This window comes from Vigna unguiculata, chromosome 1 (assembly GCF_004118075.2).
Source record: "Vigna unguiculata cultivar IT97K-499-35 chromosome 1, ASM411807v1, whole genome shotgun sequence".
NCBI lineage: Eukaryota > Viridiplantae > Streptophyta > Magnoliopsida > Fabales > Fabaceae > Vigna > Vigna unguiculata.
This window is the reverse complement of record NC_040279.1, coordinates 3,271,771-3,343,859: the sequence shown is the minus strand read 5'-3', so window position 1 is coordinate 3,343,859 and position 72,089 is coordinate 3,271,771. Positions and strand designations below refer to the sequence as shown.

Here is a 72,089-nt window from a genome sequence, read left to right as displayed (position 1 = left end):
GCTAGAAACAGATCCTGCAGCTCCGGCATCAGGTCCCGGTGCTGGGGCCGCCGCCGACAACTCTTCGGCGGAGGTCACGGCAAAGAAAAGAGCTGCAATGAGAGCAACGAGGAAGAAGTTGACGGAGAATGATTGAGATGCCATGACTTGAAAAAGTGTAGAGAAAAAGAGAATATGAAAGAAACAAGTGTGGAAGGTGTTATGAGGTTCTTGTTTTTATTTGTTGATGAAAAAGAGAAGAGAGTGTGGTACTATTTATATGTTCAAATGATGGTTATAGAAGCTAAGATTAGATTGTTGTTGTTCTCTCACATTCAGATTTTCCCGTTGGACACGTTAATTTTTTGTGCTGTAAAATCGATGTTTCAACTTTTCTAACCCTAATTAAGTTCAATAGTTAAAAAAAGTTAATAATCTTTGAACTCAATCTATTGGATGAACCTATTTTTTTAAAACTGTATTATTTTTTAGATAAGATTGCTGCTTGATAGTCACACAAATTAAAGAGAGATTAAAGTTATAATCTATCCGATAAATACTTTTATATTTCAAAAGTAAAGTAAATATAAAAGATTGATGAGAAGAAAATAGTATTTTCTCTAATTTTTTTTGTTCAAAATTCAAATGTGGATTTGTTTTCAAGGTTTATTTCACACTTAATAGTGTCTCGTGCTCTCTTGTATGATACCTATTTTATTTTTCAAGCCTACAAAACTCAAAGTGTCCCCTTTCTTTTTCCATTCACTTATTTTAAAATATGATACCGAAATAAGCAAGTTGAGTTTTTCTTTTTGAAAATTTATATGGCCTTCGTAACAAAAGGGTTAAAATATCTAGGAAAGATACATTAAGTTAATGTTAAAATTAAATTAAAAGATGTAAAGAAATTGAAGATGTTGAGAATCACTCATAAATAATGAACATAAAATTATATGTGGTTTTGGTGGGAATTTGGATGCACGTCTTGAGGGATTTTTAATATTCTCGTATTTGCATTAATTGATCGTGACAAATAGATAGGTATTGTATAAAAACACCAACTCAAATGATAATATAATCTCTACATTACAAAGTAACCATTATTTGTCATATTCTTATAACAATAATTGCATAGATGTACATGACAATCGATATAACTTCAAATCCAAAATATGTTTACTTTATTTTCTTTTATATAATTTTTTTCCCTTTTTATATGTAGTTGTATTTTTATTAAGCTCTCTATATTTATTTTTGTTAGAATATGTGGTTCTCATTCAATTCCTAATACCACACGTTACTTAAGCACTAATTATTAATTATTTACTATTTAAGTTTTGAAAACTCTTCATATGACCTATTTACTGGTTCAGTTTTGAAGACTCTTCACATGGCCTATTTACTGCTTCAGTTTTGAAGACTCTTCATATGACCTATTAACTGGTTCAATTTTGAAGCCTATAAATAACATCTCCATGACTTGAAAAAAATATAGAAAAACATTTACAGAGACACACTTTGTAATATACACCTGAGTGTATTTTGGTGAGGATTCTTGTTCCCATTCAAGAGCTTTGTACTCTTCTTTTCATAGTGAAACTTTGTTCATTATCGTCCCGTAATTTTTCCTCTTACATTCAAAAGAGATTTTCTACGTAAATCCTTGTGTGTTATTTCTCTTGCTCTTTTATTTGCTTCTCTTTAATTTCCAATTGTCACGATCCTGTGCTTCCGCATGCTATGATACCATAACAAGTGGTATCAGAGCTCTTAGTTGGAAATTCCAAAATGTTTGCAAAATTTGACATTAAGAAGTTTGATGGCAAGATTAGTTTTTCTATTTGGCGAGTCCAAATGAGGGCCGTTTTAACCCAGAGTGGGTTAAAGAAGGCTTTAGATGGAATAGAAAATAAGCCAGCTTCCATGACTGATGAGCAGTGGGAGGAGTTGGATGAAAAGGCGTTATCATCAATCCAACTCTCTTTATCAAAGGAGGTTCTCCGTGAAGTAGCAAATGAAATAACCACTGTTGCATTATGGCCAAAGTTAGAGTCTTTATACATGACCAAGAGCCTTGCAAACAAGCTTCGTCTCAAAGAACGCTTGTATACCATTCGAATGGTTGAAGGTACTCCTATTCAATCTCATCTTAATGAGTTTAATTCTATCCTCTTGGATCTGGAAAATATTGATATTAAAATTGATGATGAAGATAAAGTTGTTTTGTTGGTTGTCTCTCTACCTTCTACCTATAAACATTTCAAAGAAATTATGTTGTATGGAAATAATGATACCTTATCCTTTGAAGATGTTAAATATAATTTATTGTCCAAAGAAAAATTTGATCTTGAAGTTCATTCTGTGGACAAGGGTGAGGGTTTAAGTGTCAGAGGTAGAACTCAAGAAAGAAGGAGTACAAGTGACAAAAAGTTCAGATCCAAGTCTAGGGGACGCAAACCCAACAAATTTTGTCGCTATTGTAAGAAACCTGGTCACGAGATTTCTAATTGTTTTATCTTGAAGAAAAAACAAGAAAAACAAGAAAAAGGAAAAGCCACGCAATCCCCTGAAGCTGCCAATATTGAAGATGACTCTGACGGTGACATTACTTTATCTGTTGTCTCTTTTAATAAGAGGAGTAAAACAGAATGAATCCTTGATTCTGGATGTACTTTTCATATGTGTCCCTATAAGGACTTATTCACTACTTTTGAATCTGTTGATTGTAGTCTTGTCTTGATGGGTAATGATGCCTAATGCAAGATTGCAGGAATAGGTACAATTCAGATCAAGACTGATGATGGTGTCATTAGGACTTTGTCTGATGTTCGCTATATACCTGATTTAAAGCAAAATTTAATTTCACTTGGCACTATTGAATCTCTCGGGTGCAAGTACTCAGCTGAAGGTGGAGTTCTAAAGGTATCAAAAGGTTATCTTGTTCTCTTGAAAGCTAACCGAATTGGAAGCTTATATTTCCTGCAAGGGACTGTTGTGACAGGTTCAGTAGTTGTATCATCTTCTATGGCTGAAAATGATGCTACTAAATTATGGCACATGCGCCTAGGCCATATGAGTGAAAAAGGCATGCATCTTCTAAGCAAGCAAAGATATCTTGGTAAGCATGTCATTGGTAAGTTGGAGTTTTGCAAACATTGTGCTTTTGGGAAACAAAAAAGGGTTAGTTTCTCTACAGCAACTCACAGTACAAAAGGTATTCTTGATTATATTCACTCTGATCTTTTGGGGCCTTCTAAAGTTCCTTCCTATGGAGGACGTCGTTATATGATGACTATCATTGATGACTTTTCTCGTAAGGTCTGGCTCTATTTTTTGCGACATAAAAATGAGACTTTCCCCACATTCAAGAAGTGGAAAACTCTTATTGAAACCCAGACAGGGAAGAAAGTAAAGAAACTCAGAACAGATAATGGATTAGAGTTTTGTAGTGGTGACTTTAATGAGTTCTGCACAAATCATGGTATTGCTAGACACAAAACCATTCCAAGGAATCCCCAACAAAATGGTGTTGCAGAACGAATGAACAGGACTCTACTCGAGAGAGCTCATTGTATGCTCTCAAATGCTGGGCTATGGGATCAACATGATCTTTGGACCGAGGCAGTATCTACTGCATGCTACTTGGTCAACCGTTCTCCACATTCAACACTTGACTTCAAAGTTCCAAAAGAGATTTGGTCAGGTAATCCTGTTGATTATTCTAATTTAAGAATTTTCGGATGTCCTGCATATGCACATATTAATAATGGCAAATTAGCTCCAAGAGCTATTGAGTGCATATTTTTAGGTTATGTATCTGAATCTAAGGGGTATTGTTTATAGTGCTCTGAATCAAAGTCTCAAAAGCTAATTCTTAGCAGAGATGTAATTTTTAGTGAGGATGCATTATTATCTTCTGGAAAACAGTCTTTTGTGTCTTCTTCTACCAATACAGGTACTATACAAGGTACTAATGAGAAGGTGGAGTTTGAATTAAAATCTGCAGTTCCTGGTATTGATGTCCCATCTTCCTCTACAAATGAATCCAATAATGATCATCATGATGATGATGAATGTGATGATAAAACCACTTCTCCTATTCAACAACAAGGAGATGATTATTCTATTGCTCGGGATAGACCAAGAAGACAAATCAGAAAGCCAGCTAGATACACTAATGATTATTTAACTGCCTATGCATTGTCAATTGCACAAGAGGTAAATGATGGTGTTGAGCCTGTTAGCTACACTGAAGTTGTTTCTTGTGTTGAGTCTTCTCAATGGCTAGGGGCTATGAATGAAGAAATTCAGAGTCTTTATAAAAACAATACTTGGACTCTGACAGAACTTTCTAAAGACAAACGGCCATTAAAGTGTAAATGGATCTATAAGAAAAAGGATGGCATTCCCGGGGTTGAAATTGCAAGATGCAAAGCACGACTAGTCGTTAAAGGCTTTAATCAAAAGGAAGGTATTGACTTTAATGAGATATTCTCACCTGTTGTTCGTCATACTTCCATTCGTGTTTTGCTTGCTTTTGTTGCTCTGTTTGATTTGGAGTTAGAGCAGCTGGATGTAAAGACAACTTTTTTACATGGAGAGTTGGAAGAAGAAATTTACATGGAACAACCAGAGGGATTTATTGTTCCTGGAAAGGAGCATTTTGTTTTTCGTTTGAAGAAATCCTTATATGGCCTCAAGCAAGCACCTAGGCAATGGTACAAGAAGTTTGATTCTTTCATGATTGGGCAAGGTTACTGCAGGAGTCAATTTGATGACTGTATTTATTTTCAAACATTCCAAGATGGATCTTTCATATACTTGTTACTATATGTTGATGATATGTTAATTGCATCACGTGACAAGTTTTCTATCAGGAAATTAAAAACTCAACTAAGCAATGAGTTTGAAATGAAAGAATTAGGTGCATCAAAGAAAATTCTTGGTATGGAGATTCGTAGGGACCGTCAAGCTGGTAAATTGTTTTTATCTCAACAAAGGTATATTGAGAAAGTACTTGATAGGTTTAATATGAATGATGTAAACCTGTTTCTACTCCACTTGCTGCACATTTCAAGTTATCCTCAGATCTTTGCCCAAATACAAAGGAAGATATGGAATACATGTCACATGTTCCTTATGCTAATGCTATTGGCAGTCTTATGTATGCCATGATATGCACCAGGCCAGACCTTGCATATGCTGTTAGCATGGTAAGCCGGTATATGCATAATTCTGGCAAGAAACACTGGAGTGTTGTAAAATGGATTTTTCGGTATCTATTAGGATATGTTGACTCAGATTATGCTGGTGATCTTGATAGAAGAATATCTCTCTCAGGTTACATCTTTACCCTTTGTAATAGTGCTATCAGTTGGAAAACAACACTTCAATCTATTATTGCATTATCTACAACCGAAGCAGAGTATATTTCAGCCACAGAGGGAGTGAAGGAGGCTATTTGGCTCCGAGGTTTGGTAAATGAACTTGGTCTAACACAGAAAGTTCTTACTGTGTTTTGTGATAGACAAAGTGCTATTCATTTAACCAAGAATAATCGTTATCACGACAAGACCAAACACATCAATATAAAACATCACTTTATTAGAGATGTTGTTGTTGTTGGAGAAATTATGGTTGAAAAGATTCACATTTCTAAGAATCCAGCAGACATGCTTACCAAGCCACTTCCAGTTACCAAGTTTGAACATTGTTTGGACTTGGTTGGTCTATACAGCATTTGAATGCCCTTTGGGGCTTTATCGGACGATGAACACTTGTAGAATTCGAACCAAGGTGGAGATTGTTAGAATATGTGGTTCTCATTCAATTCCTAATATCACACGTTACTTAAGCACTAATTATTAATTATTTACTGCTTAAGTTTTGAAGACTCTTCATATGGCCTATTTACTGGTTCAGTTTTGAAGACTCTTCATATGGCCTATTTACTGCTTCAGTTTTGAAGACTTTTCATATGGCCTATTAACTGGTTCAGTTTTGAAGCTTATAAATAACATCTCCATGACTTGAAAAAAAAAATATAGAAAAACATTTACAGAGACACACTTTGTAATATACACCTGAGTGTATTTTGTAAGACCCGTGAAAATTAATTAATTAAATATTTAATTAATTAATAAATGAGGGTAGAAAGCGCCTTTAGGACATTTATTATTGTTTAATGTGATGTGGAAAAGTACTAGCTCAAATGGTTAAGAGTACTTTGATTGTGTGAGAGGACTTGGGTTCGAGTCCTATGTATGCCAATTATGTGTTGTTGTTTTAGGATTTATTTTTAATAATATGTAAGAGTGTGGAAATTGAAATGTAAACTTATGTTGATTATGTATATCGCCAAATGTGAATTGGCATAGTGGTTGTGCTTTAGCCTTATGAGTGAAAGGTCATGGGTTCAAACCTTGATGGACATAGAGTAAGCTTTATTTTTGCTAACTATCAACTGAAAGGCAAATTTTAGGTAAAAAGAAAGGTTTTCTGCAAATTGTCTAGGGCAGCTTGAGTGTATGCTTGTGATGTTATTTTGCCATGAAATTTCGAGTTCCTTATGAGAGGAATTAGGGGATTGGTATTTGGTACTATTGTATTGGGGAATTTCATGTGAATTGGTGATCTTGATGGCTATTCTGTGTTGTGTATATTCTTATGATATGAAAAGTGAAATTGGGAGTCTGTATGGCAATTGTATCTTGCTGTTTTGTGAGTATAATGTTGAATCTTGAATTGGAGGGTTTTGGGAGCATTTTTGGGTCCCTGATGCAGTGCTTGTGTGCGTAAAACAGTGTAGAACCTGCAATTCTCGCTCAGGCGGGTGGGACTCGCCTAGGCGAGACATGTAGGGACTCATCATCATATCTTTCTCGCGGTTCTCGCTCAGGCGAAGAGTCTTGAGTTTGGGCGACCCATACACCCGCTCAGGCGAGTGGGGCTCGCCTAAGCGAGATTGTGATGAAATGTGCGTGTGTTGAGCTCGACTTCTCGTCCAGGCGAGGGGTTTTGGGGTTTGGGCGATGAACTCTCTCGCCTAGGCGAGAGTGGTCCGCCTAAGCGAGATGTCTTGGTCATGTGTGTTGTGTTTATGTGCTTGTAGCCCAGGCGAGATCAGATTAAGGGTTTGGGCGAGAGATGATCTCGCCTAGGCGAGAGGATCTCGCCTAAGCGAGATAACATGATGTTATGGCTGTTTTAAAGCTCGCTTAAGCGAGGTGAGCTAGCCTAAGCGAAGCAGAGGGCTAAACTTAGGCGAGAGGCTCTGGCTTGAGCGAGTTTATGTGGATTTCTTATGTTTGAATGATCTTGTGAGTGTGTTTTGGCTGTTTATACTAAGGTTAGGTTGTATATGCATATGGTGTGGCATTTGGGCTTGAAGGACTAAGTCCATTAGGGGTCTGGGATGTGCTCGGAGGTTGGACACATGATGGGCATGAAACTGGTTGAGTTCCCGTCGGCTACTAATGGGCGAGGAGTCCTTAGTATGGTGATTGCATGTGTCGGGCGCACGATGGGCAAGGAACTGTGATGTTCCTGTCGGCTACTATTGGGCGAGGAGTCCATAGTATGGTGATTGCATGCATGCCAGGGTCCAAGTATGAGACTTGGATGTTTTACTACAGACAAGGAGTCTGTAGGGCAGGACTATGAGCGGGATAGGCTCATAGGGTTGGACCACGAATGAGTTTGTTTCGTGGGAGCACAGGGAAGTCCCAAGACCTAGTTCATGCATATGACTCATGGAGGACTATGAGGTCATGGTTGGGGTGATTTGGAAATTATGAGTTTTGTACCTATGTTGTTTTGGGTTGGGAAACATGTTTATTTCATATATTTGTTTATACTTTATTGTGCATAGCTCACCCTATCTGTGTGTGTGTGTGGCGATGATCGGATATCTTATTATCCGGGAGCAGATGATGTGACAGGTGGGCCAGGAGACGCATAGACTCAGAGCAGGGGCTAGCTTGGGATTTATATATATATATATATTAATTTCCAATTGTCACGATCCTGTGCTTCCGTATGCTATGATACCATAACAATTTTTATTTTAGAAAAATTATTTTGTTGACAATTACAACCCTCACTAAATATTGAATAATTGTTTTTTGAGAAAGAATTGATTTTTTTTTGACGATTATATAACTGTTACACAACACTACATGAATATTTTTTAAAATTAATTTAGAAGTTGTTAAAACCATCACTAAAAATTGAATATTTAAAAAAAAGTTATGACTTTTATGTTAGTTGTAACCACTCGTAAATCTATAACAATATATAAAGAAAATTATCTCTTTTGTGTCCATATTTCAAAATATCAATTTTACTCTTTAAAATATAATTTTTTGAAAATTGATCGTTACTTTTACAAACTTTTTTATAAAATCATCTATATCTGCTATTTTTTTTTTCTATTTATCAACAATTATACTCTCATCTTTTCTGATATATTTCACTTTATTTTTAGTAAATATAATTTTATTTTATATATTATAACTTAATAATATTACATTATCATCACCTACTAATATAATATCATGTATATTTAAAAAATGCGTACACAGGCGCAATAGCATCTGTGTGTAAGTTAATACTAGATAATTCTTTTTAAACTAATTTAGAAGATGTTAAAATCGATTATAATAATTTTAATGGTAATTATTCTGATGATTATATTAAATTGACACTGATATTTTTATACTACCAAATTCTAAGTTGGTGAATTAATTGATTAAAAAAATGACACTCTATACAACTAATTTAACTTAAGTTAAAAGTTATTTTTTTTAGTGGTTATACGCTATTTAATATCTATTTAATATGTTTATTTATTTTAAATAATGTATTTTACTAATTATACATTTTTTATATGGAATTAATCAACAACGTCTTTATGTTCTCAATATTATAATTAAGCATTAAGATGTGAATATTATGTGACGTATCATAGATAAAAAAATAGTGATCACGTAGTTTTGATCTACATGTAATATAAGTGATGCATAATTATAAATGATACTATTATATAGTTATATAACATGTCAAGAAAAGTATGAAACAATGCGTAATAGTCGACAATTTTTTAAACTTTGTTTTTATACTTACAAATTTAAAGCAATAATTATTATTTTAATTTTAAAATTAAATAAAAGAACAATAAGTATCAACGCTCAATTTCATCTGAATAATTAAAATTTTATATTAAATAAAAAAAATCATTTAAGGTAAAAAAAAAATATACTTAACCGTATGTTTCTTAAAACCCATTTGGCATGTTGTTCAATATTAAATTTTTACCTATCTCATAATAATAAATATTAGAATTCATATAATCAAAGATACATGTTAATGAAGTGAAATACCAAGAGTGTTTTTCATATTATTAGTATTATTTATTAGAGTTAAATATGTTTTTTTTTTCTCTTATCTTTAAGTTAGAATTAAAATTAGTTTTTTTTTGAAACTTTGGTCATTTACTCCTCCAACCTCATAGATGTGTTAATTTACCTTTTAACCAATTTTTTGTTAAGTTTATTTGACATTTCAAACACATTTCATAATAACATTTGAGTTGTTTACACTGTTGACATATTTTTACTTCAATGTTAGTTGATAAACATGTTTGAATTGTCAAATAAACTTAATAAAATTATGTTAAAATGATTAAATCCACACATTACTAAAAATTGAAGACTAAATGGTCCAAACTTTTACGAATTGACTAATTCTAATTTTGACTAACCAAAAACATATTTAAATCTTATAATTATTATTCTTTATATTATTATTCTTATTAGCATTATTAATTTTAAAATATGTATTATTAGCATTATTAATTTTAAAATATGTATTATATTATATTAGTAATTGATGATATTGTAATGTCATTAAGTTAATATAAAAAGTAAATTCATATTTATAAAAAACAAAGTGGGATGAATGGAGAAAAGAAGAAAAAATAACTCCTTATAAATGAAGAAGAAAAACATAATTGTTATGACAATTTTATAAAAACAATATGTAGAAATAACTGTTATTTTTAAAAAATAATAAATAATTTATTAAAAAAGGAATCTTCTTTGATATATATAGTTATAGATTATTGTTATATTTTTATTATTAATTTTATTATTATTATTAGTATTATTATTGTTTATTATTATGATTATTATTATCATTAGCATTATTATTTGTTATTAGCATTATTTATATTAGTATTATTATTTCAATTAATAATATTATTACTATTAATAGCATTGATATCGTAATTAAAAATATTATTAATATCTGTAGTATTAATACTATTATTATTATTAATATTTTTTGTTGATATTATTGTTAACATTATTATTACATAGTAACCTAAAATGATGTACAAAGATATGAATAAATTGAATATACTCCATTATTTTCGCCCAACACCCAATGAATATTAAAATTACCATTACCATTTTGCACTTTCTCAATGTTACAATATGAAAGTCAAAAATGATTTTTGGATTATATAATTCTAAAGTTAACTTACTTTTCTTAAAAAATTATTTTGAATTATGAATACAAAAGTAGAAAAGAGAGTAAATGGTTGATTATATTGTTATTGGTCTTCTAAAAATAAATAAGATACTTCTATTTTATCAACATCAATATCTTTGTTCTAGAAGGCTAATAATGAATATCCATATGTGAATAAAATGATGTACAAAGATATGAATAAATTGAATATAAAATAGATAAAAGAGGGATCAGTGCATCATGAGTGTAAACTCATGAAAGCTGAGGAGGCCATCACCATTGAGATCAAAGTGATGAATCATGGCTTTGCATTGGTGGATGGATTTTGATTCCCCTAACCTACCAAGCATTGTTTGCAAGCTGTTGGGAGTTATGAACCCTAACATTTCAGAATCATTGTACATCTCAAAAGCCTCTTCCAAATCCCTCATCTTCTCTTCTTCTCCTGCACCTTCCATCATCTTCACCAGATCCTCCATACTCACACACCCATCACCGTCGGAATCCAATTCCTGAACCAACAATTCAACCTCTTTCAACACTAACTCATCACCCATCATCCCCAGCTTCTTCCTCAGCTCCCATGGCGAAATCTTCCCATCACCATCTTCATCGAAGTACTTCATCACACGCTCATAATCTCTCTTAACCAACTTCATCCTCTGAAATGCTTATGCACAAGATTATCTGATTATGGGAATATTGGGGGTGATGTTCTTATGTTGGCTATGGGATCTCAACATATATAATAGAAGAAACGAAGGAGAAAGGAAAAAGGGCTTAACGCGCTAAAACCCTAAACAGCGTAACACGAGATTGCGCTGAAGGAGACAGGAAGAATCGCTGCTTACCTAATACTATATAACACTATTTATTCAAAGACGTGTAAAATACAAAGTCAATTTTCTCCCTCACCTTTAATAATAAATTCATTGATTATACTTAAAATAAATTCATGTCTAAAATAACTTTTATTTGATCCAATATAAAAATATCTACACTCATTATACTTACAAAAATTCTGAAAACTGGTTGGTTGTCTAATAATTTCTAAAAGTCTTTTGTTTTTCTTTTCTGGTCACGAAATATGCATGGCAGCAAAATTTGCTTGTTACGTAATCAATTTCCTTAAATATGTTTTTTTTTCCGAAAGGCTTTGATTTTAATTCGGCTAACATATTTCTTTTCGAAATTTGAAAATCCTACATAAAATTTATAATAGTATACAATATTCATTAAGTGGGTGTTTTTTCTTAAATATGTTTTGTTTGAAATACATAATTTCAAGTAAATTATAATATATAAAACTATATGTTGTGATTTATGTAACTCATATTTCTGTTTTTTTTATTATATTTAAAAAATTTAGCATTTTTTCTCTTCAAAAACGATGTTGACAAATTATATCTGTACTAAAAATTAGTATACATTATTACTTTATAATACACATTATGCTTATTTGTTTTTTTTTTTTTTGTTATAAATGTTCAATCTATATTGCTTTTCTAATATTGTGTTTTTCTAATTTACACTAATAAGGATGTCAAAAAAATCCGTACTCGCGAGTATCCGTGGATAAAACCCGCAACGGATAGGAAACAAATATTAAAAATGGATACCCGCTATCCGCGGGTACGAGTATTTTTGATACCCGCATGTTAACGGGGCAGGTACAGGTATCATATTATCCGTACCCGTAGATACTCGTACCCGCTAAACTTACACCCATTGATTCTTCTCTTTTCTTTCTTTAAAATTGGGCATATACATCAAACCTTATATAGACAATGACATTTATGGTATGCTTATTGTCAAATGATGGAATCAAAATAAGAATATTTGACACATGTTTATTATTTGTTTATTTTGCTTATTTTTCAGGAATCAATAGAAGAAGGTGGATTTGTTGATCAAAGCACTAGTTAAAGGATTTTTTATTGTATTGAACGTCATTTTATATTTACTTTTATAATTATTTGGACTTGTATCAACTTGAGTTTATTTAAAATTTATGACACTGGTGTATTTTATTTTATTTGAAGTTATGATTAAATATTTATTTTTTAAATAATTTTGCAAATACTCGCGAATACCCGCATAACGGATACCTGACGAATATGAATACAGGTACGAAATAAATATTTATCCAATAGATAAGGTACGGAACAGATAACAGTTGCATAATAGATACATACACCACAATTAGATATTTTATGTTTCGATAAACTTTTTCATTATAATAGTAAAGTTAAAATCTTCTTTATACTCATTATTTTCTATCATTAAAAGATGTACATGAAAGTGCGAATGCACCTGAATTTCTAGTTCATACATAGTAATGTTTTGATATGATGTTAGTATAAATAAATATAACATCGATCCGGTGAAAACTCTAAAGTAAATAAATATATGTATTTATCTAAAATTGACCATTATGAATTAAAATACTATTTTAAAAATTTGAAGAGATGTAAGTAAATAAATTTTTAACATTGAAATCAAGATTAATTCATTATCTTTTATATCAACTAAAAACAGTGAATTTAATATAAAATGAAAAAAAATAAAGACTGAGATATTTTCATTTTTTTTAGAATAAAAGCAATGTCACTCACTACTAAAGAAACTCATATTTTCTGTCATTTTTTTTTTTGAAAATTTTTTCGTAGAAAATACTTACAAATTTTGTCGTGAAAAAAAATTTACAAGAAATTGCTACCAATTTTTTTGCAAAATATTTTGTATAAAAACTTTTTGCAACAAATTATGTAGGAAATACTTATAAATTTTATAATTTTGTAGGAAATAATTACCCACAAAGGAATTACCTGTCAATTAAGATTCTTAAAAAAAATGGCAGAAATAAGTCTTTTCTTGCAAATTTTTTTAATAAATTTGCAAGAAAAATCTCATGTAATATGAGAATTTCTAATAGTGACTCTCTAATTAATCATTTAACTCGCTAATTGTTTTCCTAAGTATTTACAAGTATTTCATCAATATGCATTAGACATTAGATGTTCATTATTGTCTTAGCATATTATTTCTACATTAACCACCTTACTCAACAAGACATAGACAATGTTGGCGAATTTGGAACAAGAAAAATTTGTTTTTGTTTGTAAGCCCCATTTTTCAACTCCATTTGGGACCCCCCAAGATGTTAAAACAAATTTGTCTAATATAACCCAACCAAGAAAGGGATCTGAACTGGTTATTGAGTCTTTCACTTATTTAAATTGAATCTTGAAAGTTTCTTTAACCCTTATGACCCAATTAACCAATTTTACAATTATGTGTTAATGAATTGTGTAAAGCAATCAAGAAAGATGTAAAAGAAGAGAGAAACCAAGAACACAACAATTTATATTGGTTCGATTCAAAATGAATCTACGTCCAGTCTTCTCCTAAGTAAACCCACTTAGGAGGATTCCACTAAATCAATAGAGATTCAAGAATTACAAGAGCATCTATATAATTCAAGACCCTAAAGACTAAGGAGCTTGATCTACAAATCAAGAACTCCCCCTAGATGCAATGCATCCACACAATTGCATCTAGCCCTTCACTTTACACAATGAATTCAACTATGAACAAAAATACAACAAGAAAGAATCAAGAAACGAGTACACCTAGTAGTAGTGCAGATTTGACACTTGACTCCTAGATCCAAGCTTGGCCCATCAAGATTGAATCCAGCATCAACCTTCTTGAATCTTTACATCAATGATCTCTCAATAATGCTTAGGAACTCTGTAAATCTCAGAAGGCAGTTTCTCAGAAAGTCTCTCAGGAAATCTGTAATTTTTCTCCACACTTAAAATTGATTTCAGAAACTGGTTTTATACATAGTTCACTGTAGTCATTAATGGATTAGGAATTTACCTAATGGATTATCGCGAGTGTGTTTTAACTACCTTAGTGTAGTACCCTCAGCTAATCTATTAGTTAAATAGCTAATCAATTTATGAATGCACATGCAAGGGTTTGATGGTTAATACAACTCAATACAATCTTGTTTTACATATGATATTTTTGCTCTAACACCCTAATGCACAATCTAACAAAACAGGACTAATTCCAAACTAGTAATTCACATGATGTGTGGACTTGGACATCATCAAAACCATCTACATATGAGTTGAAGTAGCTCCCCCTTTAACACAAGACCCATGTCCAACCATTAATTCTCACTTGTGTCTCATTTTTAAAAACAACTACCCTGCCTCCTTTATCTTCTGAGTAGAAGCTCTGCTAGGGCACAACTAGTTCCTCCGTTAGGTTAATCGAACTCTACTTCTAAGTAAGTAAAACTCTAGACTCTTGTTCCCTTTTTCATTTCTCTTTTGTTTGGAAACTCTAGACCTCAACTAGGGTCTTAGTTTCGTTTTCCTTGCTTGTTTTCTAGCTCTGTAAACTATCACATGCAGTGGTGCTCTTCTTTGGGTTTCTGTGTAGATTTGCTAGCGTTTTTCTAAGTAAGGGAAGCTAGGGTTTCATGTTCTTGTGTTATTTTTGCATGTTGTTGGACTGTCTAATGTTCTTAAATGTTTGTATGGTGTTGTTGATAGTGTGACAAATGTATCGTGTGTGCTTCTGGTTTGAATCTGGCTTGCCTACGTGGGACAATAGGGAGAATTGGTATTTTCGCCCAAGCGAGCTTGTCTCGCCTAGGCAAGAATAACAGAAGCTCGCCCTAGTTTCTGCTCGAGCACTCCCTCAACGAAAAGCTTTCTTTTTGAGCGACGAATCATCTCGCTCAGGCGAGTAGGTCTCGCCTAAGCGAGAACTCATGGAAACCTGTGTGTTTTTTGCTCAGATATTGTCGCTCAGGCGAGGGACTTTAATTTTGGGCGAAGAGCGATCTCGCCCAAGCGAGAAGGCCCCGCTTAGGCGAGAATTCGCAGAACGCTCACTATGCCATTGTCGCAATTCTTGCTCAGACGAGAATGCCTAGCTTAAGCGAGAGAGTCTATGTCGCTTGAGCGAAGGCTTCTAGCCTAAGCGAGAATGGTGCATATTTGATTTTTATTTTCCTTGTTTCGTCTATGATTGGCTGTATATCTTGAAAATGCATGAAGTATATGGCTCTGCATGTCTTATGAGACTTTATGAATTGGAATTGATGAGCTTGGTATGAATTAAATCATGAATCATGGTTGGTTAGTTGAGTATTGGCATGCGATTTTGATGATATGAGATAGCATGTGGAATATGGTGTGAGAACATGGATGTGGAATGAGATAGACGTAATTTTATAAAATTCTTGGTGAGATTTCATGGTGGTGTTGTAGTGTATATAATTAGATAATGATTCAAGTAAGGATTGCATCTTGAAACTCTAAAGAATTAGTTAGTTCCACGTAGAGCAGACTAATACAAGTGGTGAAAGTAGCGGGAGACCCTAGTATTTGGCAGGATAATGACCCTAGATGATTGAAGGCTAACCTTGTGTGTGGTAAGGTGAAATCCATTGGCAATGACTATACAAACTAGAAGAGGCCACCACAAGTGTAAGTATCCCGTGAATCCGATCTTATTATATGTATCCATATAATTGAGTCATAGAGTCTTGCATTATTTGCTAACATGTGTTGAATCCCTACTTGTTGCCTATTGGAGAACTATTTAATATTGCTTGCTAAATGCCATGTTAAAAATCTCTTTTTACTCTAGTTTACCCTTTTTGCTTGTGTCTGTCTTCTTGTATGGTTTTTCCTTTTTGCAATGATCACCAATTTATTGGTCTGAGCAGATGTGGAAATCCCTGGTGTCATCAGGATGATGGGAACGCTCCTACGTAGTTAGCCTCGTGTCGGTGTTGGCTCACTGTTGAGCTCCTTTTGAAGAACCATTATTGTTGTGTATTTCTGTTGCTTCTTCCATATTTTGTTATGGACATCTGTTTTGTGCCTTAAATTTTCCTTCCCGTATATCATTGATAACTGTAATAGTTAACACCTATATATTTCTTTTTGGTGCTCTAGTTATATTAAAATTATGTGATGCTTCGTTTGTTAGACATATTGTATTTGAATGGAATGTCATATTATTCCTACCATGTCTAATAGTCTCATATTATTTAGAAGTCGAGATCTAAGACGATTTAAATATCATTTCTCTTTCAACCCTCTGAGATGTATTTTTAGGACAAAATCATTAGAAATTCTATCATCATACTTGATATTAAAACATGGGCGGATAATTAAAACATTGGCGGATAACAGCTTAAGTCGATGCAGAGCATGACCTATCCTGGGTATAGGCCATATCAAAAAGCGGTTTCTTTACTAAAAGGGAAGTCGTGCATTCCTTATACGCTTTGCAATTGCTGCAGGGAAGTCGTTCCGCCGCATAGGTTTTCAATATAGGAAAGTGGTGGCCCCCCTCAAGCATTGTTCAGGCAATTCATAAGAAGCTATATTTCATATAGCGTTACAAGTTCTCAAATGTTTACTTTAGACAACTTTGTAGTCGATGAAAATATATTTTCATCTTCATTCAACATGAGAATTTTCAGAAATTTCTTGGATTTTACTTTAGAAACGGTTACGTAAAGTTAACTAGCTATGAATTAATACTTTGAAAGGTGAAGTTTAAATTTGAAAAATATTATTCAGTTGAGTAATTATTGTTTAATTTTTTTAAAGCGATGTGTATCTTATTCCATTACTTTTTCACGTGTTATTTTATGTCAACATAAAAAAGAAAAAAAAAACATATAAGAATTATACGACAATGACATTAATATAAAACTTGGGCTTAATCATTATAGGTTCGCGGCAAACTCCTGAAAGTACCAAAATTGACCGTGTTTTGTATTGATAGATAGTTGGTAAGAAAGCGGTACAAACACGCCATTCATTATTCCTTTGGTATCGTATTCTCGTATTCTCGTATTCTCCTATGATGCTGTGTTTTGGGCGCGTTAAGCCCTTTTTCCTTTCTCCTTCCTATCTTCTATTATATATGTTGAGATCCCATAGCCAACATAAGAACATCACCTCCAATATTCCCATAATCAGATAATCTTGTGCATAAGCATTTCAGAGGATGAAGTTGGTTAAGAGAGATTATGAGCGTGTGATGAAGTACTTCGATGAAGATGGTGATGGGAAGATTTCGCCATGGGAGCTGAGGAAGAAGCTGGGGATGATGGGTGATGAGTTAGTGTTGAAAGAGGTTGAATTGTTGGTTCAGGAATTGGATTCCGACGGTGATGGGTGTGTGAGTATGGAGGATCTGGTGAAGATGATGGAAGGTGCAGGAGAAGAAGAGAAGATGAGGGATTTGGAAGAGGCTTTTGAGATGTACAATGATTCTGAAATGTTAGGGTTCATAACTCCCAACAGCTTGCAAACAATGCTTGGTAGGTTAGGGGAATCAAAATCCATCCACCAATGCAAAGCCATGATTCATCACTTTGATCTCAATGGTGATGGCCTCCTCAGCTTTCATGAGTTTACACTCATGATGCACTGATCCCTCTTTTATTTATTTTATATTCAATTTATTCATATCTCTGTACATCATTTTAGATTACTGTGTAATATATAATAATGTTAACCACATTAGTTATTTTTTCTAGTCATCTCCGTAGGAAAAAAATTTAATTGAAGCATTTTTTCTAAAGTTGAAATATAAGTGATATTTTTTAAAAAATGGATACTAAATCGACACACATTTATTAAAGAGGTATCATCCAAATAATTAAACTTTTTAAAAAAAGTAAGTTAAGTTTAGAATTATATAATCCAAAAATCATTTTTGACTTGGAAAAATTTGTCCTAGAAGGATTTATGTTAGCCCACAACAAATTGGGTCGAAATATTTCTAAAGCCCAAAGTAAGTCTTTTCAAACTAATACATGTTTATTTAAATAAACTTCTCCTTAAATTTATAAACCAGAAAAATAAGATTTAAATCAGTTATGTTACATGGTTTTTATAAATTAATGTTAATTTATAAAAAAAAAAATCATTTTTTCTAAATATTTAAAAAGGAATTTTCTTTTATATATATATAATTTTCTCATAGGTAATGTATGAGATATTATAAATCCTAATTTTCGTTCATAAAAGAAAAGGAAAAAGCAGTATTTATCACATGTGAGGTTTATGATCACTTGTGCGGCACGCTTGCACATTGCGTCTGATTTGGTAAACAAATAAGAGTGCCACACATATGTGGGTGCCAACCTTTTATTCTTAATGTCTTGAAAGTTTTTTTTTTTTTTCATTTTTTAAGTAGTTTCATGTATGAAAAATATTTTTGTTCCTACACGTTAATATAATTGTATTTTTTAATACATATGGAGAATTTGTATTTTAAAGCTTCTAATAAAGAAAAAATAGATATTAAAATTTATTTTTTAAAATAAACTATATTATTATGATATATTAATTATTATAGTACCCCATCAGAAAATTCCTTAATATGAAAAAAAAATGTTGGAGAATCATTAATCAACAAAATATCAACATTCAAGAGAAAGAGAAAAACACCTAACTCAATTAGTTCCACAAATTTCACCACCACCTTCAATTCGAACCTATATAGTCCAAACAACCACAAAAGAAAACATTATTAGGGAAAAAAATGGATAAATATAATAGAAAAAATGGGCTATTTAAATGGAAAAAGAAAGAGTTTTCTTTGTATTTATTTATGTAAGAATTAGAATACTAATACCTTTATAAATAAATAGTGACAATTTGTTAAAATTTTGGTGATACCATTTTGGATACAGTACAAACCATAAATAATTCATACCAATACCATAAATACATTGTGTAAATTTTTCCAACGGTTCAACAAACTAACTACAATAATAACTTTTACTCCTTTTTTTAAATATAAATCTATTTAATACTTTAATGTTATTGAAAATGTTATATTTTCATAATAAAATTCTAAATGAAATAAATTAGCAACTTTCCCTGCTTCATGTCACATGAGTGGGAATTTTCGCCCCTTTAATTAGTCCCACCAAAGATAATATTTTTCTTGAGATATTTAATTTTCATAAAAATCTAAAGAAAAAAACAACTTTTCCATTCCCATTAGTGGAAGTTTCTTTTTCTCAAAACCCCACAAAAAAAAAAATCTGTCTCCACTATTTTTCTTTGAAATAAATACTACAAATATAACTTTGATATTTTCATTTTGTTATAAATATAAACAGTAGTGTTACTCTTTCCTACCATATTATGCTTTGTTATATGATTTGACTATATTCATATGTCTTTCTACATAGAGGTCATGGAACCACTTACAATAATTGCATATGACATATTCTCCAAGATGAAGAGGGACTTATATTCAAACTCTATAATTTTATTTTTCTTGTTAATGATTTCTATAGTTTATGATGTTCTGATTAAAGCTTAAGAAGAAAAAAGTAGCACTTAACAGTGCCTCTGTGCTCACAGGTAAACCAGTAATAGGATTAAAAGTGGCCCTTTTTTTTCAAAGGTTATGATGTTTGGACACGCCCGTGTCCGACACATCTCATAAATGGTGTGTTTCGTGTTCGACACGTATAAGACACCTCGATACTCATACGATATTTGTAAGACGCATTATGTCCAATCTAAAAGATTTTTTTTTTTAACTTTGACTTGATTTTGATGATTAAAATAAGAAACAAATCTTATTCTATAACTACTTTTCGCATATTAGATATTAGATAAATAAATTGGATTCATTTTTGTGTAAGTTGGTAATGTGTTAGTTGACAATTTCAAAGTTAACATGTATATACACGTCGTGTCCCGTATCCTATGTTTTTTCAATTTAGTTGTATCTTCGTATCCATTTACGGGTAACATAACCGCTCTGATAGTAGATGACACGATAAATCTTAAAAACAACAAATTTTATTAGAATAGGTTCTAGTTTATAATTTTTTTTTGTTTAAAAGTAGATTTTAAGTCTATCTCAATTCCACAAAATTGGTTTGTAAGATGAGATTTATACCACTCACATTTATTTTAACTCTATAAAATCGATTTGTAAGATAAGATTTATACCATCACTTATATACCGTAAACTCACTTTATATTTGGTCGTATATCTGATGGTAACGTGAGATTCCAACGGTCTAAGAAAAAGGAAATTGATTAACTTAGTCTAAGTTAAAACTGCACTTTTATCCAAGACAGTCAAAATTCAAATTCTGTGATTTTGGATGGCAAGGATCCAAAATATAAGTGTAAGAGATTGATGATCTGAATGTGAGGTAACCAGAATGCACATGACTAAATCTCAAACTTTTCTCAAGTGCCAACCACAGTGGTGAAATCACATGTGACACTGTCAATGCAATAGATTCTCTCGGTTCTGATGTCTGTTAACTTATATAATACAACAATGTCCCCAATGCAGTTCCTTCAAAGCTGAGCTTGATGGCACTAGGGTCTTTATCAAGGGATTTCAAACCCAAGTGAAGAAAATGACCACAACAATGAGAATCCAATCTCTTACTTAAATTAAACGTTCCATGTTCTTCAACTTCACTGATCACTGATCAGATCAAGATCTTACACTTCAAATATTTTATTTTTATAGCTTATGAAACAACCATGTCACTTGTCCACTTAGTGGGTGTTTGTATATGGTTATGAGTGTAACCTCTCACAAATTTTAATTCATGGTACCGACACAGGTCGGTCTCAGAGCAAATCAATCTTTTTGTATCATCAACTCCCATTTTCTGGGGGTCCTACACTACAAATAATAGTGCAGCTTTATCTTTTAAAAATTATAACTTTTATCAATCAGCACTAAGCAATGATAATTAAGAATCTCTTTACACTTTTCTTGAACAATCCCCTTCTGGGGTCTAATCATTTTGGCACTACTACTACATCAGATTTTGATTCATTTTATCATATTTAAGGTGCATGGAACAGTCTTCACTTTGGTTTAAACAAATATCATGTATGGCCCCATTAATATATACTATATTCCTACACATATATACCAGAGAATATGTCAGTTGAGATCGAAACAACTTTGTTTATGTCACAGACAGTGAAATTGACTTTGCAAGATTTCATATTATACATTGTTGAAACATTTTGTGAAGAGGGAAACCTATTATTGTAGAGCTTCCAAGCTCAATCTAAGGATTTCTTTCTTGCTTGTGTAATGATTTGTGACAATGATGCAGCATAGCAAATATGATGCCTGGCTATAACTGTGTGGTGGAGTCAAGGAATAAGATAAGATAAGAAAAAAAAAAACACAACACAACCCGTGAAAAGGTAAATCTAACTATGGAATAAAAGGGCACAACAATTCAGCTGAAATCACGGTTTCTTGTTTTGTGCTATGCTTGATTTGTCTTTTCTGCAAGAAATTAATTACCTGAACTGTGTTCTTTGTTCCAAGTCTTGAAAACCATTCTCTCTTGCAGTTAAAATTTTGAGGAGAAATCAATAATGGATATTCTGAAAAAGTGTTCCAAGTTCAATCTGTATAGTGTTGTGCATTATGGTACTTCCATGCCCCCACATTTGCACCATCCTTTCTTGCCTTAACAACCAAAGAGCACTTTCACTTTGGCTTGTGAAAGACAATACTTTTGCTCAACCCATAACTTTTCAATTATTCATGGATTTATTAGTTTTACATTCTACCACAGTAGCATCCCCAAAGCTGCAAAACCACACCATTATTGAACATTTATTTGTCATAGCTACTTGATTTGTCCCAGATGGATAATTCTGCATCATTCAAAAGTGTTCTAACCAAAAAAAAAAAAACTTTTCTTCCTTAACTTACCCTTTTGTTACCCAAATGAAAAAATTGATGTAAAATTACAAGTGAGTTGTTAAAAAAGGTTTCTTTAGCTAAAAAAATTGGAGTATATAGTGAAAGGTGTGTGATACAGGTAATAGGCAGAGTAGGGTACAAAACCAAATGGAGTACACTCTGTTATCTCCCACTTACTTCTAAATAACTCTACTTGTCACCCCCACAGTGTCAATACCACTAGGTATAGTGTCCCATACCCCTTTCTCACCTACAGACCCCAAAATAATGTTTTCCCTTGAAAATACCAAAAAACAATAAAAAGTTCATTTTTTTTCCCCTTTTTACTATATAAAGGACTCAAATGAAAGCACCAAAATCACACCAGCAAATCAACAACAGCAGCCATGGAAAAAACACTCTCATTCTCACTCTCTCCTTTGTTTCTGCTCCTACTCTTCTCCCTAGTCCAAGGGCAGAACCCCAAATGTGACACACAAGACCATGGCTCAACCCTTGAAGTTTTCCATGTGTTCAGCCCTTGTTCCCCATTTAGGCCATCAAAGGCACTCTCATGGGAAGAGAGTGTCCTCCAACTGCAGGCCAAGGACCAGGCCAGGCTGCAGTTTCTGGGTAGCCTTGTGGCTGGGAGGTCAGTGGTGCCTATTGCCTCTGGCAGACAGATTATTCAGAGCCCTACTTACATTGTGAGAGCCAAAATAGGAACCCCTCCTCAGACCTTGCTCTTGGCCATGGACACCAGCAATGATGCTGCTTGGATTCCCTGCACTGCCTGTGATGGCTGCACATCAACCTTATTTGCTCCTGAAAAATCCACCACCTTCAAGAATGTTAACTGTGGTGCTCCTCAATGCAACCAGGTTCACCATCATCTTCTTCACATTTTCTCTATCTCATCATTGTCATTTACTCAGTTTTTTAGATTTTCTTTTGTTTTCCAAAACTCTCTCAACTTTCATTGCTTATAAAGTCATTGCAATCCAATGTTTTTAACATAGTATTATTCCAAAGTGTCTGGATAAACAATACATAAAGGCATAGTGGGGTTAATAGGTTAAAATCCCCACATCGTGCTGCTTACGGTTGGTCCACATTGCTATTACTATTTAAAATCTAGCATTCATGCTCTGTCTGAGAGACACAACCAAAGAGAAAAAACAAACAAATCACACCAAAGATCTAAATTCATATAATAATGGGAAAAAGAATTGTTGATGAGAATAGAGTTTAAAATTATTAAAAACTTTTAAAGAATCAGAGCACTGATTAATTACTTTGTTGATAACATCATGTGATATTCATATTTTTCTTTCACTGGGTTACTTAATGGGTTTTTTCCTAAACTTTTTTTTTTCTTTTTCTGAGAATCTTGTGACCCTTGGTAGAGGACAGCACATAGAAAATTGTGATAATTGATAGAAACATGGCCCAGATTGATTTTGTTTGATTACTCTTTTTCATTTTTCTTGACTTGGAAGGAGAAAGAGAGTCCAATGATTCTCATGGCTATCATCATCACATAGACACATGAATTCCCTTGTCCCTTAGCTTGTGGGGTTGACTCACTGTACCTTCTTTTCCCATCCCAAATTCTAAAAATTTTGAAATCTGTGTGCAATTCTGCAGTCTTTTTCCCCCCAGACAAGAAGGGTTCACGAGACTTGTTTTTTTCTGCTAAACCAACTTTTTTCCTACGGCTCGTTCAATCTTTCAAACTCTACCTTCTTATATAGTATTTTAATAACATGCTGTATTATTTTTAAATAATTAAAACAAAAAATCTGTTCTGATTTCACCACAAGTTTATCTAACAGCTAGGAATAAGCGGTGCATTCCCGAAATATTTTCCCTTTTAGATTATTTAGATTCCGTCACAGTTTTATCTCATTTCAGAAAATATTTAAATTTTGTTTGACCTAAACTCCTCTAGACGAGACAATATGAAAGTTATTAGGTATACTAAAGACAATCTTACTTCAATGCTCTTTCAAACATTTCCTTTTTAACTTAAAAATACTCAAATATATGAAATAATTAAAATTTAATTCCCTTGTATGTATGTATGACTTTGTGATGCGAACGTTTTCAGGTGCCAAACCCTAGCTGTGGAAGCAGCTCCTGCAGCTTCAACTTGACTTATGGTAGCTCCAGCATTGGTGCTAACCTGGTCCAAGATACGGTTACTCTTGCCACCGACCCTATTCCTGGCTACACCTTCGGCTGTGTTGCAAAGACTTCTGGGCCCAGTACACCACCGCAGGGGCTTTTGGGCTTGGGCCGAGGCCCGTTGTCTTTGCTGTCCCAGACCCAGAACCTATATCAATCCACCTTCTCTTACTGCTTGCCCAGCTTCAAATCACTCAACTTCTCTGGCTCGCTCAGACTTGGGCCTGTGGCCCAGCCCATTAGGATCAAGTACACCCCTCTTCTCAAGAATCCTAGAAGATCTTCACTCTATTATGTCAACTTGGTCGCAATTAGGGTTGGCCGGAAAGTTGTCGACATTCCTCAGGAGGCCTTGGCTTTCAATCCGGCCACCGGCGCCGGAACCATCTTTGATTCTGGTAATGCCTTCTTCTACCTTCTCACTCAACATAAATGCAAACAAAATGAAATACATTTATGTTATAAAACACTAAGTTAGAAGATGGTGATTTGTTGTTAAACATGCAGGCACGGTGTTCAGCAGGCTAGTTGCGCCGGCGTATGTGGCGGTCCGGGACGAGTTCCGGCGGCGAGTGGGGGGAAAGGCAAACCTAACGGTGACATCCCTGGGAGGGTTTGACACATGCTACACAGTTCCAATAGTTGCACCCACCATAACATTCATCTTCTCCGGCATGAACGTAACCCTGCCACAGGACAACATTCTCATACACAGTTCTGCAGGAAGCACCACGTGCTTGGCCATGGCTTCAGCTCCTGATAACGTCAACTCAGTGCTCAACGTCATAGCCAACATGCAACAACAAAACCACCGTGTGCTCTTCGATGTTCCCAACTCAAGGCTCGGTGTTGCTCGTGAACTTTGCACCAAATAAAATGGTTCAACCTAAACAAGTTATTTTCATGGTGTCACTTTAGTTGCATATTGCAGAGTCTTTTGGGTGATGATGCTATTTCTTCCACTGAGTTTGGTTGTATTGTAGGATGTGCTAATAAGGGTTTCATTGCTATCTGGCTAACTTTATAGTGCAAGATTTTGAGCTACTAATAGATGTGTTTATGTGCATGGAATTGAATTTGTGCTTAGAGTTGGTTGCTATTTATTATAGCTATGTGATGGTGTGTGTCACGGGTTTATATATTGTAGCTCTTTTGTCTTTTTACTCAAGCTCATTGAATTTATGAGATTTTGATATTTGGATAGGTAATAGTGCAAGTTCACGGGTCGTGTAATAAGAGAGTTATGTTTTGTTGTTTTTCATGAATAAAAGGAAAACATTTGGGTGGAAATAATGCTGTAAAATGTTCAATATATGTTAGGTTTTGTGAGATTCTTAAGTTTAAAAACGGTTGTGTTTGAATTCACTAGTGGAGCTTTTTTATGAACATGGGGGCAATTAATACTCAAACTCTGAATTTGGTACAAGTTCTGAAAAAACTACAAAACTTATTTTCATATAACATCGGTTTTGGATTTAACATATGTAATATCCTTTTGCTGATGGACATAGTACATCGGCTATGAGTTATAAGTGATGTAATATTTTCATCAACAATAAATATAGTTTGTGTTATAATGAATATAATATGTGTGGTTTTAAAAAAAAAATAATTCAAAACTTACATTTAGTATAATCACGTGTAATTATCAATTTCAAACATTCCAGTGCATCAGGAAAATATTATTTGGTAATTGTTCAAAAATAAAGTGGAGTATTTATAACACTTCAATGAATTAAAGCATAACTAATTCAAACTAGACTAACTATAAGACAATGTCTAAATACTACAAATAATTGTAGATCATAACAATTGTTAATTCTATTTTGTCAGAAATATTTTGTCAACTCTTGATATAAATATAAATAAATATTTAAATATTTAAATAAATAAGGCATAATTGAACATAAATTTAAACGAATAATTAATTTGAGATAAATATAAATAAATATTTAAAAGAGGTTGGATGTACCTTCAATGTAAATATAAATAATATAAAATTGAACAAATATCACTTTTCCTATCTGATTTAATAAGTTGTACTTTACTCTTTCTCTTCCCTTTTTTTTTTTCTCTCCTTTCTCCCTCTTTTTTTTTCTCTTTTATCTCTCCTTTTTTTCTCCCTCACATGTAAAACAATGTATCCTTTATATACGTAAAATTTTATAGCGTAAACATTAATGACTTGTTTATCTCGTGGTACCAAGATATAAACTTCTTATCTTAATTTTTCTTTTATACTCATTAGTGAGGCTGATAACGTTGTTTTCTACCGTTTATTGATGTTAAGTTTTGTGAATAAAATCAACTCTTACATAACTTTTATCTTGTTTAATCCTCTAGTTTATGTTGTTTTTGCATTGTTTCGTATTTTAGTTGTTTATATATTTTTTACTTCTAATCTTTATTATGAGTATGTGAAATAAAACAATAGGAACCAATTATGGTGGAGGAAAACAAGCTGAAACTCAAGGAAGCATGATTGGACATGAAAGATTGACTTTTACACAAATAATCATGTCGAGGGGCACCGAGATCAAGTCCAGCACTGCAAACATGGAGAAAGGACTCACATATATGTATATACTGCCTTGGACCACCCTTGGAAGGCCAAAAAATTACCATTGGGCGCCAGAGTCACTCGCTGGGCGAGTTACTGGCTCGCTGGGCGAAAATGACAGACCAGAACTGCAGTATTCGAGTCACTGGGCGAAAATATGACTCGCCCAGCGAGTTACATGTCTGAGAACGTCGTTTTTAGGCCTCGCTGGGCGAGAATGAAGCCGTTGGGCGAGAATATCGACCCCAATACGCGAATATGGTTATTTAATCATGTTTCTACGAGAGTATTGGGGGATTCCTCATTTTTCACGAATAGAAACACCTTAGGTGCTTGGGAGAGACTCTTGGAGGCTATCGGGGGTGTTGGGAAACTCTCCCTTCTCCTTCTTGGGTCTTCTTCTTCATCCATGGAGGTTTTACCCCTTTTGGGTTTGAGAGGATGATGGGAAACAAAATTGGAGGAGGAGATGCGAATGGGAGGCGCAAGTGGAGCATGGAGCAGTATTCAAGAACCTTGGGAGAGGGATTGTTTCTACTTTATGGTTCCAATTTCTTCCCTATTCTTCAATTTTGTAAAACCCTAGGTTCTCCACCATGGAGAGCAATTTCTATTTATTGAGATTAGATGTAAAACATTAAATTCTTGTGTAAAATTGTGTTGTTAATATATATGCTTTTCCAATTCATGTTAGTATTTGATTTCCATGCTTAATGCTTGATGTGGATTATTCCCATGCTTGATTTGTGATTCTTGAGGTGTTGGGAAACATCTTTAGAATCTAGATTTGAAATTAAATACCTAATGAATACTTGTATCTAGGAATAGAACTTGGTTCATTAGTAATCTTAGATTCTTGAAATTAATGCATGATTTCACTTGTTGAGGATTCAAGGAATTGAAACTTGATGAGTAATCATAGGCTCAAAGGCTCCAGGAATAGGATTTGAGTATTCTTGTGAATTGATTTTAACATGAATATGGAATTGGGATAATTTAAAATGCATGAGAATGAAATGGTTGAAGTCTAATCTTGACAAATTGTAAATACACTATGTTAATTTCTTGTTGCACACCAACTGTATCATAAAATACAAAAAGAGTTTCCATTGTGTTTGTGTGAACATTGTGTCTAATTGAGTCGTGAATTGCGAGAGTTGTCATGTGTTGCACAAGTTCCTTGGGAGAGAACGATAAAATACTTATTACTTGCTATGTGCGACCGGTGCACTTGTCGTGTTGGTTTTTCACTAACAAAGGCCAAAACCAACGTATATCTTAAATGGTCTAATAACGAGACTTAAGACATGAAAGATTTAGCCCTTATAAAATTAGTCAAATCAAACCTTATAAAGTATTTGTATTCAGTTGTAGGTTGTATGATGATGTTTTTATTACCCCAATAGCATGGTTTTGTATTTTAATCTCCCCAGGCAGCATGGTTTTGTTTTTTAATCTCCCAGGTAGCATACTGTTTCAATTATTTATCTAAGTAGCACGATTTTGTTGGTAAGTGAGAATTCGGTCTACTGGAGCACGAATTCTAGCCTACAAAAAGCAATTTTTTTTTGAATCCCATTCAGAATTTGGTCTTCAGAGACCCCAATTCTGAACTAGGTTTAGTATTTTTTTTTTCTAGTTTTTTTTAAGTAAATAAGAATTAAGATTTTTGATTTTTTTTAATAAAATACATTTAAAAGTTAATTTTTTCTTTTTTGTGAAAAATGTTGCATTAGAGGTTAAAATTATTTTTAATAAAATAGATTTAATATTATGTTTTTAGTTATTTTAGGTATTATTAGAAAAAATGAAAAATAAATAATTTTTTTTTGTCATTTTAAATTTGTTGATTTTAAAATAGATTTTTTATTGTATAGTAAGTTATTTTATGAGTAATTTGAAAATATTAAAGTCAATTTAATTTAATTTTTTTTTAATTTGTGTAGTATTAATTATTTTTAATTGATGTTATAAATATTGAAATTATAGTTATCTTTTAATTTTGGATAATTTTAAAAAAATTTATATTATAAACATTGAAAATTTGTAAAAAATAATTTAAAAATGAAGGAAATAACTAAAATAATTTAAAACCATTCCATTATTGTATTTTAAATAATTTTGTTACTTGTTTCTTATTTATGTAAAATAAGTAACAACATTGAATTGAATCAAGTATAAATTTATTGAACACAATTAAAAGTACAACATAAACTAAGTGATTTGATGTAGATCATCTAAGTGCAGGGTTATTAGGACAATGACTTCTTGTGTGTCCTTCAGTTGTACAATAGGAACACTTTCTTGATTGTCTTCCTTCCTTAATGTACATCTCAGTCCTAATTCTACTTGATTTAGGACGACCATTCTCGCTTCTTTTTATGGCAGGATGAGGCCAAACCTGTGGCTCTTGGTATGGTAGCCAATATTCTTCATGTCTTATCTCGCCAAATAAATTTTTATATGCTTTCATGACGACATCCAGCCTATAATGGGAACTTATGTACATGTTGAAGTCGTGATGTGCATGCTTACAAGCTGCAATCACTATTATAAAAACAAAATTAATCAACAAAGTAAAAATAATAAATTAAATTGACTTTTATATTTTCAAATTGCACATAAAATAACTTATTACATAATACAAAATCTATTTTAATATCAACAAATTCAAAAGGACAAAAAATATTATTTATTTTTTCATTTTTTCAAATAATATCTAAAATAACTAAAAATACAATATTAAATCTATTTTAAAAAAATTAATTTTAACCTTTAATGCAACATTTTTCACAAAAAGAAAAATAAAATTACCTCTTAAATATATTTTATTAAAAAAAATAAAAAATCTTAATTCTTGTTTATTTTTAAAAAAATGAGAAAAAAAATACAAAACCTAGTTCAAAATTCGGGTCCCTAGGGACCGAATTCTGACTGGGATTCAAAAAAAAAGAATTACTTTTTGTAGGTTATAATTCGTGTCCCGGGGGACCGAATTCTTACCTACCAATAAAATCGTGTTACCCAGGTAAATAATAGGAACAATATACTACTTGGGAGATTAAAAAACAAAACCATGATATTGGAGTAAAAAAATTCGGTGCACAACCTTCTGGCCTTGATTAGTATTTAGCTTTAGGGAGATCATTTATCGTATGATGACACACAAACCTTCAACATTGAGTCATGTGAGTTCGGTTTTAAGATGATCGCCCATCCTGACCCAAATTTTTTTAATATTCTTTTATATATATATATATATATTAAATTATATGTATATATTATTATATTATTTATATTAGGTTTAGGAAAGTTTCTCACTGACTCACCATTTTATTTATATATATTATTTATTTATATATCTTTATTGTTTAAAAAATAAAATAAAAACCAACTTTATGGACGTTGGTTAATAAGATCAAATAGGGTTATGTTTTTAGCCATAATGTTGTTTCACAGTAAGTTATCCAAGTAGTACGAGAGTAGAAAGAAATGTTACACACCAATAATTTACCACAACAGATCATTTAAATCATCAAATTAAGCTAAACCACAAACATGCAACATCAAACTCACTCACTCTAAAAATCATTAGATTCCCTTATCTAAAATATGACTTAAAATATTTAAGGAGTATTAAATTCCCTTCAAGCTATCAAAACGCACAGACTCAACCTAGGAATAACACAAACATGATCAGAGCATACAATTAGAACAATTGATCAACAGAGACTCGCAAGGAGAACTTAGAATTGAAGATAGAGATTCTCACATGCATGTCTAAGAATGAACGACCAAAGGAAAAAGAGCATAAAACCAACTTACTAAAATGAAGAAACTGATCAAACAGAAGTAGAGAGTTAGCTGTATGATCACTTTAGCAGTCTTCGATCTTCAATAGAGATGAACGCATAATAAGAAACTCTAGAGAGAAGGGGGAGAGTTCTTATAAATGTGTTTTTTTTAGAGAGATAGACTGTTTTCTAAGTAATGAAATTCTTTTATAAAACTTTTATTTACACGTAAACTTTTTATTATAAAAAAAATAGGATCTCATTATTTTAAAACACAACCATTCTTTAAACACAATTTTTTAAATCCTTACAAGCTAAATGGTTTTAAAATATTATTTTATCTTAAAAGATAAATTAAATTGTTTTGTAAAAAAAATTCAAAATATTTCAACTACTTCTTCGAAATAAACTATTTAAGAAATAAAAAATAATAATTTAAAATAATTTAAATATGATATTTTTAATTTGTTGAAAAATATATTTTAATTTATTAGAATTGTTAAAATTTCTTATAAGACAATGATAATTCCAAATTACATCATTTTCTGAGTTTTGACATGATTCAAAGTTGACCTAAAAGTTTAAGTGTTTGTAAAGTCCTCCCTTCATTATTAAAGTGCCCCTTTCACATATTTTAAATTCCTCTATGTCATAGGTGACTAAGCATTATGGTGGTTGTATTTTGTAGAATTTCATAATAATCCTTTAGGAATTAGTGTAGGTACAAAACTATAAAATTTTCATTTAAATCTTTGTTTATGTTTGTAATTAATAAAGTTGTCAACAAAGATTTCGTCTTTCTTTTAAGGCCCTAACCCATAAATTTAATCCTTTAGGAATTAGTGTAGGTACAAAACTATAAAATTTTCATTTAAATCTTTGTTTATGTTTGTAATTAATAAAGTTGTCAACAAAGATTTCGTCTTTCTTTTAAGGCTCTAACCCATAAATTTATGTATATTTGTAATAGAATAACCAGGCACAATGTGTTATTTGTTCGTCATATTGAAATAGTTTTATTAAACTCTCCAGTCACATGGGAATTGTAACTTAATAATATATTAAAAAAATACATTAATATACACTATTAAAAATTTTCATATTAAATAAAATTTTTCTTGAAAAATATGTTAAAAAAGTTTACAAGAAAAGATTTTTTTCTGTCATTTTTTTTAAGAATTTTAATTGACAGATAATTCCTTTGTGAGTAATTATTTCCTATAAAATTTGTAATTATTTCTTACAAACTTTGTTGTGAAAAATATTTTATATAAAGTGTTTTACAGAAAAATGGTAACAATTTCTTGCAATTTTTTTTTCACAATAAAATTTGTAAATATTTCTTAAAAAAAATTTCAAAATAAAATTAACAAAAAATATAATTTTTTTTAATAGTGGTACTTATTTTTATAAACATCAAAAATATTTTATATACAGTCACATGTACAAAATTTAATTTGAAGTACCACCTAAATTTGTATGCACTTTAATTATGTCATATCAAAGAAGTTGTACATCTATTTATAGACCAATTAATAAGGAGATTTCCTAGTACTACTAATAATGTTATCTCTATCAATATTGGTTGGAATAAATGATAGTAATTTGTTTTCATTAATTACTTAAGTAATTCGGGTATTAAATCTTAATACTAAAATTTTGAGTATAAAATAAACTAAATAAAGTATATTAAAAGGAGAATTTACCTTTTAGATTTCTCACATAATTACTCCTTGTTTTCGAAAATAAATAGTTTATATTGATTATATGTGGTTAATAATATGTTTTGTGGAGTTACTTAATTGGGTCCCAATAAAAATTTACGAGTATTTACAAAAGTTTAACAAATTAAAAAAAAATCCAAAAAATTAAATGAATCAATAATATTTTTTTAAAAAATCATTGAATTGTATTGGACTTGACTTTAATAATCCAAGAAAACTTATATATAAATATATATATTTTTAATTATAAAATTATTATATTACAAGTATATGTTTATATTTTCTTTATTATATATACATTAATAAAATTATCACACGAGTTATACTTATTTATAAAATATATTCATTTAAAAATATTTGTACGTAACTATTGACCAGAAGACTATAAATACAATTACATCTATGTTCAATGATCTATATTTGAAGAGTAATTTGTGTATTAAAACCTTATTATTTGTTTAAATTTTAATTATACAGTGATTTATAGATATTTACTAATTTTAATTATGTTTATTATAACCTTATTATTTGTTTAAATTTTTTTCTAAAAATAAAAAATTGATTTATTTCTAATTATATTGTATTTGACTTAAGTAAATCATATTTGAATAGTTAAATAAAATATATACATAATAAATATATTGTGAGGTCCACTTTTATTTCCTATTTTGGGCCCTTTTTGTGTTTTCATTTGTTAAAAATTGTTCAATTTTCCCCCTCTACTCTCTTCTTCCAATTTTCTCCACTTTTAACGGCCTTTGTCCTTTGTCTTTCAAACAAAGGCTAAGACTGAGATTGTCGTGGAGTGCTTAAGAGATTAAAACTGAATAGTTCACTCCTCCAAGTAAGTTGAACATTAAACCTTCATCTTTTCCTTCTTTTTCAGTTCAGTTATGTTGGTTCTATCTTGGGTTCTTCCTTAGAGCCTCATTCTCGTCCTTTGTGCTTATATTTTGAGCTCTTTAGTTGTTTTTGGAGCATTGCTTCTATTAGGGTTCTCTTCCCGCAAGCTTGTTTTCAATTTTGAGGTAAGGGAAGTTAGAACTCAAAAACTTTTAAAGTCATTTTTCTGGTTTTTGTCTGGGATTGGGTGTTGAAATATATTGGATTGTTGATTGTTTGGAATGAAGTTGATTGCATGTTTATTTGAACTGGAAATTTTGAGTTCCATGCGTGAGCGGGTGAGAAACATGTTGTTTTTGCCCAAGCGAGCAATCCTTGGTAAGCGAGAATAGTAGAAAACTCAACCTTACCTTTGTTTGAGTTGTCGCTCAGGCGATGAGCTTCAGCTTTGAACAAAGAGCAATCTCGCTCAAGCGAGAAGGTATCGCTTAAGCGAGTACTCGCAGAAGCTCACAGTGGCCATTGTTTGAGATACCAACTCAAAATTTATTAATCACTATAGTGATCAATTTAGATACCAACTTACAAAATAAAAAATTATTGGTTACTAAAATAGTCACTATTATGAATAAAGGATTATAATTGATCTCTAAATTGGTTTCTAAATTGGTTTCCATATCAAAGTTTTAGCTATCAAAGGAACTTTTACTAAACATTAATTACCAAAGAAATTTGTTTCTAAATTAATCTCTAATTAATTAGTGACCAATTTAATGATCAATTATATTAAGAAATTTGTAGTCACTAAAATTGGCGGTTGATTAGATATTTTCTTGTAGCGTACGAGAATGAGATGGAATGAAATGGTTGACATAATTTTTAAACCAAAGAAAGTCATTCAATCATAAATAATCGAACATCTTAGATATATCTTAAAGCTATGGTCGTCCAAATATTTACTTACGTGTTTATATATCTCGTGATCATATGAAAGCAACGTAACAAAAAATTAGAAGATTAAAAAGATAAGGTGGGTGTTATTTACTGTGATCTTTGTAGGGTATTTTTTTTCTTCTTTTGGAATATTCAATAATTCAATCTAACCCAATCTAATTTAATTAGATATTAAGTTATTTCATTCATAATTAAGTGAAACTTAACTTAATCCAATTTAAAAACTCCCTTTTGAATAAGTTGATGATAAGGTTAGTGTGGGTGACCCAAAATCCAATTCGAAGCTATTATTATTGTACTCGTTTGATATTCATTTGCATATGTAGTACAACAAGTCTTTTTGAGGCTATAATGAAGGGAATTAAAGTACACTCACTTCTTCATCCTAACTTGCAAGAGAATAAACATTAGGTAAACTTGGTGAAGGAAACCATTTTTAATTTCCCAATATATCATAATGATTAACAAGTAAATGAAATGAGATTAAAAATATATTTATACGTTAGATAGATAACTAATAAATAATCGAATTTGATATGACGTGCGTATTATATTAAAAACATTTATACTTTACTAATGACTTAAATCATATTAACCAAAGTATTGTTTAAAATGTGCCATAATGTATTCCAATGTATGTTGATTATCAATTGAAATAGAACAATAATTTGATGAACACGTATAACTCGAACTATAAGTCAAATCAAATGTAAATACTTTATAGAGTCTTCCAAAAAAAAAAATCATCACACATCTTAAATTATTTTATTTGATTTTTTAAATCATTTGACAAAAATGGAATGTGTTGATTTATATTGTGATATGAATATTTTAGTTGTAGTAATATACTTATGTATCGTGATTAACATGAAACTTTAATAATTGTGTGTTGACATTGAGGAATAGATGTTAATACACGAGTTGAATTAATTTTGGGTTTAGAAATAAATACAAATGCAAAATGAGAATTAATAGCAATACTTTAGGTCGTTTATGTTGTGTTTGGATTGGAGTGTGGATTTAAGGGAGTGAATTTGTGTTGATTTGTAGGTAAAGATCGAGTTGTTTGGATTAAGGGAATGATGATATGATTTGAGTGCAAAGTTTATGAAAGTTTGTATATGATATGATTGATAAAATTCAATAAATTATAATTTTTAATAGAATAAATTGTATGATTACCATTTTACTCTTCAATGTAAATAGAAGAAATGATATTAAAATAAAATTAAAAAAATATAATTTATTGATATCGTTAATAACTTAAAATAAATTATTATTATTATTCTCAATGATAACTTAAAATAATTTATAATATAGACTATTTAATTTATATCTCCACATTTATTTAAATTTATTTTATTTTTTATAACTAATTGATTTACAAAAGATTTATTTGAATAATAATATTAATTATTATTATATAATACTATTATTAAAATAATTAAAATTAAAATTATATATATAATAATAATATACAATGTTATCAATATCCATGTAATTAATATATAATTATTATATAATACTAATTATTATATGCATATAACATGTAGGAACCTATGCATAGTGTGTAGTTAGGAATCTTTCCTGCATACATTTACGCGAACAAAAAAACTAATAAATATAAGTAAACTAGATTGTTAAGAGAGAGGGACAATAAAGTAATTTTAATATGTTGATTTGGCTTTCCTTGTGCATCTCTTCATTTTAGAGAATGCCCAATTTTACAACTCATCTGCAAATCCACACTCACAAATCAACGCTAACAAACAGATTCAAACGCGTTTTCAAGTCACTCTCCATCAATACTTATGCGAATCCAAACAAAGTAATAGAGAAAAAAGAGATAAAAAAATGCAGTCATATTTTCATAATTTTGAAATTACATATTATATTGGTTAGTATTAAAATCGATGCAATATCTCATATTCAACAACATCACTTAATCGATAATACGTTTGAAAAAATAAATTCTTTTAATGAATATTACATCGATTTTGAAGGAAAACCAATATAATATTCTTCCTATCGTATTTGGAAGTATCTTTCATATTTTATTTTAGTATTTTTTTTTCTTTCTTCTAACGTACTATATAATACATGTACTTTTTATAGTAGTGAAAGATATTAGTTTTGAATTAGTGAAAGATATTAGTTTTGAATTGCTTTGAAAAATTTATATATTTAACTTTTATGAATATATTTCTTATAACAATGCGGCATATTGAAAGCTTATTGTTGACTCTTTAATTATATACTATAGTTTATTATCATAATTATAATAGGGTTTATTAATATATAATTAGGACCAACTGACAAAAAAAGAAAGTTTATCTATCTTTGCATGTGTACAGCATGTCTTTCTGGGCTATAATGTAGGGAATTTTTCTCAAAAAAGCACACCCACTTGTTCATCCTAACTTGCAAGAGAAGAAAAAAAAATTAATTTCCCAATAAATAAATAAACCTTTTATATTGTTGCAAATGGATATTTATAAACAAAGTCAAGTCCCTAATAAAAATCACCCCTACTAACACTTGTTCAATTATTCTTTCAGTTTTTTGTTTATTTAGATAAAGATTATACAAAAAACAGGAAAAGAAAAGTAATTTACAGAGAGATTGAAACATATTTAAGTTTATTAAGAATATGCAATTCTAAACTAACTTATCTAATACTACTGGAATTCTGTAGCAAATTAATTAAAATTGTTAACATTTACTATTTTTTTTTTGAAGATCCTTTGACGAAATCAATAAGCCAAGATTCTCTAAGTTAATAAGAGTCAAAACATTCATTCCCTCTAATGTAACTTTTTCACACAAAAGTAATCATTATTCTTGCCAAGTTCCATGGAAGAAAAAAAAGCAAGAAGCACTGTTAATTTTTATTTTTTATTTTTAATGCGAATCCTGAGATTGAAAAGGTCAACCAACCATGTATGGAGGAGTACAAAAAGGTAATCAGAACCAGTAAAACCTAGCTAGCTAAATTAACTGTTTTAAAAAACATATTTATTTATTTATTTATATGGATTTAGATGCAAGAGACTTTACACTAATTTACTCATATTATTAAATCAAATAAACTAGATCGTATTATATATATATATATATATATATATATATATATATATATATATAGTTTCAACATGTTAAATAATTTAAATATAAAAATTCAGGCTTTATTTATTAGAAAGGTTTGAGTTTATTTGGTTAAGTTCTTTTTAGCTCTATTACTTTTTATGAATATAGATTTAAAATGTTTCGGTTTTTATCAAGTGAATTTGATACAACTACATAGGAAATTAACGTATCTTATGATGAATTGTTATAGCAAAATTTTAAGCATATGACTCAATCAAAGGTTTGGAAAAAAGTCAAACTAGAGTTAGCAACATTCAGTGACAGCTTCACAAGCACTTCACTTTCTTTTTTTCTTTACCTTTTCCTTTCACTCTACACCACCCAACCAATCACATTCCATTGCTTCAACTCTTTAAACTGAACCCCCACAAAAAATATTTGCAATTTGCAATTCAATTCTCACATCCAAATGGATTCAAACCTTAAAAATTTAAAATTTATGTCATAATTATCTTCATTCAATCCATGGACACGAAATTGTTAACAATCCGTACACTGGTCTCCTCCCTCACTTCCTCCTCCGACCAAACCCGTCTCGCCGCCCTCCGCCACCTCCGCCGCACCTCCAACGAGGACCCCGCCTCCCGCACCATCATCTCCGCCGCCGGCGCCGTCCCCCTCCTCGCCGCCGCGCTCTACTCCCCCTCCCACCCCATCCAAGACGACGCCGCCGCCACCCTCCTCAACCTCTCCATCTCCGACCGCCGCCCCCTGCTCTCCTGCCCCGCCCTCCTACCTTCCCTCGCCCACGTCCTCTCCCGCCACGCCACCTCCTCCGCCCCATCCGCCGTCCAATCCGCCGCCGCCACCCTCCACAGCCTCCTCGCCGTGGTAGCCGAGTTCCGCCCCACCGTCGGTGCAAAACCGGAGATTCTCCGTGCCCTCATCAGTATAATCAGCGATCCCGATTCGCTGACGAGGACGATCAAGGATGCTCTGAAAGCATCGTTCGGAATTGCACTCTACCGGCCGAGCCGAACCGCACTGGTCCGGCTGGGCGCCGTTCCCGTGCTCTTCGGTCTGGTGGCGAAGGACAAGGACGGGAAGAGAAAAGTTGGCATAATCGAGGATGCGACGGCGGTGATCGCGCAGATTGCGGCGTGCGAGGAGAGCGAGGACGCGTTTCTTAAGGTTTCGGGGGTTTCTAGGTTGGCCATGATGCTGTGTTCCGAAAGTGGAAACTGTAGTTTGAGGACAAAGGAGAATGCTGTTGCGGCGTTGTTGAATCTCGTGAGATATGGGAGTGAGAGAGTGGTTGGAGAGGTTAAGAACAAGGTTGGGGCTTTGGATGGAATCTCCTACGTGCAGGAACACGGTAGCCCCAAAGGGAAGAGCAAAGCCGTCGCATTTTTCAAGCTTCTGCTTGATGGTGGAAGCAGTGGTGAAATTGCTCAAGATTTGTACCCGGTTCACTCTGATTCCGGTTCAAGCCGCTAGTGAATACTAAAACCTAGTTTTTGTTTTGTTTTCTATGTAAACTATTTTTAAACACCTTCAAAGAAATGAAAAGCAAGAAGCACTTCAAAGTCTTTAAGCATGATGCATCCCTTCTCGTGTAATATTTTGCATGTCCTTTCATGCTTGGTGAAGGTTTCGGTTACACCCTTTTTGTGTTGTCTTTGTAAGCATAGCATAAAGAGGATTCACTTTGCAAGCCATTTTAGTTTAAAACATTTTTTCTTTCACTAAGGGAGACTTCTTCCAAACGCCTTGCTTTAGAATAATGGTTTTTGCTTTACTCACACTAGTAGTGGCTTGCATGCTTGTTGCTTCTCACAAGCTTTTCCTTTTCTATTGACCAAACCCTTTTCATAATGCTTCTCTTAATGCATCTTGCGCTGTTTATTGGATTCCATATGCTTTATTAAAATCAGCATTGTCATATTATTGTGTCATCCAACAAAGAAAATAGGCGTTGGAAATCTAAGTGTAAGCATAACTCTCACTTTAATAAAAATGAGAAAGTTGAGTATCATATAAAAATAAAGATTCATAAATTTATTGTTTGACAACTTTTGATTAGAGGTGATGTCAATCTCTTACGTGTAGATTGGACTTGTATCTCATTCCAATGACCTCAAGCTTGTCATAACTATTTAAACCTCAAATTTGTAATAATTGCTCCGATTTTAAATCCGTGATAAAATGGTGTAATATCGGTATGATTTTGATGGGAAAAACAATAACAAACAATATACCAGAGAATGCAGCGGATATAATTTCCCCTAACTTGCAAGAATCTATGAGGAGCAATAATCAAAGAGCAGCAATAATAAATCACCAAAAGCACAAATAAAGGCACCAAGATTTTTAACGTGGAAAACCCCTCAAATCAAGGGTAAAAACCACGAGTCGTCCAGACCAAAGAAATAGCTTCACTATGATCAACAAGAGTACAAAAGAGTCTCAATCAATAGCACAAATTAGTGCCAACACCCAACCAAATAACAAAGCAACAAAGCTTTCAAATAGAGAAGAACAAGAGAGGAAAACCTCTACAAATCACTGCTGCAGTGCGAAATTAATATCTCCCAACTCAGACCTCGTATCAAAGATCCGACCGGTCAGAATGAAGAGCAATGAGTTCCGAACCTGCTGTAAAAATTTCAGCCCGATCCAACGGTGAACGAATCCGCAGCGCCGAATTTACTGCGACAGCTCTATGAAAAACGTGAACAGAATTTTCCCTCTACCTCTCCCTCTATGTGTTAGGGCTTTCAGTGTATTCTTACTCTATTGTTCTGCCTCTCTCTTTATTTTATAGCCTCCTCTCCACTAGGTTTAAGTGAGACATGGGCTTCTCAAATTTTGGGCCTTTTCTCCACATAGGAAGGGAGCCCAATACCCAACAAATCTCCCCCTCACAACTATGTGGAGATAACCGCCAAACCGGCGATCTCACAACAAACTTCAAACTTTCCTCTTGGCAATGCTTTAGTCATCATATCAGCACCATTATCATCTGTATGAACTTTTTCCAACTCCAACAACTTAGCATCCAAAGCATCACGTATCCAATGATACCTCACATCAATATGTTTGGATCTAGAATGAAAAGTTGGATTCTTACCAAGATGGATAGCACTTTGGCTATCAACAAACAATGAATAGTTATCTTGCCTAAAACCAAGCTCCTGCAAGAATTTCTTCAACCATAACACCTCCTTGCATGCTTCAGTAATAGCAATGAACTCTGCCTCTGTAGTAGACAACGCTACACACCTTTGTAGTCTTGATTGCCAAGCCACAGCTCCTCCTGCAAACTTTATCAAATAGCCCGAAGTGGACTTTCTGGAATCAATATCCCCAGCCAAATCTGAGTCTGAGTAACCCATCAAAGTAGGTTTATCACCTCCAAAACAAAGCTTCATATCAACTGTACCATGAAGATACCTCAAAATCCATTTCACAGCATTCCAATGCTCTCTACCTGGGTTTGACAAAAATCGACTAACTGTACCAACAGCATGTGCAATATCTGGTCTTGTACACACCATCGCATACATCAAACTGCCCACCGCAGATGCATAAGGAACTCTACTCATATTGGTCTTCTCAACTTCATTTGAAGGACTCTGTTTAACACTCAGTTTAAAATGAGTAGCAAGAGGAGTACTCACAGCTTTAGCATTTTCCATCTGGAATCTCTGCAACACCTTCCTAATGTATTGCTCTTGTGATAGATAAATCTTCTTTTCTCTCCTATCACGTGAGATATGTATGCCAAGAATCCTTTTAGCAGCTCCCAAGTCTTTCATGGCAAAAGACTCGCCAAGTGTCTTCTTTAACCTGTCAATTCTGGAAATATCTTTCCCAACAATAAGCATGTCATCAACATATAATAACAGGATAATAAAGTCATCATTAGAAAAACTTTTAACAAAGACACAATGATCAGAAGTAGTCTTCATGTAACCCTGCTCACACATAAAAGACTCAAACTTCTTATACCACTGCCTTGGAGCCTGCTTCAAACCGTATAGACTCTTCCTTAGTCTACACACATATTCTTCCTTGCCTTTAACAAGAAAACCATCAGGTTGCTTCATGTATATCTCTTCCTCCAAATTACCATGAAGGAAAGCTGTCTTCACATCCATCTGCTCAACCTCCAAATCAAGAGTAGCAGCTAAACTTAGCACAGTTCTGATGGATGACATTTTCACCACAGGTGAGAAAATCTCATTGAAATCAACACCCTTTTTCTGTCTGAAACCTTTCACCACTAATCTGGCCTTGTACCTTGGAAGTGTAGAATTTGAATCTTGTTTCACCCTGAAAATCCACCTAGTTTCCAATGCCCTTTTGCCCTTAGGCAATTTCACCAAGTCGTAAGTGTGATTATCATGCAAAGATTTCATCTCATCTTGCATTGCATCCAGCCACTGTTTCTTCTCTTCACTATCCAAAGCCTCTTCAAAACACTCAGGTTCTCCACCGTCAGTCAAGGTTATGTACTCATCACAGGAATACCTTGTAGAAGGTTGTTTTTGTCTATTAGACCTCCTGAGTTGGACTTGAGGTGATTCAGGTATATCACCAAGATCGTCATCATCATCATGTTCCTCTTGAGCATCATCAATTGGAACCTCTACTCCACTTCCAAACTGTTGATCATCAACATCACCATGTTGCTCATTGTCTTGAGCTTCCGTTTCAACATTCTCCAAATTGTGAGCGGGCAACCTCATCGGATTACCATCAGTGAGATTACTATCTTTCTCGGGTGTGGTCTTCTCCACCTTATCAATGTCTTCAATGGTCTGGTCTTCCATGAATTGTACATCACGACTTCTAACAAGCTTCTTCTCAACAGGATCATAAAACCTGTAGCCAAATTCATCCTCACCATAGCCAATAAAGATACATTGCCTTGTCTTTTTATCTAACTTGGATCTTTCATCCTTAGGAACATGAACAAATGCCCTGCAACCAAAGACACGCAAATGATCATAGCTAACATTCTTACCAAACCAAATTTTGTCTGGCACCTCAGTATTCAAAGCAACTGCGGGACTGAGATTAATAACATGCACAGCTGCAAGCAATGCCTCTCCCCAAAAGTGCTTAGGCAACTTTGCTTCTGAAAGCATACATGTAACCCTTTCAGCCAAGGTCCTGTTCATCCTCTCCGCTAGACCATTCAACTGAGGAGTTTTAGGAGGAGTCTTCTCGTGTCTAATACCATGCTGCCTGCAATAAACATCAAAAGGTCCACGGTACTCACCACCATTATCACTACGGATGCATTTCAGCTTCTTACCTGATTGCCTCTCAACCATAGCATGAAATTCCTTGAACTTTTCAAGTACTTGACCTTTCCGCTGAAGAGCATAGACCCATAGCTTCCTGGAACAATCATCAATAAAAGTAACAAAGTAAAGTGCACCACTAAATGACTTTACCTTTAATGGGCCACAAACGTCAGAATGCACCAATTCAAGCAATTCTGACTTCCTTGAGGGAGGATGCTTCTTAAAAGATACTCTGGTTTGTTTACCAGCCATGCAATGAGAACATTTCTCCAATTCTGCATTTCTCAATCCCATAAGCACATCCTTTTTAGCTAAGCAGTTAAGCCCTTTCTCACTTATATGACCAAGCCTCCGGTGCCACAAAGATGCCTCCATATACATAGCATTCACACTGTCTTTAGCAACCAAAGCTTTAGTCCAATACAATTTAGATTGTCTCTCCCCTCTGGCCATAACCAAGTTACCTTTAGTGAGCTTCCATTTACTAGAACCAAAGTGATTGTCATAACCACAATCATCAAGCAACTGCACAGAGATTAAATTAAAACGAACATCTGGAGCATGTTTGACTCCTTTAAGCAACAACTGCACTCCCATGTTGGTTTGCAGGCAAACATCACCAACACCAATCACTTTAGACTCACCATCATTACCCATCTTCAACACTCCAAAATCACCAGAAGTGTAAGATGTGAAGAACTCCTTCCTAGGTGTAACATGCAGTGTAGCACCACTATCAATAATCCACATGCTCTCATCAGATACAAGATTAACGGACTCAAAGTCACGAAGAAGAACAAGATCACCATCTGTAGCAGTAGTGACACGATCATCATCATCATGATCATTCTCTCTCTGTTTGCCCTTCTTGTCTTTGTTCTCCTTTTTCCACTTAAAACAGTATTTCTGAATGTGTCCAGTTTTATGACAAAAATGGCACTCTAAATTCTTGTATCTTGACTTGGACTTGCTCCTACTCTTCTCTCTACCACCTTTATGTTCCTTTTTCTGACTTCTCCCCCTAGCTTCTGTAACAAGCATCTCAGACTGAGATGAAGAACCATGTGCCTTCCTTCTCATCTCTTCATTAAGAGCACCGCTCTTTGCCATCTGAAAAGAAACAACACCATTCGAGGCAGAGTTCGTAATTGAAACCCGAAATACCTCCCAAGACTCTGGTAGAGTATTAAGCAACCATAATCCCATAACTTCGTCATCAAACTTTATGCCCATTCCTGACAATTGATCTAGGAGCCCTTGAAACTCATTTAAGTGATCAGAAATAGAAGAATTCTCCCTGTACCTCAAATTCATCAAGCAATTTAACAAATACAATTTATTATTGCCCGACTTAGAAGCATACAAAGACTCAATCTTCTCCCACAAAGCTCTGGCATGTGTCTCATTAGCAATATGATTATAAACATTATCTTCAACATATTGCCGAATAAAACCACATACCTGTTGGTGCTCAAAGTCCCATTCTTCTTCAGACATAGAATCTGGCTTCTGTGTAGCAAAGACTGGAAGATGCAATTTCTTGACAAATAATAAATCTTTCATCTTGCCCTTCCACAAATGATAATTTGTACCATTCAAAGCAACCATCTTTGCATTTGCCTCCATCATTCAAGCAAGTAAATATAGCCCAACCAAGAGCTCTGATGCCACTCTGATGGGAAAAACAATAACAAACAATATACCAGAGAATGCAGCGGATATAATTTCCCCTAACTTGCAAGAATCTATGAGGAGCAATAATCAAAGAGCAGCAATAATAAATCACCAAAAGCACAAATAAAGGCACCAAGATTTTTAACGTGGAAAACCCCTCAAATCAAGGGTAAAAACCACGAGTCGTCCAGACCAAAGAAATAGCTTCACTATGATCAACAAGAGTACAAAAGAGTCTCAATCAATAGCACAAATTAGTGCCAACACCCAACCAAATAACAAAACAACAAAGCTTTCAAATAGAGAAGAACAAGAGAGGAAAACCTCTACAAATCACTGCTGCAGTGCGAAATTAATATCTCCCAACTCAGACCTCGTATCAAAGATCCGACCGGTCAGAATGAAGAGCAATGAGTTCCGAACCTGCTGTAAAAATTTCAGCCCGATCCAACGGTGAACGAATCCGCAGCGCCGAATTTACTGCGACAGCTCTATGAAAAACGTGAACAGAATTTTCCCTCTACCTCTCCCTCTATGTGTTAGGGCTTTCAGTGTATTCTTACTCTATTGTTCTGCCTCTCTCTTTATTTTATAGCCTCCTCTCCACTAGGTTTAAGTGAGACATGGGCTTCTCAAATTTTGGGCCTTTTCTCCACATAGGAAGGGAGCCCAATACCCAACAGATTTCTTATTTTCTTCTTTAAGAAATGATTTTCCAAAAACATTTTTCCAATTCTTAAACACCCTTGTACCCTCCAAGGAATGATTGACCTCAACATGGTCATTTTGATTCCGACTCGATAAAGACTTGTCATAAAACGACAAGTTTCATTAAAGATTTGTTATGGACCAAGGTAATTTTCCAAGATTTGGACCGATCCCAAGGCAGTAGAAGGCCTACTCCAAGGTAGACCCGACCTTATATATATAAGAAGCAACATATTCTCAGGTGCCACCAACAAGATTATGGGTTGACCCCAAGGTAGGTAAAAGGCCGACTTAGAGGTATGTTATAAGCCGAAACTTGAAGAATCTTTGACAAAATTAGAGTCGGAACAAGAAAAAGGTGTTTGGTCGACCTCGAGAAAGGTTATGAGCCAACTTTTAATAAATAAGAAGCCAAATAAAGAAATGGTGTTGGATCAACGTTGAAAAGGGATATGAACCGATCTTGAGGAAAAATATAAGTCGACTTTAAGTCTAATCACAAACTTTATATCCTTGAGGAGATCATATAAACCGCTTCCTTGTAACATCAACTTTCCGTCAAAAATCCATTTTTTCAATTGTAATAAAAATTTACCCACCTCCGAAATTCAAGGGGAGGTGGGAACATGAAATGTAAACTCCCCTTTTGTTTGCTTGTAAATACGAAAGTTCATCCCAAACGAGAGGGAAGAAATAATTTTGTTCTTAATTTTTTCAATTTTACCTAACTTAAAAAAGTTTTTCTTACTTTTTTACTTCAGTGAAGTGAAGAATGCAGGCTAATTTTTCGGGATCAACACTTTAGTATAATAGAAATGTGTAGTCAATGTTACCCTTTAGAAAGGTATGGGCGTGAGAGCTGAGTCTTGGAGGTGTGAGGGATAAGATCAGATTGCATATTCTTAGAATGACAGTTTCATGATAATCTATGAATTGGCGAAAGCATTTTGCAAAATTTTCTTCTCTCCAAGGATTAATTGGGAGAAGAGAATATGAATCGATTCCAAAAAACCATAAGTCAATCTATTCCACTGATGTCACAAAGAAGGGAAAGGGGGAGTGAGAAAATACCTATTGTTATTTATTTGACAATTGTATGTATAAGCTAAACTTTCACAGCTTTAAAGAAATTAAATTAATTGTTTTTTTTTTATTGAAATGGTTTAACTTTTTATTAAAATGGAATGTTTCGATTATTAATAAATGAAAAGTTTATTGTGATGTTAAATAAAATTGTAGTGGCTGTGTCTGCATCACCAAAACACCTTTCAAAACCCACATTGACATAGCTAATAACAAAAGTGCTACCTGAGAAAGACTAGGAGAGAGAGAGAAGATAAAAAAACACATGAAAGCAAGTGTTGGTGTTTTTGAGTGAGGGGAGCACATTGACTGGTGGTGGAGGAAGTTGAAGTTTGAGGGTGGTGAATGGTTGTGAAAATATTTGTGTGATGAGGATTCTGAAGGGAGTGGGTGACACACCCACGTGACTGACCCACCATCACCACCACCACCACCCTTCTGCTAGGCCCACTGGATGTCATGCTTGGCTTCATATCAACGCTAACAGCCAAATTAACTCAACCAAAACCAATACTCTACACTAAACTTTCCAATTTAGACTCAATTACCCTCTTCTATAGTTAAGAAAGTAAGTCTAAATTTCATATTGACTAAAAATGAGAAAGTAGAGTACTATATAAGGATAAAGATCCATAAACTCATTGTCTTAAGGTTTTGAGTTGAGAGTAATGTCAATATCTTATTTGATTGGGCTCAGGTCTTATTGGTATTATATCTCTTCAGAGAAATCCAAGTCGGTGTTGTATAAAATTGAGTTAAGTTTAAAATTGAGTTCCAAGTATTTGGAATGTGCACACAGTTGTATTTATTTACGGTATAAAAAAACTTTTGTTGTTTATAGCTAGTTATCTTATGTGACTCAAACAACTCTTTTCAATATAAAATGTTTGTGATTTGTACAAAGAAAAACAATAGAAAACCAAGAGGGGTATGCTATATTAAGAGCTTCATTGTAGAGTCACACTTGCAATAATTAACTAGGATTTAAAATCTTGAGGTAACACTATGGAGCACCACCTATTTGCACAAAAGCAAGAAAAAGAAAGGTTGAGGGCATTGACATGATTAAGTCCTTTGACAAAAGGTGAACATTTTTTTTTTTCCTTTCCACCGCCCACTAGTGCTATATTTTCCATCTTTTTTGTTTCTAGCTCTCTTTCTAATGCTAGTGGTTGTATTTGATGGTCTCAGAGTGAAGTTTGAAGTATGTTAGCAGCTAAAGAGAAAGGGTTAAAAGCTTTGTAGTAGATGGGGGATGAGAGATGGAGGAGAAATCAGAGAAGCAAGATGATAGTCACCCATCTCTCTTTCTCCCTGATCACGCCACCATCAAAGAAGACAATTCTCCCAGAAAAGTCATTGTTGGTGGCGGTGACAGGTTGAAGAGAGATGAGTGGAGTGAAGGGGCTGTGTCAACCCTTCTTGAAGCCTATGAGGCTAAATGGGTGCTCAGAAACAGAGCCAAACTCAAGGGCCATGACTGGGAAGATGTTGCAAAACATGTCTCATCAAGAGCCAACTCCACCAAGTCACCGAAGACACAGACTCAGTGCAAGAACAAGATTGAGTCCATGAAGAAAAGGTACAGATCAGAGTCTGCAACCACTGCTGATGCATCATCTTGGCCTTTGTACTCTCGCCTTGATCTTCTCCTGCGTGGCACAGGACCAATATCTTCATTCCCAACACCAAATCCAACACCAACAACACCAACACTAACACCAACAACAATAGCACCATCATTTCAACCACCACATGCTGCCACCAACAGTAACCAGGCTCTGGTATTGTTAGATCCTCCTTCACTGGCTGTGTCACAAGCTCCTCCTTCTGCTGCTCCTCCACCACCCACACAAAACTCTCACGGATCCAATGGTGACGAAAGACTAATCAAGGTAGAGATAGATTATTATATGATGCATAATTTTTCATTCTGGGTGGTTTTTTATTCAACTTTGGCTTGATTCTTTTGTTCTGCCTTTTATGATCATGACTCATCCATTTCAGAATGATGTTTAACTTGGTGAAGTTGGTAACTAAATGGCTCAAAACCTTTTTTCTAATTACTAAGCCTTATGCTGTCAGTGTAACATTCTGTGCATAAGAGTAAAATTGGATCATTTTCCTGAACTTGTTCATGAAAAACTGCATGATTGTTGCTCCAAGCACCTTCAGTTTCATATAAAGAGAAGAAAAATCTTGGATTTTAAAAATGTATGATTGATTTTCTTTGCAACAGAAGGTTGACAATTCGCAGAACATGAACTGAAAAATGACATATTCAAATAGTTGTAATACATTCTACTTAAAAATTACTCAGTAAAAGTCACTGTCTCGTGTATTTGTTTTACTAGTCTTTCTACCCGTGCAATTTAACTACTTCAGAGCTATGTTATCTTGAAACATTGTATAAAAGTTTACATGTTGAAACAGCATATGATATAAATATTATTAATGTTTTGGCATTAATAGGAAGATGGGTTAGGGGGGAAGTCATGTGAGGATGTATCTGAGAAGAATGTGATAGAGTCGGATAGTAGCACACCTGCTCTATACAGTGAAAAGGAGAAGGTGAGATGCAACAAGAGGAAGATGAAAAGTGAGAAGAAGAAGAAGAGGGTGAGAAGGAACAGTAACAGCAATAACAGTGAAGACATGGAGATAGCAGAAAGCATAAGGTGGCTAGCAGAAGTGGTGGTGAGGTCAGAAGAAAGCAGAATGGAGACAATGAAAGAGATTGAGAAGATGAGGGTTGAAGCTGAGGCAAAGAGAGGGGAGATGGAGCTCAAGAGAACTGAGATCATAGCCAACACTCAACTAGAGATTGCTAGGATCTTTGCAAGTGTCAATAAAGATGTTGATTCTTCACTAAGAATTGGAAGAAGTTAATCATCACACTATTCTGTCTGTACAAAGCTTATAATTCATCAACATCATATATATATATATAGATCGGATCGGAGGAGGAAGAAAGTTGAGTCTAGATTTTCTGTTGATTTTTTGATGTCTTATTTTAAAGACATGAAAAAATTAAACAGAATGTCTAAACTCAAAAAAAAATTGTAGCAAATTAGGTAAGTGTAATTTGCCTGACCTGTGAAAGAGAACACCATACAGGGTAGAGGTAAAACCATTATCTATCCTAACTTTAATTACATATAGATCTTTAATTGTAACCTTCTCTTTCATTAATTAAGAAATGAAGGAATGTTTCTTCATGGTGTCTCACCTCTTTTTGCATGTGTATTTTTCAATGGCTTTTAAACTAATTAAAGCTCAATATTCATGTAAACACAATTTGTCATGTGAAGGCACTTCACGAATTCGTTGGGTAACAACTCATATCAAAAGCCCTTATGAAACTACTTTTTCTTTTTTTAGAAGATATAAAAGTATGAAATATCTTAAATAATATAAAAATGATATGATTCACTTTAACTTCGATCCAATTCACTTAAAATTTATTTTATTAAAAATCCAATCCATTTAAAATATATTTTAATGGATCTGGATTTCAAATTAATCTACATTTTATATATTTTATCAATTGGAAATTCATTCCCTAAATCAAGATTTTCAAATATGGATAATCCAACCAATCCAAATTTTCAATTTAAATTTTTAGTTGGGTTAGGCTAAAAGTTGATATGAACTAGGCTAAATACAAATTCGAACGCACCGTGCCCGACGACCTGTATGGACCGGGTAGGCCTGACGACCCTAAAAGACTGGACGGACCCAACGACCTAGACAAGTCGGTCGAGCCTGACGACCTAAACGAGTCGGGAGGGCCCAAAGACACGAATGGGCTAGACGGACCCGACGACCTAGACGGGCCCAACGACCCAGACGAGTCGGCCGGGCCTGACGACCTGAACAAGCAAGGCGGGCTCAAAGACCCGAACAGGTTGGGCCGACTTTACAAATTGGACGAGTCTTGCGCGACAACCTATACGGACTAGGCAAGCCCAACGGCCTTGATGGGATGGGCAAGCCCCACGACCCAGACGGGCCCAACGAATTTGACAGACTGAGTCGGCCCGATGACCCGAACAGGCTAAGTCGGCCCGACCACTCAAACGAGTTGTACTTGACGGCCTGGACAAGATGAGTTGGATCGACGACCTGGACAAGCTGAGTTGGCCCGACGACTTGGACAAACTGAGTTGATTCGACTACTCAGACAGGCTGAGTCGGCCTGACGACCCGGACAGGTTGAGTCGGCCTGAAAACTAGGACGGACTGGACCTGACGATCCATACGGACCGGGTAAGCCCGACAACCTTGACGAGCCAGGCGGGCCTGACGACCAAACCATGTCGGGCTGGGCCAACACAACGACTTGACAATGTTGGGCTGACACAACGAGTTAGACAGACCAAGTCGGTCTAACGACTTAGATGGGTCCTAAACTTATCGACCTTGTGCCAATGAAGGAAAGTTTAATAATATATTTTAATAATAATATTTTTTCATGTTTAAGAAGAAAGCAATGGGCGGGCCTTAACCCACAGGCTTTTGTGTGTTGTGTAATGGGAGACTTTTTTGCCCCTAGTCCACATGGGTCAGGGTCTAACCTAGTTGGCTGAGCCAAATTGACAACTCTAGTCAAATTGTATCGTGTCGGTCGTAAAGATATAAATTTTAGAAAATTCAATTTAATTTCTTTTATAAAAAATGAATTATGGATTTTGAACTTGATACAAATATTTATATTGGATTTAAATCTTTATCCAAATATTTGGATTTAGATTTTAAAAAAATTCAAACTAGTTTTGTTGAAAAAATGGATTTGGATCGAAAATTTGATCCAATTATTTGAATTTAAAATAGAGATGGATTGGATCATTAAAAATTCAATCCATGAGCACTCTTACAAAATATAAAAGTAGAGTGGAATTAAACCACATTTGAGCATTTATTTTTAAAAATGATAATCAAACTAAAAATAAAAACAATCTTTTTAAGCTTTTTCGGCCTCAATGGCATCCTTCGATTATGCTTTAGAGATAGTATTTTTAGTGAGAAAAAAATCCTAATTCATAAAACAAGTTCTAAAGAGATTTGACAAAAGTGTTGGTGTTTTAGTTGTGGGGTAATTGAAAATCGCATTTATAGTATCCATTTATAAGAGAGGCACTATCACATTTTTGTCATTTTCCTCTTATGTGGGAGTAATGGAAACTGTAAAAATAATACAAAGCTATCATGGTATGAGCACTTTACACACTGTAATAATGTCCTATTCTTGTGGGAGTAATGAAAATATGGAAACTTAAAAAATAATAGCATTTGTTGGTTAATATTGTGTAATTGGAAGTTTCTTTTTACACGTTAAGTTGTGTTAATTAACTTAACTATTAATGTGTTTAATAGCATAGTTTGAATAACTATTTGCGTTTTTTTTTTCTTTTAATTTTGTTTCAACTTAATATAAACGATACTTATGTAATCTTGTTAGAGATTCTTTTGAATGAATTTGTTAAGTCGGAGTGTCAACAAAAATAAATAATATTTTAAATTTTAGGAAAATGAAATTCCTTACTGAACAAAGAATGGATTTATTTTACAAATACTTATAATATCCTTTTATAAGATATTTATATTTTTCATGTAATTTATAATATACGAACTACTTTTGTGTTTAAGTACTCATTATTGTAGTTAGATAAAAAAAAATATTGGTTGATAAATTTTGGGGTTGTTGGTATATATTTACACACAATGCAATTCTCTCTCTCTCTCTCTCTCTCTCTCTCTCTATATATATATATATATATATATATATATATATATATATATATATATATATAAAACGTCAAACTTATCTCTTTCTTTTATCAGTAAAATTAGAAAGTGAATAAAAAGTTTATAACACAAATCACACGTCATGTTCAACTTTAAGCCATATTCTTAATAAACAAATTTCTCTCTTTATTTTCATTTTGCTAAGAAAAAATTATGCTATGAAAATGGTTTATGTGATTAAAATTGCTTCCTTAGCGTGTGTTTGTCTTTTTCTTCAAATGCTTAAATTTTTACTATATTTTCATTCTCGTACGCATCATATGCAACTTATCTTATTGTCTTTTATTTATCCTTTCAATTAAAAAACAATAACCTATCTCAACGGCTTAAAAATTTGTGTCTTGAAAATAATGATAAAACGGATAGAAAATTTCGAAAAAAATATGAAAAAGAAAGGAAGAGAAAAAATATGAAATAAATAATAGAAGGTAAACTTTTACTTCTACCAAGTCCACGCTGTTTTTTTACAATCACATATTTTTAAAATATCATTTTATTATTTGTATGGGTAACAGGCCGGTCATATCCCGACCCATTTGTACGTGGAAAGGCTGACCACATCTCGATCCTAGGAAGAGGGAAGAGGCGTGCAAGACCAGCAAGCAAAGAAAAAGGGGTCAGCATGATGCAGAGGCCGGGTACATCTTGGCCTGCTGCCTGGCCGGGTATATCCCGGCCCAATAGTGGCCGCTTGGGTAAGGATGATGATGTACATACAAGCAGTGCATAATCTCGCTTCATTTAGAATTCTATAATATTTTTCATTTCGTTTAGTTTTCATTTCGATTTATAAGATTTTTCATTTAGTAAATATAGGAAGGACTGATTCTTGAGAAGGTATATACGAGCAATCTTAATCAATAAGAAAAGAGTTGATCCTTAACAAGTTACACACGAGCAATCTTAGTAATTACGGAAAGAACTAATCCTTGACAAGGTACACAGACGGACAATCTTAGTCAATAAGGAAAGAGCTGACGAGCAATCTTAGACAATAAAGAAAGAGTTGATCCTTTACAATGTACAGACGAGCAATCTCAGTCAATAAGGAAAGAACTTACACGTGCAATCTTAGTCAGAAAGGAAAGAGTTGATCCTCGAATGCGAACTATCAACAAATAATAATAACAAGTCTGCTAAGTGAACAATATAAATTAGGATCTAGTAACTACAAAGAGATGTGTTTTTCTCACTTTACTACATACGCCTCATATCGAATCACTATTTGACTTGAATGTCGGAGTGTCTGCAGTTACCCCACCCTCGGAGTTCATGCAGCGAGCAGATCCAGCGAGAGTCCTGAGGGGAGCAAAGGAAGAATCGACACCGTCTTAAGATCGTCTTGTTCCATATTAAAACAATGTCAATCAGGCTAATGAGATTATCTTTAAAATATCATTTTATTATCTGAAAAAATTTTCAAATAAATCGGAACAAAATTTTTAAACTACATGAATTGTATTTCAAAATAAACATTAACTTTTTGAAATATGATTTTCAAAACATATTATTTAAAATACATATAAGATTTTTTAAAATGAGTTTTCCGAAACATTCTCCTATAAAATATAAATATATTCTGAAAAAAAAAATCGGAATATGTTCTAAAAGAACTTTTAGAAAAGTTTTTTCTCATTCTTTCTTTTCTTTCTTTACACCATCATCCCTATAGATAGTCAACAAAGCATAAATTCTCTTATGTCTTACGCTGTTTATTTTCTAAAAAACCAAAACGAGATTTTCTTAAGAACAAACTTTTTAAAACTATGTACTTCAATTTTTTTAAATACTTGGCGAACCTTTCATAAATGGAAATAAAAAATGTTTTAATCCTTAAAAGTTAAGTAACTTTTTTTTTCATTCTTTAAATTTAGAATTAACTTTTTTAGTTCGTGTAATTTAAAAGAAATTGGTTCAGTTTATTCGTCCAAAAGTTAAAATTAATATTTAAAAAATAACATAAAATAATATTTCAAAACTAAAGAAATGAAGCAAACACTTTAAAATTATAAGGACAAGAAAGATAAATTTTAAATCTGAGAAGAGAAATTTAAATAATTAAAAATATATTTAAACACAAAAAATATACAGAAGATTATCTTTCGAAGAAGAAACTATTTTCCAACAAAAGCCATGTTCAAATTTTTTAAACGATTATTTTTACCTTTCTTTTCAGAAACAAAATATCTTCTAAAAATTATGTAAAATGTTTATTTTTTTCCTAACATTTGTCTAAATTATTATTAGGGTTAAATATGTTTTTGGTCCCTCAAGTTTGAGCGAAATTTGGGTTTAGTCCCTCATCAAAACTTTTGACCAATTTAGTCTTTCATCTTCCAAAGTGCGTGAATTTAGTCCTTTTAACCAAATTTTGTTAAGTTTATCTGACATTTCAAGCACATTTCATGATAGTATTTAAATTATTTATACTGTTTGACAAATTTTTGCTTCAATGTTAACTTAAATACTATCATGAAATGCACTCGAAACGTCAGATAAACTTAACAAAATTTGGTTAAAAGGACTAAATTCACGCATTTTGAAAGATGAAGGACTAAATTGGTCAAAAGTTTTGATGAGAGACTAATTCCAAATTTCGCTGAAACTTGAGTGATCAAAAACATATTTAACCCTTATTATTATTATTACTAGCGTAACACATGCGCTATCGCGCATGTGTGTATATTGTGAGAACCCACTATCCTTCCCCTTTTTATACACTATCTTCTTTCTCCTACTCATATCACTGAACCACACTTCACTATCACTGTTTTCCTCCCTCTGAACCAACTACACTTCCTTCTCTCTAATAGGAGCTCAAAATTTCCCTTTCTAATCACTCCTCCCTTCTGTTACAACTACTGGACCTGGAACCAGAAGAAGAATTCCTCCTCCAGCTGAGTCATCTTCTCTTCCCGGTAAGTCAAATTCGGTTTTCCTCAATTCTCTCCAATTTTGGAATTTCTGGAGTTCAATGCTTACCAAAACCGAATTAGGGTCCTGTACTCCCTCTGAGTTTATGAATTTCAGCCCCTTAGGTTGTGGAATTGAGGTGCCCTTGTGATTAGAGTCTTGCTTGTGGTGATTTTAAAAAGGCAAAGGAAGCTAACTGTAATTTCTTCTTATTTAAACCCATGAATCATGTTTGATGAGTCTGATTGAAGCTCTGAGTGCCAAATTGCTGGTTAAAATTTATGTGTGGTTGCTTGATTGAATTCTGCCATGAATCCAGTGCATTTACATGTGGGAACAATGTGTAATCTGGTATTTTCGCCTAGGCGGGTGGCTCTCGCCCAAGCGAAAATACCAGAAAACCCACCCCTTTTCTTGCGCGAAGTCTCGCCTAGGCGAGCTGAGGTCGCTTAAGCGAGAAGACAATCTCGTCTAAGCGAGCCAGCTTAGCCTGAGCGAGAGTTCGCCTAGTTTTAACTTTAGCCACTGTTAGAGCCTCACTCAGGCGAGACTGACTCGCCTAAGCGAGATGATCTCTTGCTTGGGCTAGATTGTCTAGCTTGAGCGAGAGTCACTGCAGTGGGATGTTTCAATTTCCGTTTTAAAGTGCGATATTGTATGTTTTAAGGTAGTTTTGTGCAATTAGTATCTCATATGCCTAGAACTTCATTATTAATGTATTGTGTGATGAAATTGGATTGGTATGAAGCATGAGGAGTTGTGATTGGAATAGAATTTCAAAGGAAATTCATGTGAACTTATTAGTGTGTGTGTGTGTGTGTGTGTAAGGACGTGTGGAATCCATATTGGTTGGTATCCTGCAACTCCAATAATCATTCACGCTCAGATAGAGTAGAATGGATTATGTCGTGAGGAGTAGTAGGAAGTCCTAGTCTTTGGACTTGATCAAGTCCTAGACGCGAAGGGGACTTACCCTGGGAACGGTCGGGTGAAGACTCCTTGTGTCCAAACTCTGCAGAGTCTGGGAACCGTTGCAGATGCAAGCCACCAAGAGCTCCAATGTCGCTTACACAATCCGGATATCGAGTCTAGAATTATGCAATTGAGTTGTGTGTTATGATTGATATTTATATTGTGAATTGTATCATTTTTCTCTCAATTCAGTTAGCTTACCCTTTTTTTTATTTTGCTTGTCTTTGTGTTTTCTCCTTTGCAATGATCACCTACGGTTGGTGTGAGCAGAGTCGAGCCTTGATGCTGAGCAGGAGCTGACTCTTTGGTTGGGTGTTGTGTTAGTTTTTGGGCCAGATTCTATAAAGTCTTAGACTTGTAGTTTAGATCTTCTCCTTGTATTACTACTCTTGTCAGGAGTGTTTTGTGTAGTGTTTTTGGATGACTGTACCAGTTTTATATAATTATATGTATATGACTGTTATCTCTACTATCTGCTATGTTTGATCATGATATAATGTTTTATTTGATAGTGGGAAAAACTATTAAATGAGATGTTACATTTTTGGTATCAGAGCAGTGGTTCCTTTAGGGTCTGTAGGTGTGAGCTTGCCTAGTTTCTGTTGTGTGTTTCTCATAGTTTTTGGTGCGATTGTGGTATTTGTTAGCTAGATTGACGATTCTCTCTTTGTGTGGTCAGAGCTATGGCACCTAGGCCTCCTCCTCCTCCTCTTCCTAACCCGGATAGTTCTCACTTAGTGGGGACAATTGAAGTGATGTTAGCGGCCATGCAGCAACAGAATGCTAACATGGTGAATCAGCACAACCTAGCCTTGCAGTAGATGGAGTTTGTTAGGCTCGTAGCAGAGGCAACTCAGCATAGGCATTTGGAAGCCCTGCATCAGTTGGGGGAGAATCGTTCTACAGCTGGATCTTCCCAAGCTCCACCATTACGAGTACAAGAATGGTGTTTGGAGGATTTTCTTCAACATCATCCATCCCGCTTCGATGGCAAGACCACCCCGGATGAGGCAGATCAGTGGATGAGGGATATGGAGCGAATTTATGATGCCAAGAGGTGCCCAATAGAGAATAGACTGGTGTATTCTGAGTATCTGCTAGCCGGAGAGGTTGTCCACTTGTGGTCTAGTATGAAGATGATGCTAGAAGACAACCGAGAGCCCGTCACATGGGAGTTGTTCAAAAAGAAGTTTTCTGCTGAGTACTTTCCAAACAATGTGAGGTACGCCAAAGAGGTGAAGTTCTTGCAGCTGATGCAAGGAGAGATGTCAGTATCAGAGTATGCTGAGAAGTTCAAGCACCTGGGCAGATTCCATACCTTGAGGATGGCTGAGGATTGGCAGTGTAGAAAGTTTGAGAATGGGTTGAGAGGCGATCTTAAACTCATGGTGGCTCCGCTTTCTATAAAGGAGTTCCCTGCTTTGGTGGGAGAAAGCAAAAGTAATGGAGAAGCTAAAAGCTGAAGTTGAAGCTCAATAGCGGTCTCAGCAGAAGGTGGAAGGACCATCTGGGTCCACGAGTCGACAGGATGATAGGAGGAAACGCTACTCTAGACCTCCGCCTCAGGGGTCCAGGAGATTCACACCACAGTCACATCAGCCTCAGTCTCATCAGCATCAGTCTCCTCAGCATCACTCTCACATGGCTCGGTGTTTTCATTGTGGAGGGCCCCACATGAGGAGTGCTTGCCCTCTGCTTGGTGGCAGACAAACATGTCACAGATGTGGTCAGGAAGGCCACTTCCTCAGAGATTGCCCCACTGGCAAGAGTGTAGTGCCGAGGATTCCAACGCAGCCGCAACCACAGCAGGCACGGGAGAGTGCTAGGCCCCAGGCAGATGGCCGAATGTATGCCATGATGGGTGCAGAGGCAGACAGATCAGGTAACCTCATCATTGGATCTTGTGTGATTGCCGGTAGGAGCTTGCGTGTGTTATACGATTCGGGAGCGACACACTCTTTTGTGCGGAGTCTATAGTGATGGAGTTGGGTCTTCCGGTGATGGAACTCCAGTACGACCTGGTGGTGTCCACGCCTGCTTCTAGGATGGTTAGAACCTCGACGTTGTGTGCCAGATGTTTGATCGAGGTTGAGGGGCGCAAGTACAGGTTGAACCTTATCTGTTTACCTCTGGAAGGGTTAGATGTAATCATGGGGATGGATTGGCTATCTGCTAATCACATTCTCATTGATTGCAATGAGAAGAAAGTGTTGTTCCCCAGCTCAGAGGATGAAGATTTGTTGATGTCCTCACAGCATGTGGATAGAGCAATAAAGGAGGGATCTCGGTGTTTTTTAATTTTGACTCAACTATCTGTTGAGAATGGGGATGGACACCTTGAGACGCCAGTGGTGAGGGAATTCTCATATGTTTTCCCTAATGAAGTGTCTGGCTTGCCTCCTTCTAGGGAGATAGAGTTCTCTATTGATCTGGTGCCAGGAGCAGGACCAGTATCAATAGCACCCTACAGGATGACTCTTGCTGAGTTAGCAGAATTGAAGAAGCAGATTGAGGAACTGTTGGAGAAACAGTTCATTAGACCCAGTGTGTTACCTTGGGGAGCGCCGGTGTTATTGGTCAAGAAGAAAGATGGCAGCTCTAGGCTTTGTGTGGATTACAAGCTAACCATCAAGAACAAATATCCTCTGCCAAGGATAGATGACTTGATGGATCAGTTGCATGGAACTGTGGTGTTTTCAAAAATCGACCTGAGATCAGGATACCATCAGATTAGAGTTAAGTCTGATGATGTGCAGAAGACCGCTTTTAGATCCATATATGGACACTACGAGTACGTAGTGATGCCTTTCGGTGTGACTAATGCTCTTGCTCTGTTCATGGATTATATGAATAGAATCTTCAGGCCGTTTCTAGACAAGTTCGTGGTGGTCTTCAGCGACGACATTCTGATATATTCCCGAACTCGTTAAGAGCATGCAGAGCATCTGAGGACAGTTCTGAGCATCTTGAGGGAGAAACAGTTGTATGCAAAACTGTCAAAGTGCTAGTTCTGGATGACCACGGTCTAATTCTTGGGGCATATGATCTCAGCTCAGGACATATTTGTGGACCCATCCAAAGTTGAGGCTGTGTTAAAATGAGAGCGTCCTAAATTAGTGACTGAGATTAGGAGCTTTGTGGGACTGACAAACTACTACAGAAGGTTCATCGAGGGGTTCTCTAAGATCGTGGCACCCTTGACACACATGACTCGCAAGGATCAGCCTTTTACTTGGACCGACCGGTGTGAAAATAGTTTCCAAGAGTTGAAGCAGAAGCTGACCAGTGCTCCCGTGTTGGTGATTCCTGATGCCAGTAGACCCTTTGAGGTTTACTGTGATCCTTCCCACCAGGGGTTAGGGTGTGTTCTGATGCAAGAACGAAGAGTGGTTGCCTACGCCTCGAGACAATTGAAAAGTCATGAGAAGAACTACCCCACACACAATTTGAAGTTAGCGACTATGGTGTTTGCACTGAAAATCTGGAGACATTATCTGTATGGTACTCAGTTCCAAGTTTTTTGTTCGACCAGAAAGAGTTGAACATGAGGCAAAGACGATGGATGAAGTTTTTAAAGGACTTTGACTTCGAGTTGTTGTACCACCCGGGGAAAGCGAATGTGGTGGCTGATGCCCTAAGTCGAAAAATAGTTCACGCATCTTATATGATGGCCAGGGAGTTGGATTTGGTGGAGCAATTTAGGGACATGCAGTTACAGGTGACTTTAGGAGAGGATGTCATTACATGCAACCATCTAACAGTGTCTAGTGATTTCCTCGTCCTGATAAAGGAGAGGCAATTATCTGATCCCAAGCTGCGAAGAACAGTGGAGTTGCTTGGTACTGAGAAAGCTAAGGACTTTGAGATAGGAAGTGATGGGGTGTTAAGATTCAGAGGCAAGGTCTGCATACCTGAGGATTTGGAAGTGAAAGGCATGATTCTTGAAGAGGGACACAAGAGTCGTTTTAGCATGCACCCAAGCATGACTAAAATGTACCATGATCTGAAAGAATCCTTCTGGTGGTCGTGAATGAAGTCAGATGTAGCTCGATATGTGTCATCCTGCTTGACCTGTCAGAAGGCTAAAGCAGAACATCAGAGACCTGGAGGAATGCTACAACAGTTAGAGATCCCGGAGTGGAAATGGGATAGCATTGCTATGGATTTTGTTACCCATTTACCACGGACAGTGAGGAGCCATGATGCCATATGGGTTACAGTAGACCGTCTGACCAAGATTGCCAACTTCCTAGCGGTGAATCTGAGGATGTACATGACGAAGCTGACATAATTGTCTATCAGTGAGATTATGAGATTGCATGGAGTGTCGTCGAGCATAGTCTCTGATAGAGATCCATGATTCACCTCCCGTTTCTGGCAGACGTTGCAAAGTGCCTTGGGCAACAGGCTGATTATGAGCTCAGCTTATCACCCCCAGACGGATGGCCAGTCCGAGAGGACAATTCAGTCTCTTGAGGACCTCTTGCAGACGTGCGTGCTGGATCATCTTGGTGCATGGGACGAGATCCTACCTTTGATGGAGTTTACCTATAATAACAATTTCCATGCAAGCATTGGCATGGCGCCATATGAAGCTCTCTATGGTAGGAGATGCAGGACTCCCTTGTGCTGGTACCAAGATGGAGAGTCAGTGGTTGTAGGACCAGAGTTACTGAGGCAAACTACAGAGAAGGTCAATCTAATACAAGAAAGGATTAAGGCATCTCAGAGCAGACATAAATCATATGCTGATCAGAGGAGAAGACGTTTGGAGTTTGCAGCTGGAGACCATGTTTTCTTGAGGATTACCCCGACCACTAGTGTAGGGAGGGCTATTCGCTCGAGGAAGCTGTCTCCTAAGTTCATCAGTCCATATCAGATTTTGAGGAGGATTGGACCAGTGGCTTATGTGATCGCCCTACCTCCTCAGTTGTCCAACCTTCACTCAATATTCCATGTCTCTCAGCTCAGAAAGTATGTGTCTGATCCTTCTCATGTGGTTGAGGCAGAAGATCTGCAGATTAGAGGAGATCTTTCAGTGGAGGTTCAACCTGTTGGTCTTGGTGATAGCCAGACAGGGCAGCGAAGGGGGAAGTCCATCAGTCTAGTTCAGATCATCTGGGACAAGAGAACGAGTGATTCCACTTGGGAACTTGAAGAGGATGTGAAGGAATCATATCCAGACTTGTTCTTTGGTGAGCCTTAATTTTCGGGACGAAAATTTTGTTGTTGGAGAGATTATGAGAACCCACTATCCCTCCCCTCTCTATACACTCTCTTCTTTCTCCTACTCATATCACTGAACCACACTCCACCATCATTGTTTTCCTCCCTCTGAACCAACTGCACTGCCTTCTCTCTAATAGGAGCTCAAAATTTCCCTTTCTAATCACTTCTCCCTTCTGTTACAGCTACTGGACCTGGAACCAGAAGAAGAATTCCTCCTCCAGTTGAGTCATCTTCTTCTCCCGGTAAGTCAAATTCGGTTTTCCTCAATTCTCTCCAATTTTGGAATTTTTGGAGTTTAATGCTTACCAAAACAGAATTAGGGTCTTGTACTCACTCTGAGTTTATGAATTTCAGCCCCTTAGGTTGTGGAAGTGAGGTGCCCTTGTGATTAGATTCTTGTTTGTGGTGATTTTAAAAAGGTAAGGGAAGCTAACTGTAATTTCTTCTTATTTAAACCCATGAATCACGTTTGATGAGTCTGATTGAAGCTTTGAGTGCTAAATTGCTGGTTAAAATTTATGTGTGGTTGCTTGATTGAATTCTGCCATGAATCCAGTGCATTTACATGTGGGAACAATGTGTAATCTGGTATTTTCGCTTAGGCGGGTGGCTCTCGCCCAAGTGAAAACACCAGAAAACCCACCCCTTTTCTTGCGCGAAGTCTCGCCTAGGCGAGCTGAGGTCGCTTAAGTGAGAAGACAATCTCGTCTAAGCGAGCCAGCTTAGCCTGAGCGAGAGTTCGCCTAGTTTTAACTTTAGCCACTGTTAGAGCCTCGCTCAGGCGAGACTGACTCGCCTAAGCGAGATGATCTCTCGCCTGGGCTAGATTGTCTAGCTTGAGCGAGAGTCACTGCAGTGGGATGTTTCAGTTTCCGTTTTAAAGTGCGATATTATATGTTTTAAGGTAGTTTTGTGCAATTAGTATCTCATATGCCTGGAACTTCATTATTAATGTATTGTGTGATGAAATTGGATTGGTATGAATCATGAGGAGTTGTGATTAGAATAGAATTTCAAGGGAAATTCATGTGAACTTATTAGTGTGTGTGTGTGTGTGTGTGTAAGGACGTGTGGAATCCATATTGGTTGGTATCCTGAAACTCCAATGATCATTCACGCTCAGATAGAGCAGAATGGATTATGTCGTGAGGAGTAGCAGGAGGTCCTAGTCTTTGGACTTGATCAAGTCCTAGACGCGAAGGGGACTTACCCTGGGAACGGTCGGGTGAAGACTCCTTGTGTCCAGACTCTGCAGAGTCTGGGAACCGTTGCAGGTGCAAGCCACCAAGAGCTCCAATGTCGCTTACACAATCCGGATATCGAGTCTAGAATTATGCAATTGAGTTGTGTGTTATGATTGATATTTACATTGTGAATTGTATCATTTTTCTCTCAATTTAGTTAGCTTACCCTTTTGTTTATTTTGCCTGTCTTTGTGTTTTCTCCTTTGCAATGATCACCTACGGTTGGTGTGAGTAGAGCCGAGCCTTGTGATGATACCCCTCCGTTGAGCAGGAGCTGACTCTTTGCTTGGGTGTTGTGTTAGTTTTTGGGTCAGATTCTACAAAGTCTTGAGACTTGTAGTTTAGATATTCTCCTTGTATTACTACTCTTGTCAGGAGGGTTTTGTGTAGTGTTTTTGGATGACTGTACCAACTTTATATACTTATATGTATATGACTGTTATCTCTACTATCTGCTATGTTTGATCATGATATAATGTTTTATTTGATAGTGCGAAAAACTATTAAATGGGATGTTACATATACATTTTTTAAATATACGTGATATTATATTAGTTGGTGAAAATATTATAATGTTATTAAATTAATATATAAATTAAAATTATATTTATTAAAAATAAAGTGAAATATATCAAAAAAGATAAAAGAATAACCAATGATAAATAAAGAAGAAGAGAAGAAACAGATACATCTAATTTTATAAAAAGTTTATAAAAATAACGGTCAATTTTTAAAAATTTAATAAATTATTATATTTAAAATGTAAAATCGGTATTTTGAAAAGTGGACACAAAAAGGGAAATCCTCTTTATATATTGTTATAAATTATTACTACTAGAGTAAACACATACACTATCGTGTGTGAATTCACTTTTTAAATGTATGTGATATTATATTAGTTGGCGATGATATCATAAAATTATTAAATTGATATATAAAATAAAATTGTATTTATAAAAATAAAATAGAATATATTAAAAAAGATTAAAGATTTATCATTAATAAATAAATAAGAGAAAAAACATAAATAAACGATTTTATAAAAAATTAATAAAAATTATGATCAATTTTTAAAATTTTAATAAATAATTATATTTTAAAGAATAAAATTGATGTTTTAAAATGTTAAAAAAAAGAATTTTTTTATATATTTATTGTTATAAATTATTTGGTAACAGAAAAAAAAACATAGGGTAAAGAAATTCTTTTATCTATCTATTTGTATTCATCAAAGTAGAAGTAGATATGGTAAACCCCTGTACTCAAAAACCTTCTTTTCATTCAACACACACTCTCTGCAAATTTCAAACCAACGACAATGGTTCTCCTCCATTGCCATGCTCCTCACCACAGCATGGCCATTCTCTCACCCTTCAATTCCAAACCCCTTTGTGCTTCTCTACCAAACCCTTCTTTCATAACTCACCACAACCCTTATCCCCTCACCACAACCACTCACCTCAACAACAATAAGCCTCTTTCACTCTCCACAGTACCCAGAAAGTTGCTCTGCAAGCCAACCCAAGGAAAATATATCAGGGATGACTATCTTGTGGTATGCCACTTCAAACACTTCACTTTCTAGCATATCGTTTCTGGGTCTATCTTGTTTTTTCTTCATATGGGTCTTTTGTTACTCTTTCTGAATTTTCGTTTTTCATGACAGTTGTATCTAGGTTTCAACAAAATGTTTTCTTTTTGTAGTGAAATTTTTTCTTTTTATTCTTTTGTACATCCGTTTATGTCGCAAAAGTGTTACTAGTTTTCAGTGTAATGAATGGTTTTGTGTTTCTGAGGTAATACTTTGTTTTTCTTCTGATAAAATTCTTTACCTTTTACCCCTTATGAGTAGGAACTTAAAAAATAGTTTTTTTTTTTTTTTTTTTTTATTTGATTTCTTCCTGTGTAAATGTAGTATTTCTGGGAAAGAAGAAAGAAAACAGAAGGGTTTAACTTTTTTTAACTCAATTTCAATGCACTACTCACATCAATGATAAAAAAAATAATCTTTGGCATGACTTTGTTGGCAATCAGTGGATAAATCCATAGATTTTAAGATAAGCAGTTTGTTAGTGAATAACAATGTAAAAAAAATAACGCTGTCAAAACATAGACTATTTACTTTTTGTATTTATTTCATAGACTATTTACTTTTTGTATTTATTATTCAATAAATTAAATGTTGTCTGATACTTTAGTGATCCCATTGTTTGTTATTTTCGACTTGTAGAAAAAGTTGTCAGCTGAGGAAATCCAGGAGCTGGTGAAGGGAGAAAGAAAAGTTCCTCTTATTATAGATTTCTATGCAACTTGGTGTGGACCATGCATCTTAATGGCTCAAGAACTTGAAATGGTACGTGCTTTAAATGATCTGTAAAACGCTTAACCTTTGCTCTGATTTGACTACAAGGATGTGTTGTTGCCTTCTGATGTTGGTTTCAACTTTCAGGCAAGCACAATGCCTTAAAGTATTTTTGATGTTTTAATTCAGCCTCCTTTGCTAGTCTTTAACTATTTTTTAGATTGTGCTGTGGGATAGATTAAATACCATTCACCAAAAATATGGACCAAATTCATTAAATATTTGACAAAGATTTTATATTTGACACGCTTTTGGAAAACAGTCAGCAACTGTCATATTTGGTGCAACATCAAAGTTTTTGGGCACAACACTGCTGCAGTTTTTGCCACATTGTCAAGGATTGCAACAAAACAGCAACTACTGCCACGACTTCAATTTAAAACCTTGATTCTATACAATGATTAATTTCATCATTAATTGTCCAGTATGATAATGAATTTGCCATGTTATTCATTTTCCTTGCCCCCAAAATTAAGGGTTTCCAATCTGTTGGACACCCTATCTGGGTTTGATCATAACAGATTATGGTTTTATATATTCCAATCCAAGTGCATTCTTCTCATCTGAGAGTTTTCTATTATTCATGTTCACTGAATGTGTTGGAACCAAGAATTAAAATGAGAAAGAAAAGAATGATTTTTATTGAATAGAATGAAAAGTATAATGAAGAGAACTCTCTTCCAAGGATTCCCCTTCTCAAAGAATCAATTCCCAGTTTACAATGACAACACGTCTAATTGCAAAGAAGAGATTGTTTGAGGACAAGCAATATTTTAAGAACATTAATGTTATAGGTCTTAGCTCTTAAGCAAACATACAAGTAGATAGTAACAAAGGATGGCCGTGACTAACCAAATAGACACATAAAAAGAGGAACGGATGGCCGTGACTATATACAACATTTTCATGATTTCTAAGCATGTTATTTAATATATTATTTTGTTGTGCATGACTGAATTAGTGGTAGATGCGAGACTATTGGTTGCTTGCAAAACTTGCTCTGATCTGGAGCTTGTGCCATATTCTGAATTAATAGATATGAGATTGATCTAAGAAATAACTTGATAGATTCGGCCTAATTGAATGCTATTTAAGGAGACTGACCTCTTTTATAAATGGCAATTAGTCTTTTTTAACGTGTCTGAAATAAGTTGCATGAGTTTTAACTTGTGCTTACCAATTTACAGTTGTAATTATGGTGTAACTATAGTGAACATACCCTTCAGGATCATAATGGCAACAATTATGAAACTGAATCTTCACCATAAATTCATAATATGTTGAAGATCTTGCAAATCCAAGAGGTTTCAGAACTAGATTCTCTTCATCTAATGTTGTATATTCAGTAAAATCTTATACAATATCTAACTTTATGATAATGTAGAGGACAGAAATAGATGAATTGTATCAACGATTAGGGTTAATGCATTGAAATTTTAATCTACAAGCAAGAGTCACTGTAGTTTTCATCCAAAAGAGGTGGAGGTGAGAAGGGGAGGAGAAAGTGTTAAAAGATCAGGAAGAGGCTTTATTTTATTCACTTGTCATTGTGTTTCGTTATAAATACCTTATTAAGCGCATAATAAATTAGTGCTTATAATTTAAGTACTTACGTGTAAATTGTTTCAATAATTGAAGCAGGAACAAGGTCAAACTATTTTCGTAAGTTATCCACATGAGTTTATATAAATAAGTTCAAAATAGCTTATAAGCGATCCCAAACACTTGTGCTAGATCAGCTTTTTAAACACTCTTTTTTCAAATGCATCCTTAGTTCAGAGACGGTGTGATTTTGAAAACGGTTATGCATATATTTATTAATCAATCATGTTCAAAGCATTCTCTGCAACTTTGCAACCAGTTTACAAGCAAAACACTTATCCAGAAGTTCTATTGAAATTTCAAATGAATGTTAGCTTTAATTTTATGATATTCAATATTTTGTTTTACTTCATCACTAGAAAAGATACATTAATGAACTTCACTAAGGGTCACATCACATTGCATTTTGACAATCAAGTTGGCTGCAATAGTTCATCTTCCATTGAAATACACATATCTTCTGACTGGTAGAACCAATTTAAGCATATGGGATCTAGAATTTGTTCTTCTCCAAGTGGTTGCTTTTCTTTCCCTTACTGACTTTGTACAAAATACTTGAATAATCTTTGCATACTCTGTCTTATTTCCTTAATTCTACAAGTATTTCATGTTTTAATCAATGTCGTGGTTCTTAATTTCACATAAAAGGGTGGTTACTTGTCTTGTTGAGTAGTTGATTTGAAAGCTCAGAAATAACCATCCATATTTACTTTTCTTTTTCAGCTAGCAGTTGAGTACGAAAACAAGGCACTGTTTGTTAAGGTTGACACTGATGACGAGTATGAATTTTCACGCGACATGCAGGTAATACACCCTCAATTTTGTTTACAACATGTTCATGTACAAATACTCAATAGAGATCCATTAGAAAACCTTATTATTTTTTATTGAAGTTGTCAAAGAGTTTGTATAATATAGAATAAATGGGTTTATCCCTCATGCTTTATGTTCGTAACCTAGTATTACAACTACCAGGGTCTCTATACTATGTAGTATATCCTGTTACTATTACCTCTTCATAATTTTCCACTTTTTCTACTTTACAAAATGACACGTGAACTTGCAGTAGGGTACCCTAAAAATGTGGGGACAAAAATAAACATACATTGCATCATGGGGTCTAATCAGTTTCCTCATACAGCAACACATGGTAATCCTGTTTGTTTGTTTAAAGATAATAATAATCCTAAATGTCTAGATCTTGTATATGTATTTTCTTTGTATTATGACTGACAAGAATAACTATTTTAATGGTTGTTGTTTCAACCTTCAAGCCTAGACTAGACAAGACCCTCAAAGGGGACTATTAGCAAACAGATCTAGACCCTGATAATTGATTTGCCCTTCAGTTGAAATTTGGATTGTTACAGTCTCTAAAGAACACACTTGAATGTGATGCATTTTTATGTGACATCAGTCCAACCCACATAAAAGATTCACATCACTTTTAATCCAAATGGGTGACTTTGTCATTTTTACGTGATATGAGACTTAGATTTACACTTGGATTATTCCGGATATATTTCAGGTCCGGGGATTGCCAACTGTGTTCTTTATCAGCCCTGATCCAAACAAAGATGCTATACGAACTGAGGGACTTATACCAATACAGATGATGAGGGACATCATTGACAAGGATATGTGAAACAGCAAAGGGTTATGATCAGCTGACAGTTTGTGTTCCTGGATCCTGCAATATGCTGTCTGGTGCAATGGCATCATATCTTGGACAGAATTGAAGTGCTAACCGATTCATATGATTTTGGCTCTTGAAGGGTTATAAAATTGCATGATATTTATGTGTAAGCTTTGACCTCGACAATGCTCTGTAGTGTGCCACATGTGATGTCAAATGGAAGGACATTGCATCATGTAACACAATCATGGACTTGCAGCACCCCATTCATCAAAATATAAAATATGGTATTTAAAGGGACAATCTGTGTGTGTTAGGTGGTGACTGTGTTGAGCTTACATGCTTCAAATTTATTATCTTGTCACCTTGATGATGTGTTTCTGGGGTGCATTTGAATGTGACAAGCATGGTTCTGATATTCTAGGAAGAAGGGAAAATCAAAGGGTGTCTCTGCAAGAATTTACGTTGATTTTTTCTATTTTTTTTAGTTCGGCAGCACAAAGTGGTTTGATTATGATTTTAGTTTCTTTGAAATTAGCAAGTTTTAACTTAAATCCTAATAAAAAAAACGGTTTTCATTTCTCAAAAAAGTTACAATCTTGTATAGTTTCTACTATTACATTGGCACTTGTTATAATACATTTGTTCAGTGACTTTCATAGATAACTTGTGTCATGATTTATAGTGTTAAAATGTGAAAGCAATTCAGTTTTTAAAATAACTATTTTTTTTTATCTATATTAACATGGATTTAAAATAAAGAATAGTGAATTTGAGTTTTAGAAGATTAAATTCCAAGAAAAATGTTTTTTTTTATAAAAGATTATTTATTTTATAAGATTTAAAACAATAATTTCAACTTTTTGAGAAATGAATATTATATTTTTTCTTATAAAGCTAATATTAAAACTGGTTATTTTATGAGAATTTAAACCTAACAAAATCGGAACAGTAATTCAATTTTACTACTTGTATTGAGAGTAACTAAGTCAATTGATTCATAAAAAAATAAGTTTTTTTTCTTCACATGTTTCTTTTTAAAGGTAATAATTTTTGTTAATTAGATTAAGAACACAATCTTGTGTTAAATAATTTGCACACTTTCTAATTTAAAAAAAATGGCAAAATTCTAAAAGTGGCCAACAGCTAATTAAGATGAGTTGACTAAAATAAATTATTTTAAAAATGAAATGTATGGAGAAATTCTGACTTTATAATAATTTATTGAACAAGTAGTGAAGTATTGAATAAAATAGTGTTAAGAAGACAAAAAGGAAATTGAAATGAAATTTCATTGAAGCAGTCACCGCTATTTATAGATATTCTTCTTCATTCATTCAAAGCTGGAGAAAAACTTTAAAATATAATGAGCTAAGATTTTAGGTTAAATATGTAGAAGTTGATGATTTCATTGTCCTCGATTAGATTTGAATTAGTTTGGATAGATATTCTTCAAATTTTATTGGTTGGATTAGTTTGGATATAAGAAAACATAATTCAAACTAAACTAATCTAATAAAAAAATAGATTAATTTCGATCAATTGGATGTGACTATATGTTAATATACAGAATCATATAGAGAAAAAAAAATCTTCATCCATAAATTCATACATAATTCTTTCACTAAACGAAATAAACAATATTTTTATTATAATTTACTTGCATAAACTAAATAATAGTCACAATTGTTTTATAAAGTAATCTAAGTATATTATTAAATGTCATCCAAAATAATTATTAATATATATATATATATATATATATATATATATATAATTGGTTTGATTGGGATTATTAGATTATATCTAGATGAACAAAATTAGATAATTTGGTTTGCATTGGATCTAATTAAATCAAAATTTTAAACTGATTTAATTTCTCTATTGGCAAATTTATTTACATAATTTGCATTTTTTGGCGAAGATCTTATTTATTATTACGTATTGAGCAACAAAGGTTTGATATAAACAAAAAAAAAGGATAATTCAGAGAAACGAAGAGATTGTCTATTTTTTTAGACTAAACGCATGCTAGAATAATTTGATTTGAAGATAAATAATACTTTTAACAACCTTCACTTTTGCAAATTTTCCAAATTGTATTGATTAATGTTTTGAAGGCATGCTATAGTAATTTCATATGTATTTATAAAAATTAAAATAATAATATTCACATAAAAAATTAATTTCAATAAATAATAGACTAAAAACTATTTTTTTAATCCTTATAAAATTTTTATAAAACAATTCTTTCTTAGAGTGATATTGATACAAAATAAATATTATTGGAAAGACTAAATAATACTTTTTATATTTTAAGTGTAGACGAGATGGTTAATATCTTTTCAACATGGTTTCAAGAATCATCCTTTTAATCAAATTTTGTTAAACTTATCTAAAGTTTCAAACACGTTTTATGATAATATTTGAGTTAGCATTTAAACGTAAACGAAAATGGGTCAAACGATGTAAACAATTCAAATACGATCATGAAATGCGCTTGAAACATTATATAAATTTAATAAAATCTAGTTAAAAGGATTAAATTCATACATTTATAAAGATGAAGAACTAAATTGGTCAAAAGTTTCGAAAATGAACTAATTTCAAATTTTAGTAAAATTTAAGAGATCAAAAACATATTTAACTCTAAAAAATTCACAAATTCTCGTAAACTTTTATCATAAAATTTTGAGTATTAGATTATATAGGTTGACTTATGACTAATGACTAATATGTTTAATTCTTGTATGACGACTAAAAAAACATGATCCACCAGAAAATTTTAATCTTTCTAATTTCTATTTCTTTAAAATCTAAAATTATTTTTTCTTCCTCTTGTTTAGTTAGGTAGAAAAGTTTCTATCTAGAAGCTTTTCATAGATATTACATTTATTATTTCAATGTTTTTAAGGTTAGTTTTTTTTTTCCAATCCAAAACAATAATTGTTCATATTCATTTCCCTTTCATGATATAGTTAGCAGCCTTAGGTCAACTAATTCAATTCAAGTAAGTTTGGTATAAGAATATCTTGTCATGTTTAAATTATACTTCATTTTTGTTTACATTTTCTCTCTCCTCGTTAACTTTTCTTCTGATCTTGTTAGAAAAGAATAAGACATATATTTATTTCTAACTAAAACTAGATCGATTAAAATAGAGTTCAGATTCTCTATTGGTTGTTTTGATATTGTCTTCTGTTGAGCATTAAAAATACATTATGTTGGTATTTTAAATATTTTTTTAATATATTTTAAAACGTCAAAATTAGGGATAATCAATGTATTATGAAGGCACAGTAGAAAAACAACACAAAAAACTCCAACAAAGAATCCAAATTCATAAAATTTTATATATATATATATATATATATATATATATATATATATATATATATATATATATATATATAAAGCTTCTTCCACTTTCTAAAATTAAATACATACCTAACAATTGGGTTATCCAATCTAAAGAATATGATCAAATATTAAAAAGCATGCATGTGCCAAAAATATACCTTTTTGAGACTCAATTAAAATAAGATTAATATAAAAATTCGTAAATTCAATTGTAAAAATTTGAATTGCCTTCATCTTTTTATGTAGTCTTTAATTACTTGAGGTTGTATGTTCAACGATTCTTTATTATTTTGATACCAAGTTTCAATTAAAAACATTTCACGAAAAAAGATTATTTCTAAACGTGATTCGAAAATTTAAACAATATTAATTTTAATAATAATTAGTTATTTTTGAATGTATGTGGATAATGATTAGCTTGTATAATTAATACTTAATCATTTTTGTATATAATTTGTCTTCATAATTTTAGTCACATCCACTAAGGTTAGCATAGATAATGCATCAATTTGTTTAAACATAAAATAAAAAATTTTAAAAAATATTTTACCGAAGAACCTTAGGATTTGTTTCTTTAAAATAAGCAAATTAGGAAAATACATTAAAAAAAACTACTTACTTTGTTAAAAAATTATTTAAAAAAAAGAAAAAAGAAAAAACAAGTTGGCCAAATATATACAAAAGAATCTTAGCTTCCAATATTATTTTGTACAATGGAGATAAGATATCTACGTATAATATACGAATAAGTGGTGGAATAATATATGT

At 33.8% G+C, this 72,089-nt stretch overlaps 7 protein-coding genes across 7 annotated transcripts; 6 read left to right on the top strand and 1 right to left on the bottom strand.

The window, feature by feature from the left end:
- Positions 1-10,594: 10,594 nt before the first annotated feature.
- LOC114176605 (probable calcium-binding protein CML41) lies at positions 10,595-11,241 on the bottom strand. The gene has a single exon (XM_028061693.1). It carries the CDS (start codon positions 11,166-11,168, stop codon positions 10,740-10,742), a length of 429 nt encoding a protein of 142 aa, XP_027917494.1. The 5' UTR covers positions 11,169-11,241; the 3' UTR covers positions 10,595-10,739.
- Positions 11,242-17,489: 6,248 nt separating this feature from the next.
- Positions 17,490-18,087, top strand: LOC114176275 (probable calcium-binding protein CML41). Its single transcript, XM_028061260.1, has one exon. The coding sequence runs from the start codon at positions 17,563-17,565 to the stop codon at positions 17,989-17,991; it is 429 nt and encodes a 142-aa protein (XP_027917061.1). The 5' UTR covers positions 17,490-17,562; the 3' UTR covers positions 17,992-18,087.
- Positions 18,088-22,484: 4,397 nt separating this feature from the next.
- On the top strand, positions 22,485-25,661 carry LOC114186541 (aspartyl protease AED3-like). Its single transcript, XM_028074479.1, has 3 exons — positions 22,485-23,147; positions 24,377-24,851; positions 24,961-25,661. Exons 1-3 carry the CDS (start codon positions 22,674-22,676, stop codon positions 25,326-25,328), a joined length of 1,317 nt encoding a protein of 438 aa, XP_027930280.1. The 5' UTR covers positions 22,485-22,673; the 3' UTR covers positions 25,329-25,661.
- Positions 25,662-37,634: 11,973 nt separating this feature from the next.
- Positions 37,635-39,009, top strand: LOC114176946 (U-box domain-containing protein 1-like). Its single transcript, XM_028062154.1, has one exon. It carries the CDS (start codon positions 37,941-37,943, stop codon positions 38,910-38,912), a length of 972 nt encoding a protein of 323 aa, XP_027917955.1. The 5' UTR covers positions 37,635-37,940; the 3' UTR covers positions 38,913-39,009.
- Positions 39,010-47,087: 8,078 nt separating this feature from the next.
- Positions 47,088-49,423, top strand: LOC114195892 (trihelix transcription factor ASIL2). The gene is made up of 3 exons (XM_028086323.1): positions 47,088-47,279; positions 47,387-48,090; positions 48,668-49,423. Exons 2-3 carry the CDS (start codon positions 47,458-47,460, stop codon positions 49,082-49,084), a joined length of 1,050 nt encoding a protein of 349 aa, XP_027942124.1. The 5' UTR covers positions 47,088-47,279; positions 47,387-47,457; the 3' UTR covers positions 49,085-49,423.
- A 7,286-nt stretch (positions 49,424-56,709) lies between these two features.
- Positions 56,710-57,865, top strand: LOC114182348. Its single transcript, XM_028069214.1, has 2 exons — positions 56,710-57,312; positions 57,368-57,865. Exons 1-2 carry the CDS (start codon positions 56,710-56,712, stop codon positions 57,863-57,865), a joined length of 1,101 nt encoding a protein of 366 aa, XP_027925015.1.
- Positions 57,866-63,609: 5,744 nt separating this feature from the next.
- On the top strand, positions 63,610-68,417 carry LOC114176968 (thioredoxin-like protein CITRX, chloroplastic). The gene is made up of 4 exons (XM_028062174.1): positions 63,610-63,916; positions 64,592-64,714; positions 67,049-67,129; positions 67,854-68,417. The coding sequence occupies exons 1-4, from the start codon at positions 63,680-63,682 to the stop codon at positions 67,968-67,970; spliced, it is 558 nt and encodes a 185-aa protein (XP_027917975.1). The 5' UTR covers positions 63,610-63,679; the 3' UTR covers positions 67,971-68,417.
- Positions 68,418-72,089: the final 3,672 nt, after the last annotated feature.

Excerpts from the sequence above, each read along its gene's own strand:
- LOC114176968 (XM_028062174.1), top strand. The coding sequence starts at position 63,680 with ATGGTTCTCCTCCATTGCCATGCTCCTCACCACAGCATGGCCATTCTC. Across the intron at positions 63,917-64,591 it reads TCAGGGATGACTATCTTGTG|AAAAAGTTGTCAGCTGAGGA; the intron begins GTATGCCACTTC and ends TTCGACTTGTAG. Across the intron at positions 64,715-67,048 it reads TGGCTCAAGAACTTGAAATG|CTAGCAGTTGAGTACGAAAA; the intron begins GTACGTGCTTTA and ends TTTCTTTTTCAG.
- LOC114176605 (XM_028061693.1), bottom strand. The coding sequence starts at position 11,168 with ATGAAGTTGGTTAAGAGAGATTATGAGCGTGTGATGAAGTACTTCGAT.
- LOC114176946 (XM_028062154.1), top strand. The coding sequence starts at position 37,941 with ATGGACACGAAATTGTTAACAATCCGTACACTGGTCTCCTCCCTCACT.
- LOC114182348 (XM_028069214.1), top strand. The coding sequence starts at position 56,710 with ATGGAGTTTGTTAGGCTCGTAGCAGAGGCAACTCAGCATAGGCATTTG. Across the intron at positions 57,313-57,367 it reads TAAAGGAGTTCCCTGCTTTG|CGGTCTCAGCAGAAGGTGGA; the intron begins GTGGGAGAAAGC and ends GAAGCTCAATAG.
- LOC114186541 (XM_028074479.1), top strand. The coding sequence starts at position 22,674 with ATGGAAAAAACACTCTCATTCTCACTCTCTCCTTTGTTTCTGCTCCTA. Across the intron at positions 23,148-24,376 it reads GTGCTCCTCAATGCAACCAG|GTGCCAAACCCTAGCTGTGG; the intron begins GTTCACCATCAT and ends GAACGTTTTCAG. Across the intron at positions 24,852-24,960 it reads CGGAACCATCTTTGATTCTG|GCACGGTGTTCAGCAGGCTA; the intron begins GTAATGCCTTCT and ends TTAAACATGCAG.
- LOC114195892 (XM_028086323.1), top strand. The coding sequence starts at position 47,458 with ATGGAGGAGAAATCAGAGAAGCAAGATGATAGTCACCCATCTCTCTTT. Across the intron at positions 48,091-48,667 it reads GTGACGAAAGACTAATCAAG|GAAGATGGGTTAGGGGGGAA; the intron begins GTAGAGATAGAT and ends TGGCATTAATAG.
- LOC114176275 (XM_028061260.1), top strand. The coding sequence starts at position 17,563 with ATGAAGTTGGTTAAGAGAGATTATGAGCGTGTGATGAAGTACTTCGAT.